Source organism: Phragmites australis, chromosome 14, assembly GCF_958298935.1.
Source record: "Phragmites australis chromosome 14, lpPhrAust1.1, whole genome shotgun sequence".
In the NCBI taxonomy this organism is placed as follows: Eukaryota; Viridiplantae; Streptophyta; class Magnoliopsida; order Poales; family Poaceae; genus Phragmites; species Phragmites australis.
This window is the reverse complement of record NC_084934.1, coordinates 13,484,814-13,556,902: the sequence shown is the minus strand read 5'-3', so window position 1 is coordinate 13,556,902 and position 72,089 is coordinate 13,484,814. Positions and strand designations below refer to the sequence as shown.

Below are 72,089 nucleotides of genomic sequence, written 5' to 3'. Positions count from 1 at the left end.
TGAGTGGGCCGAGAGAGGCAGCCTGCGACCCCCTTAGCCCTTAGCCATTGTGAGGCTCTGGAGGCAGAGCCATCTAGAGCCTGGTGACGGTGTGCCAGATGTGAAGCCAATGAGTGGGCCGAGGGAGATAGCCAGTGACCCCCTCGGTCCTTAGCCACCTTGAGGCTCCGGAGGCAAAGCCATCCGGAGCCTAGCAACAATTTTCCAGAGGTGAAGCCGACGAGTGGGCTGAGGGAGGCAGCCTACGACCCCCTCAGCCCTTAGCCGCCATGAGGCTCCGCCTCTCCGAAGCTTAGTGATGGTTTTCTAGAGGTGAAGCCGACGAGTGGGCCGAGAGAGGCAGCCCACGATGGGCCCTTAGCCACCGTGAGGCCTTGGAGGCAGAGCCATCTGGAGCATGGTGATAGTTTGCCAGAGGCGAAGCCAATGAGTGGACTGAGGGAGGCAACCTGCGACCCCTTGGCCCTTAGCCATCGTGAGGCTTCAAAGACAGAGCCATCCAGAGCCTAGAGACAGTTTGCCATAGGTGAAGCCGACAAGTGGGCCAAGTGAGGCCGTCTATGACCCCTTGAGCCCTTAGCCACTGCAAGGCCCTAGAGGCAGAGTCATCTAGAGCCTAGCTATGGTTTGCCAGAGGCAAAGCCGATGAGTGGCTGAGAGAGGCAGCCTGCGACCCCCTTAGCCTTTAGCTGCCCGAGGTCTCGGAGGCAGAGCCATCCAGAGCATGGCGATGATTTGCCAAAGGTGAAGCTAATGAGTGGGCCGAGGGAGGTAGCCTGCGACCCCCTCGCCCTTAGCCACCATGAGGCTCCGGAGGCAGAGCCATCCATAGTCTAGCGATGGTTTGCTAGAGGCAAAGCCGGCCTGTGGACTGAGGGAGGCAGCCTGTGACCCCCTCAGCCCTTTGCCGCTGTGAGGCTCCAGAGGTAGATCCATCCAGAGCCCGACGTCGGTTCGCCGGATGGTGAACCCGATGAGTGGGTCGAGGGAGATAGCCTGTGACCCTCTCAACCTTTAGCTGCCGCGAGGCTCTAGAGGTAGAGCCATTCGGAGCTTGTCAATAGTTTGCGGGAGGCGAAGCCGACGAGTGAGCCAAGAGAGGCATCTTGCAACCCCTCGACCCTTAGCCACCACGAGGCTCTGGAGGTAGAGCCATCCAGAGCCTGGTGACGGTTTACTAGAGGGTGTAATTGCTTTTGTGGTGCTTAGTGGCATTGGATGGTAATTTTGAGGGCTCTAGGTGCGTCTCCATCATCGAGGATGTCCCTCGAGTGCGCAGCATCTACACTACCGAGGCTATGCCATGCCTTCCAGGAGACCTAGACATACTCTGCCTTCCAGGTGACCTAGGCATGCTGCGCTTGCAGGTGCGTCTCCGCCACCGAGGATGTCTCTTTGGTGCGTGGCATCCACACTACCGAGGTTATGTAATGCCTTCTAGGTGACTTAGGCATACTCTGCCTTTCAGGTGACCTAGGCATATTGTGCATGCAGGTGTGTAGTCTCTACTACCTACCGAGGCTATGCAATACCTTCTAGGAGACCTAAGCTCGATGCCTTCCAGGTGACCTAGGCATACTATGCCTATCAGTGCGTGGGCGTATCTACCACCCGAGGATGTCCCTTGGGTGTGACGCATCTTCGCTATTGAGGATGTCCCTCCGGTGCATGCCATCCACACTACCAAGACTATGTAATGCCTTCTTGGTGACTTAGGCATACTCTGTCTTCCAGGTAACCTAGGCATGCTATGCTTGTAGGTGTGCAGGCTCCACTGCCTATCGAGGCTATGCATTGCCTTCCAGTAGACCTAGGCTCGATGCCTTCTAGGTGACCTAGGTATGCTATGCCTATCGGTGCGTCGGCGTATCTACCACATGAGGATGTCCCTTGGGTGCGATGCATCTCCGCTATAGAGGATGTCCCTCCGGTGCATAGCATCCACACTACCAAGGCTATGCAATGCCTATCGGTGCGTCGGCGTATCTACCACATGAGGATGTCCCTCGGGTGCGATGCATCTCCGCTATAGAGGATGTCCCTCCGGTGCATGGCATCCACACTACCAAGGCTATGCAATACCTTCCAGATGACCTATCCATACTCTGCCTTCCAGGTGATCTAGGCATAATGTGCCTGCAGGTGTGTAGGCTCCACTGCCTACCAATGCTATACAATGCCTTTCAGGAGACCTAGGCTTGATGCCTTCCAGGTGACCTAGGCATGCTATGCCTATCGGTGCGTGGGCGTATCTACCACCCGAGGATGTCCCTCGGGTGAGACGCATCTCCACTACCAAGGATGTCCCTCCGATGCGTGGTATCCACACTACTGAGGCTATGCTATGCCTTTCAGAAAATCTAGGCATACTCTGCATTCTAGGTGACCTAGGCATGCTCTACCTATGGGTACGTGGGGGTCTCCGGTGCTATGTACTATTTGTGCAAGGATGTAGATTAAGTTTGATAGTCTACTACTGTCAGTAAAAGCTAGTTACAACATAAGTTATAGCTATGTCGGATGGCTATTTCTAGCACATGTCAAACTAAGATATACCTTAAGTCTTGTTGTCTACTGCTGATCAGAGATATATCCTTAAGTTAAAATTATGTACTTCTGGTGTTGAGGCTTATGCCTTCGATTTGTCGGAGGGCCTTATCGGCTGTGTGCTACACGGAGTTTGCAAGTAAGGGCACAATTCAAATCAAGTTTAAGACACTATTGTCGAACTTTGATAGAACTTAGGTTTTACTATCTACGGGTTTCACCTGGCAGTTATTGGTTGTAAGGGATTTCAACAACTAGGCTTGCTACCTTCTATGTACATTGATCTTACTGTATGAAAGATTAGTCAGCTAGGCATGCTATTACTAGGGGGTTATAGGCGTACCTTTGCCAAAATGAGGCCTCTTTGGTAGAGTTAGAGTCCTGAAGGCCCTCATAGCCTGTAGCGGAGGAAGGGATGATCCTTCCAGCCTATGAAGCCTCCGGAGACGATTAGGCTCCGGAGGCTTTGGAGGCTTGGGTCGGCCCCTAGAGGATTTTGGCTTGTAGATCTCCAAAGAGTCCCAGACCCTCCTACCAGGGCCCAACATCCTTTTACCATGACTGACTCTGCCCTCACCGACCCTTACATGGGAAGGATCACCGAGGGCTCCGATCATCCGGAGTTTAGGGTGGGGCTCCCCATGTGGGAGACCTGTCGGGCTCCACTGAGTCTGGATCGTTTGTGTGACTTAGTCCTCATCGCTGGGGTATTGTATTGACCATGGAGCCGGTGGTAGCATAGCTGGCTGAGAGGGTTCAAGGAGGCTTGAAGACCTAACATGTGGCCTGCTCTAGTTTCACAACCCCTGGGTCACCTGTTACTGACTTTTCCCCCGTCAAGTGTCCTGCCTGTCTCCTGAGGTACTCGTCCCTGAAAGCTGTGAGGGTTTGGCAACCATCTTTGTTGTGGCCATGTTCGGCCCCATGCAAAATGCACTGGTACCCCTCTGGTGATGCCGGAGCCCGTGGTTGGCGTCGTGGGTGCTGGCGGGGGCTGCGCATACCGAAGCTCGTGGTCCTCCTGGTCCCTTTTCCACCAGGGAGGCCGATGCGGTTGCTGGGCGACCAAGCCCCCAGAGATAGAGTGGTATTGGCTATACCTTTGAGACTGTGGCGGATTTGGAGCCCCTTTCATGCAGCCAATGTTGCGACCGTTGTGTTGACGGCGCAGGCGGGGTTTGCACACCTTGAGATCTTGGGCCTCCTCGGAGCCTCGTTCCATCAGAGAGGGCCAAGGAGGTTGTCGGACGACCTGAATCTCCAAAGATGTCGGCTCGACAAAGGTGCTTTGGGCATCATCACAGGAGACGCCTTGGGGCTGGGCCCAGGCGTTGGTGCCCCTGGGCTCAAGCGTCTCGAACCATTTGAGGGTGGCCTGCCTAGCTGCGTCCTCGGGCGTAACCTCCTAGGGTGCGGTGAGATCCTCGTCATGCCACTGCTGGAAGACCTCCACGTCGGGCTGGAGCTCCATGCCAACCCAAGCTATTGGGTCGGCGTTGTTCAGAGAGTCGATGTTCCACCTAGCTGCGAAGTTGGTGAGGGCACATGGTGTGCTTGGTCCCAGCTGCCATACGTATTTTTGCATGGGTGCGATGGTGAAGAACGACCACTATGGTTAGCGCCTTGGTGTTTTGTGGTAGTGTCCTACCTCCCCTAGTACTTCTATGTTCAGCTCCCCACGAATGGTGCATTGTTGGAGCAAGGATATGTCTTGCACGAACAAGTACGGTGAGAGTATATGGTGAAAGTACACTCACAGGAGTGTGCTCAAGCTTGGAGAAGAAGTGGAGAGAGATGAATACCATATATGTGATGATTAAGAAGGATTGGTCACTTGGTCTGATGGCCAAGGATCTATATTTATAGTGCCATACATGGTGGAAATGTACAAATATGCCTCTATAAAGATAGCAATACAAATCATCGCTATTCTGCAGGGACCTATGACCAGTCGAATCACTCGGTATAGGTCTAGCTTGAATTGATCACATTTACATGATCATGAATTGTAGATGTGAAAATCCACCGCTTTTGATGGGACCACAAATTTGAAAACCCTATCATCAATTTGCTGATTCTCTAAAGCCGCCCAGAGCCACCAATTGTGTCCTGGAAGTGATTAAAGTGGATTAAAATACTACTTGTGTGGAAATTGTTAGCAGTGGCTGAACAACACGACCCACCCACCTGCTCATTAGTTATATTCTCCCCCAACTCCTCGGTGAGCAACCGCTCATCACACCCCTGCTAACCACGAACGACACGGACTAGCACCACAACAACATGCAATGGTTGAACAACATAAACCATGACATAGCTGCATGTGTTGTAGTCCTTAGGGTTGGGGGACGACAGCTGGAGGCCGCTCCTAGAGGAGAACGAGAGAGAAGGGGAGGAGGAGGTGAGCGTGTCTGTGGAAAGAAGATGAGAGCGAGAAGTGGGGAGGTGCGAAGGATATGGAAAAACCAAAAAGTCATCACGGTAGAATGGATGGCACTGAATAGTGCTCACATAACGGTATATTGACTGTTCATGTCATCATATCAAATTGAGTAGAGGTATTTATAACCATATCTCAACCACTTCAATCCTTATTACATTAGTGTCCCTATTTTTTGGAATGTTCTCAGAATATTTCAGGGATATTATAGCCATTATACTATTACAACTGCTACATGATCTAGGACGTAACATGTGTTTGTAGTCGCATGTGTCGACCAACCCTTCGGCCTAGCGATTGACCACCTTTGAGCTTCGCTTCGACTGATGGTTGACCACCTTCAGGCTTCCTTTCAGATTTTCCACTCCATTATTGGTGACCTTTAGCTCATACCAGTATCTTTGGTGGAGATGTTTTGCCCTTTGGGTTTTCCCTCACCAAGTATCCCTTCAGGCCCTCTCAAGGCCTTCGATGCACCCCGCAAGGCCTTTGGCATTTGTACTAGGCGTTGGCCTTCCCATTCCACTCCATCTCTGTAAAGCAACTTTTAAATACCATATCTTTATGATGTTAGTATTGCTCACTTTCATCTAGGACTTTCTAAGGCTGGCCGAAGCCAATTAAAGATCAAACAACCAGCACGATACTATCCCCCCAACAAGAGAAATGGTGGTTACACACTTTTAGAAGCCTTATAGTGCGGCCAAGGGAGACATGGACGTCGAGACCTTCGGTGCTGTTATCCTAGTGCCCGACGATCTGGGCAAGTTTGTCATTTTTTACCCAACAACCTGTCTAGATCGTTGGTGCTTGACCCTATTTTTTGTGGGGCATTGTGCGGTCCACGACGATTTAGTGTTGCCAATGGCCGCCTCCCCCCCCCCCCCGCGGCGTTGAGCGACCTGAGGGAGATTGGCATAGGGAGCCACTGGGAGAGAAAAAGCTGGGGTTGGGATTTCCTATCGTGCACCCGAAGTCTGCCAGCTGCCCGTCGGGTGGCGCTGACTCGCGATGCAAGGGACGCCTATGTGGAGGAACTCCTGGGACTAGGATCAATAGGTGCGGAGGTTGATGGAGTGGAACTCACAGGTGCCATGACGAAGCAGCTCTACGCTGAGGGCCGCGCCGACCAAACTCTACTCACCGGTCACTGCGAAACGCATGCCCTCTATCCCCTGTGCCAGATCAAGTGTAGGACTGCAAGACAGATTGAGGTGGTGTCGGCCGCTGGGGGATTAAGGCAGCATCGAGATAGAGGACACCGGATTGAGTAAGCGTCACGCGAGGTGGCATGGAGGTGACTGTAACATCCCAATTTCCGTTTTCCTAGAGTTTACGTGCACGAAGAAATTTAAATAAAATAAATCAATAAAAGTTGGTTTAGATTTAATTCTGTTAGACTCTTGCTCGATTTGTTTGTTGTTTTTTTAGATTGTTTAGGGTGCCATGATTTTTCTCAGCCTTTTGTGGTGTTCCTAAACTAATTAATAATAGGAAGAATAATTAAAGAAGTATAATAGAGATGTTTAATCAGAAGAGGAAATAATAAAAGAAAAGCTCTGGAAACAAAATCCTTGGGCCAAAAACCACTTTTGCTTTTTGGTTGTCTCTTTTTCCCTTCGGCCCTTTCTCCTTTTCGTCCTCAGGCCGCCAGATTTTTAAAATATTTTTTTCTTTAATAATTTCAAGAATACACATCGGTTTCTAAAAAATCCATATCTAACCTACCGTCACCCGTTCAACGGGTGAGAACAAGGTCTCGCCCGTTGAACGGGCGAGATGTTGTGGGCCCAGGCGTCTGCGGCTTTTATGCGATTTAATTAATCGGAGAGAGGTAGATCTCGCCCGTTCACTAGGCGAGATGAAGTTCTCGCCCACTGAACGGGCGAGACCTTCGTGGGTGCGGCGCCGCGCGGTCCCACCCAAAAGTTATTGCCAGTTGAGTGGGCGAGATCTTCTGGCTATTTAGCCTGGCCGCGCTGGCCCTGCCAATGTCAGCACTCATTTCCTCCCACACCCGAGCCAAGAGAAGAGGAGAGGAGAGGAGAGAGGAGAGGGGAGGGGAAAATTGCGGCGAAGCCCTGCTAGAGAGAAGAGGTATATTTTTTTCTCAGATTATTTTATAAACCTGGTAGGATAGCTAGTAGTGTTAGATGTTGACATAGATATGATACGAGATCTAGAATTTTTTTACAAACTTGGTAGGATAGTCACTATATTTATGTTAGAATGTAGATCTAGTTTTTGAATTAGGGTTAGATATAGTTTAGTAATTAGATATTGTTTAAACGTATATCTTAGCAATTAGATGTAGTATTTAGATATATGTTAGGTATTAGATGTAGGTTTTAGATATAGTGTAGTCGTAACTGAATTTTTCATTGTAGATGTAGTTTTACATACTTATTTTTGTTCGGTTGCAATAATGTTAGAGTTTTTGTCGATGGTTACCAGGTATGTCGGATATGTGGCAGTTTAGGATTTTTTATGGGGACAATGAAATATTATATGGTCCATAAAGGGTAGTACTGTTCGTATTTCAGTCAATGGATAAGGGTATCTCAAGACCTATACACAAAAGTGTCGGACACTTGTATGCGTGGTTGATGCGGGGTTTCAAAATAGACCCTGAGGTTCAAGAGATGATAATTAGAATTGTGGGCAACCGTATCAGAGAAGGTGTGTACTGGGAGGTGTTCCCGCTCTGGGAAGATCATGTGTGGAAGAGATATCTGCAGGATGTTGTGCACAGAGGTTGGCCTCCGATATTTCTTGTGCAATGGAAGAATGAGGAGACAGCTGGGGAGATGCAGGGTGTGGAGTACAAGGAGGAGAAGGGTGATGAGGAAGACAATGAGGAGGATGTCGATCCGGATGGTGCATGTTCATCGGATTATCCGACTGAACTGACCGGTGAGGCAGATGAGGGGGAGCGAATTCCTTCTCTAATTGAACAGATGCAGCGGGATGATCTTCAGGCTGATGAGTCTCCTGAATATGACATCTCGGATGATGAGGACGATGCTTCAGTTCCCGTAGACTGGAACAATTCAAACTTCAACAACCTCGTGGCGAATGAAGGGAATCAAGTGGTCTGGGAGTATACGCAGAATGAGGTGACCCAAGGTGCTAGGTATCCTACCAGTCAAGCCATGAAGGATGCTGTGATTGAATGGTCGACATCGCTACGATGGCAGTTTTATGTTGTGAAGTCAAGAAAGAAGGAATATGATGTGAAGTGCACCAATGAAGGTTGCCAGTGGAGGGTGCACAGCTTCAAGGGAAAGTGGGTTGACTATTGTGAGGTGTCGATTGTTGTCGAGCACACTTGCATGATGAATGAACTTGAGCCCAGCCACAGGAACATCACCTCAGCCTTTGTCGCCAATGTGATATATGCCCAGATTGTGAACAACTTGAACTACACACCTAGGTCAATAATTAGGCAAATCGAGGAGGATTACAAATATACTATCAGCTACAACATGGCATGGAGGGCGAAGAGGAAGGTAATTGAGATGAGATTCGGGACCTATGAAGCGTCATATGACAATCTGCCACATTTGCTGCAGACCATTGCTCGAAGGAACCCGAGGATGTATTACGACATTGATAAGTACTCATTGCTGTCCAAATCTGGCAAGTACCTGAAGCGATGTTTCTTCGCATTAGGGGCATGTATCAAATCTTTCAAGCATTGTCGGCCTATCCTGTGCATCGATGACACTTTCCTTACCAACAAGTTCACGGGACAGATCCTGACTGCTATTGGGGTTGATGGGAATAATCAAGTTCTGCCTTTGGCCTTTGCATTTGTGAAGAGTGAGAACACTAACAGTTGGTACTAGTTCTTGTACCGTGTGAGGATGATAATTGTTGGTGCCTGGCCGAACGTGTGCCTTATACATGACCGACATGCTGGGCTGCTCGCGACAATTATGGATCTGCAAAATGGATCTGATGATGGCTTAATCGGACCTGTGTGCCAGATCTCCAGAGTAGGTGGTGTATAAGGTATTTAGGTGCAAACTTCTTCTGCCAATTCAAGAATAAGAACCTCATGAACATATTTAAGAGGCTGTGCGGTCAGAATCAGTAGCAAAAGTTTGATACTCTTTGGAAGACACTAGATGAGCTGATGAAAAAGCAAACACAGGAGAGTGCAGGGAGGCCCGTGAGTGGACCGAAGGATGAACCGGTACCTCTTGAGCCCCTGGTAAATGACAATGAAGCTGGCATCATGCGGAGGAGTGGGTCATCCATTAGGTCATTTGGCGAGTGGATTGAGAATGAGCCCAAGGAGAAGTTGGCTCTTCTCTACGACACAAATGGGGCTAGGTATGGCATTATGACTACAAATTTAGCAGAGGTTCACAACTGGGTTATGAAAGGTGTGAGGGGGATACCGTTGGTGGGGATTGTAGAGTTCATACTGCAAGGGATGTGACCGCATGTTGCCACCTTTTCTGAGAGATGTGACCGCACGCTACCACCTTTTCTGACCGATTTGACCGCACGCTGACAACTACGCAGCAAACACCGAGCATTGAACCATATAAGGCAAACCCATCCATGGCTACTTCATCTCCAACACACTCCCTTTCATGGCTACCGGGTCAGGGTCAGGGTCCGAGTTCGGGTCCAACAATGGTAAGGGCAAGATGGGCCCTTACGAGCTATGGCGCGACCGCCATGATAGATTCAAGCATGACGAAGCGAAGTGAAAGAGAAATGAAGACCCTGAGCAGAAGGAGCGTGAGATCAAGCTAGAGATAGAAGCACACAAGGCACGCATGCCGTGGTGCGACTGCAGAAAAATAGCACGACTGAAACCGATCCTGCTTGCCATGGCCACTGACGCTTGGTTCCAATGTGGGGTAAGTGTGCATGACATCTTATCGGTATAGAGAATATCATCTAATTCAGCTGTTTCCCTCCAACAGTATAACATACCTAGGTGCACGTACGAATGATACGCGAACAAAGAAGAGTATGATAACATCAACTATGGCTACGATAAGGCTGAGGCAATGAGGCGCGTAGATGTTGAACGGCCGAAGAAGTGGCTTAAGGAACTCAATGAAGAGTGGTGGGATAAGTACCTAACTACATGCGGTAACATGCAGGTCCCTCCATATTGCGTGTGCGGCCTACCGGCAGTGCCGCGGCCTGTGGCACGTGGAATGGCACAAGGGTACGTGTGCAGCAAGCCATACCCCCATAGATGCAACTTCCAAGAGATCCGCTGGGAATATTTGGACAAGAAGCCTCCATCTTTTCCACTAACCTAGTAGATATTGTCTTGCACTCGGCAGTCTGTCTTTCCATAATGCATGCTTCGCTTAGCGATGAAGTACTACATGTCATTGTAATGTGTCGTAGATTGTGTGCGAGTAGGGTACGAGTCGGTGCATATTGCCTTATGTACTGTAGCCACAGACAGGTAATAAATTGCTTACGATGACCCTTGTATATGATCTACTTTAATTTCTTCAATAAAATGGCCAGGATTTATCACTCTGCAACCACGTTATTTCTAATCCCAATGATTTCATAGGATTCTGTGTGGAACCGTCCAAACAATATTCAAATTAATCATCAGGAGGATCATTATTCATAATCCAACCTCGACGATTATTCAAATACCATTCCGGTAGTCCCGGAACGTCTTTTGTGCCCAAGGATCAGAACACATGCCTCCAACATAGTACATCACAACATAGCTTAATAAAGAGCAAGTAATAAATATTTATATTACAAATATTAAGTATGCTACTAATTCCAACAATTTATAACAAAAGCGAGTTAGGAGGAGACAAAAACCCCTCAACTCCTAACTACCCAAAGATCTACACAGTGGAAGAAAACTATACAACAAAAGGATATGGAGCCACATGCTTTTAGGCTCAATACCAAAACACTGAGTTCAGAGTAGAGTGTGCTACTCCTGCCCATCACTCTGATTGACAGGCACAAAGTAGCCAAACACCGCCTCTTCCTCGCCAACCTGCGAACCTGCATCAACTTAAGGGTAGCACCCTGAGTACGAAGGTACTGGCAAGTCTTACACAATATAGAGCACGTATACATAGCTCGACTCAAGGATCATGTGTTAGCTAGTAGCAAGGGTTAAACATGGTTAAGTGAATTAAAGCGGTAAGCAACCTAGACATATGTGTGTGCAACTAACTTAACCAACATATATGAAACTATCCTGCACCACCAACCGAACATAAGTAAATGTAATCAACATGTGAATCAAAAGTATAACAAGTACCAACTCTGACCACTCCCACATAGCCACCATGTCCATACCACCACCACAAACCTGAACCACAAATCCACAAAGAAAACTCTATGACCGGGTGCAGATGAAACAATAGCATGCTCATGACCGAGAGCGCGGTAGTTCAAACTGTTTATACACCCTGCAGGGGGTTACTCCTGGACCCACACGATACGAGGACCATTCGGCTTGTGCCACTAGCCAAAGTGCACACAAGGGGGTACTCGTGACAACCTTTCAAACCAGCCCCAACCGTGTGGGGCATGCATTGCTCGGCGCGGTGATACTAGAACTACTCCTGGAGCAAACTAGTACCGCTTACAAGCCCGCCCGCTCACACCGTCGATGTTCACGCCTACAAAGCCACAACTACGAATGTATTTGACTTGCCTTACCATTAGATCGGTATGTGGTGAGTAAGGTAAGTGCTAAAGCCAACAATCCCGACGATCGGCCTTAAACGATGCAAGCGGTCTATGGTGCTCAGGTTTCCTCTCCCGACCTGCCCTCTGGACTTTCCACCGAGGCAGACGACACCCCTAACATCACCCACATCTCATCTCATACTCACCACTCACCAACCATCTTACCATCATAATGTATTTGTAATCATTAGTAATCCCTATGCTCGCGAACAACAGAAAACACCGTCGTTCGACTTCCAACGAAAGACCTAAGCATTGCTAAGCATGTATATCGTACTCGTACCTAGACATAACACCATCTCTAGGCTTCAAGGAAATTACTTGACCAATTGACCAAGGTAGAAAGATGCAATCGACATAGGTTCTACCCGAGGGTACCCGACACATGCATACATACATAAGCATATTCATCAATTGAGACTTTCAAATTTTACATGGGTGAAATATGTTAGTTGCTTGCCTTGCTGCCCTGGATCAGAAAGGTGGGGTGCGTCGGGATCGAACTTGGCCTCCGGGATCGTTCGATCGGTGTTCTCTAAAAAGAATAACGCATGCAATGCCATGACTATGGATGAAATGCAACAATGCATGCCATAAGATGCGCAAAACATGCTAAAAGTGCAAACATGCGAGCTAGAACAAAATTGGCACTCAAACCAATTTGAAAAGTTGCTGAAAGTGCTAAACCTCCGAACATATGCGGACTATCTACAAAATTATGTGGAACATCCGGACATTTGCGCAACTCAGGCAAACTCCGGACTATCCAGAGAGTTCTCTGGATACTCCGGACATGTGCGGACCCTCCGGACATTGTCCGGACACTCCGGACATTGACAGGAAATGTGTTTTCGCCTATTCGTTGATCGATTCAACTTGAACACTAGACACGCTGTACCTAAACATGGTCATACACTATATAATAGGTTTAGATTCAATTAATTATGCAATGTTAAAGATTGAAACCATTTCAATGACTCATTAAACCTCGTGCGTATTTCATTAACCAACAGAATTCAAACACTCATCTCATGGCTCATAGTATTTTTAATGTGTAGAGTATGTTAATACAAGGCTAACAAATGTGGTTTCATAATTTTAGGACATGGCAACAACTAACTGTGACCTAAACAAGCTGAAACACATTTAATTAACTCACTAATTCTCAAAAATATTTTCTAGAGTTCCAACATTTTAACACGTAGTTCACACTCATACAAAGCTAACGCAACTGGTCTCACGTTGTTTGGAGTTCGGATGAATTCATTATGAATTTTACAAGCCTCAACACGCTTGATGATAGTAACTGCGGACCCTCCGCACTTTTGCGGATTATCCGCACTTTTTTGCGAAGGTTCCGGACTGCGGAACCTTCGGACAATTTTTCGGAGGTTTCAGACTTTTCAGAACTGCTTCTATTTGAGGGGCAACTTTGCCAAGTCGACTTGCGATCTTTTCCACTCCAAAACCATGTTTGGAAGAGTTTAGAGAGTCTAGAACTTAACTAACCACTTAGCAACTCAATTCCTAAATCAAATCTCATCTAAATCCTCATTTTGGTCCAAAACCTCAAAAACTCATGAACTTTGCTAAAACTCGAAATCGACCAACCAAACCACGAATTCTTGCCATGAGGAGCCTAAGATACTTACTCAAGATGCTTGTGGAGTTGGGTGACCGCCGGGAAGTGGAGGAAATGGAGGGAAATCGAAGAACTCCGATGTTCCTTGTGCTTCAACCAAGAATACCAAAAATTCGGTTCGAATCTTTCAAGAAAACGAAAATGAATTGGATGGTTGAGTAGCTTATGAGCTCTAGAATGCAATGGTACCACATGCGTACCATCAATCCCTCTCTTGAGCTTGGATTTTGGAAGAAATGGAGAGAGAGCTTGAGAGGGGAGTGAGAGGGAGAGGGAGCTTGGGTGGGGACGTGAGGGAGAGTGAGGAGGAGAGAGAGTGGGTAGGTGGGGGCTGCCACTTGAGTGGTTGGAGGGTGGGTGAGGTGTGGGGCCCACGTGTTAGAGAAAGGAGTCCATTTTCACTACGAATTCAATTGTTTTCTCTCCCGGATTTCTTTCTCTTATCCAAATGATTTCAAACAAATTGCATTAATATTTCGAATTATAATTACACAAAATTAAACATAATGCTTAAAAAGAATGATTATGCTTAATTGCGTGATTAAGAATTTAGGACGTGACAAACCTCCCCCCTTAAGAGAATCTCATCCCGAGATTCGGTATGAGTCGGGGATAGGACAATGAGTCTAGGAACCACGTTGTGAGAGATATAATCCAATGCATATTTCCATTTAACAAGGTGATGAACACATACATGCAAAATGTTCCAACTGTGCAAAATTTACAATGACTTTTTCCAAGCCTTCAAAGAGTTCGGGATACTCGGAGCGGATTTTATCCTCATGCTCCCAAGTTGCCTCATCCTCGGTGTGGTTGCTCCATTGGAATTTGATGAATTTTATGGAATGACGCCGAGTTTTGCGTTCTGCTACATCCAATATCCAGATAGGTTGATCACAATATGTAAAATCCGGCTGCAACTCTTGAGGTGCAACATCAACGACCTCGGTTGGAACTCGGAGGCATTTCTTCAGTTGCGACACGTGGAAGACGTTATGCACGGCGGAGAGGGACGGAGGCATGTCCAGTTGGTATGCCACCTCTCCACGTCGAGCAACAATCTAGAATGGTCCCACGTATCGAGGAGCTAACTTGCCTCGGACTTGGAATCGACAAACACCCTTGAGCGGTGAACCCTTGAGATACACATGATCTCCAATTGCGAACTTGAGGTCTCGGCGGCGACTTTGCGCATAGCTCTTTTGCCGGGATTGAGCCGTGAGAAGACTCTTGCGGATATTCAGAACATGATCTTCCGCCTCCTTGACCAAATCCGGACCTAGGAAAGCTCGTTTGCCGGATTCGGACCAATTTAGCGGCGTTCGGCATCTCTGGCCATAAAGAGCTTCAAACGGCGCCATCTCAATACTAGCCTGGAAGCTATTGTTGTAAGAGAATTCAGCGAATGGCAGGCATATGTCTCACTTCTTCACATAAGTGAGAACACAAGCTCGGAGCATATCTTCTAGAATCTGGTTCACTCTCTCCGTCTGACCATCCGTCTGACGGTGATATGCTGTACTATGGAAGAGCTCGGTCTCCATAGCTTCTTGGAAGCTCCTGCAGAAATGAGAGGTGAACTGCATGCCTCGATAAAAAACGATCTTCTTCGGAACTCTGTGAAGGCACACAATTCGGGTGAGATACAACTCTGCATATTGCTTCGCATTGTACTGGGTCTTGACAGGCAAGAAATGGACGGACTTAGTGAGCCGCACCCATATGGAGTCATAACCATTCGAGGTCTGCGGCAATCCTGTAATGAAATCCATGCCGATCTCCTCCCACTTTCAGGAAGGAATGGGCAAAGGCTGGAATGTTCCAGCGGGCCTGAGATGCTCGGCCTTCACCCGCCGGCAGACATCGCACTCAGACACATACCGAGCAATTTCTCGCTTCATGCGAGTCCACTAGAAGCGGGGCTTTAAGTCTTGATACATCTTCGTGCTGCTAGGATGAATAGACAACAACGAGTCATGAGCCTCATCAAGAATCTTCTTCCTCAAAGCCTCAACCTTCGGAACCACGAGGCGGTTCCCAAACCACAAAATGTCCTACTCATCTTCAGAAAAGCATAAGGCCTGATCGATCTTCATCTTCTCTCGGATTCGGGCCATGCCTTTGTCATTCTTCTGAGCTGCCTTGATCTCATCCAGAAGAGTGGATTTGATCTCTAAGTTGGCAACAAATCCATCCGTGACCATCTCGAGCCCAAGCCGGCGGAACTCATCACACAGTGTGGAGTCCCCAGGCGAGACTGTAAGACAATGGCAATGAGCTCTCCGACTCAAAGCATCGGCGACCACATTTGCCTTGCCGGGGTGGTAGTGCACCTCTAGCTCATAATCTTTGTTCAGCTCGAGCCACCTTCGCTGAACAAAGATCATGAGCTTGAGGCTTTTGTGATCTGTGTCAATCTGACACAAATTACCCATCAAGTAGTGGCGCCAGATTTTCAGAGCGTGCACGACAGCGGCAAGCTCCAGATCATGAGTTGGATAATTCTCCTCATGGCGCTTCAACTGAAGGGATGCATATGCAACGACTCGGCCCTCTTGCATCAGAGCACACCCGAGGCCTATGCCGGACACATCACAATACACATCAAAACCCCTGCTCACATCAGGTTGGGTGAGCACTGGAGCGGTCGTGAGAAACCTCTTCAAAGTTTGGAAAGCGGACTCACATGCTCCTGACCACTCGAATACGCTGCCTTGCTTCAACAACTGGGTCATTGGCTTGGCAACCTTGGAGAAGTTCTCGATGAACTGGCGGTAATAACCCGCGAGTCCGAGAAAACTCCGTATATCAGTGACACTCTGGGGCTGAACCCAATCGAGTACATCCTGCACCTTGCTCGGGTCAACTGCAACCCCGTGCTCTCATAGAACATGACCCAGAAAAGCCACCACCCTGAGCCAGAACTCACACTTGCTGAACTTGGCGTATATAAGAACGTCGTCGATAAAAACCACGACAAACTTATCCAATTCCTCCATAAACACCATGTTCATCAAATACATGAAGAATGCCAGTGCATTCATCAATCTGAAGGACATGACAGTGAATTCATACAGCCTGTAGCGGGTCGAGAAAGCTGTCTTTGGAATATCCTCCGGCCGGACTTTGATCTGGTGATAGCCCAGTCTCAAATGAATCTTCGAGAAGACTCGGGCTCTGGTCAGCAGATCAAACAAGAATCAATCCTACATAGTGGATACCTGTTCTTGACAGTGAGCCCATTCAACGGATGGTAGTAGTGTCATCCTTCTTCATCACAAAGAGAGCCGAGCATCCCCAGGGTGAGGAGCTCGAATTAATGAACCCCTTTGATAGCAATTCCTGAATCTGCTTCTCCAGTTCAATTAACTCAACTGGCGACATCTTATACGCCTTCTTCGAAATTGGGGCCGTACCGGGCATGAGATCAATGGAGAACTCCACTACTCTGTCAAGCGGGATTCTGAGCAACTCATCCAGAAAGACATCCGGGAATTTACACACCACAAGAATACTCATCATGTCTATGGTGGGGACAGCCTTCAAGGCGAAGAAACAAGATTTGACACCCTCCAGCTTCAATTGAATCCAGGTGCCGGACGGATCATTTAGAGTAACTGTCCGCTAGGCATAATCTAACACGACCTTGTTCTTGGAGAGCCAGTTCATCCCCAATATAATATCTATTCCCTTCGAGTTCATCACTAGTAAATTTACCCCAAAAGATATCTCGTAATACATGTATGTAGATCATGCATGCATGAATGCAATATGAGAATGACGGTATGCTCGATCCTAGCTACCGTTTCTTTCACATGCACTTCTCTCCGCAACAAACATCGAAACTCACAACCAGTTATACTTAGGGGTATAATATTGCATTTTCATACATATTGATCATGAAGAGGCATAAACAAAACTTAGTGAGTTGTTTAGGTGAAGTTGACCACTTACTAAACAACATTCTAAATTATGTTTAGGCTACTTAATTAAACCAAGCTCTGATACCACGCTGTGAGAACCATCCAAACAGTACTTAAATTAATCATCAGGAGGATCATTATTCATAATCCAACCTCGATGATTAACCCGAATACCATTCCGGTAGTCCCAGCACGTGTATTGTGCCCAATGATAGGAACACATGCCTCCAACATAGTACATCATAACATGCTTAATAAAGAGCAAGTAATAAACATTTATATTACAAATATTAAGCATGCCACTGATTCCAACAATTTATAACAAAAGCGAGCTAGGAGGAGACAAAAACCCCTCAACTCCTAACTACACAAAGATCTACGCAGCGGAAGAAAACTATACAACAAAAGGATATGGAGCCACATGCCCTTAAGCTCGATACCAAAACATTGAGTTCGGAGTAAAGTGTGCTACTCCTGTCCACCACCCAGTTGGGCAGGCACAAAATAGCCAAACACCGCCTCTTACTCGCTGACCTACGAACCTACATCAACTTAAGGGCAGCACCCTGAGTACGAAGGTACTCGCAAGTCTTACACAATATAGAGCACATATACATAGCTCGACTCCAAGGATCATGCATTAGCTAGTAGCAAGGGTTAAACATGGTTAAGTGAATTAAAGCGGTAAGCAACCTAGACATATGTGTGTGCAACTAACTTAACCAACATATATGAAACTACCCTGCACCACCAACCGAACATAAGTAAATGTAATCAACATGTGAATCAAAAAGTATAACAAGTACCAACTCTGACCACTCCCACATAGCCACCATGTCCATACCACCACCACAAACCCGAACCACAAATCCAAAACGAAAACTCTACGACCGGGTGCAGATGAAACAATAGCATTCTCATGATCGAGAGCGCGGCAGTTTAAACTGTTTATACACCCTGTAGGGGATACTCCTGGATCCACACGACACGAGTACCATTCGGCTTGTGCCACCGGACAAAGTGCACACAAGGGGTACTCGTGACAACCTTTCCCAACTAGCCCCAACCGTTTGGGGCATGCATCGCTCGGCGCGACGATACTAGAACTACTCCCGGAGCAAACTAGTACCGCTTACAAGCCCGTCCGCTCACACCATCGATGTTCACGCCCACAAAACCACAACTGTGAAGGTATTTGGCTCGCCTTACCATTAGATCGGTATGTGGTGAGTAAGGTAAGTGCCAAAGCCAACAACCCCAACGATCGGCCTTAAACAATGCAAGTGGTCTTTCGTGCTCGGGTTTTCTCTCCCGACCTGCCCCTGGACTTTCCACCAAGGCAGACGACACCCCTAACACCACCCACATCTCGTCTCATACTCAGCACTCACTAACCATCTCACCATCAGCATGTATTTGTAATCATTAGTAATCCCTATGCTCGCGAACAATGGAAAACACCGTCGTTCAACTTTTACCGAAAGACCTAAGCATTGCTAAGCATTTATATTGTACTCGTACCTAGACATAACACTATCACTAGGCTACAAGGAAATTACCTGAACAATTGACCAAGGTACAAAAATACAATCGACATAGGTTCTACCCAAGGGTACGCGTCACATGCATACATACGTAAGCATATTCATCAATGGAGACTTTCAAATTTTACATGGGTGAAATATGTTAGTTGCTTGCCTTGCTACCCTGGATCAGAAAGGTGGGGTGTGTCGGGATCAAACTTGGCCTCCGGGATCGTTGGATCGGCGTTCTCTAAAAAGAATAACGCGTGCAATGCCATCAGTATGGATGAAATGCAACAATGCATGCCATAGATGCGCAAAACATGCTAAAAGTGCAAACATGCGAGCTAGAACAAAATTGGCACTCAAACCAATTTGAAAAGTTGCCGAAAGTGCGGAACCTCCGGACATATGCGGACTATCCGCAAAATTATGCGGAACATCCGGACATTTGCGCAACTCAGGCAAACTCCGGACTATCCAGAGAGTTCTCTGGATACTCCGGACATGTGCGGACCCTCCGAACATTGTCCAGACACTCCGGACATTGACAGGAAATGTGTTTTCGCCTATTCGTTGATCGATTCAACTTGAACACTAGACACGCTGTGCCTAAACATGGTCATACACTATATAATAGGTTTAGATTCAATTAATTATGCAATGTTAAAGATTGAAACATCTCCTACACCTATGGCCTACGCTTCTTCATGTGTGCCAGCTACCAGTACGACAAGCCTCGACATGGACCGTACGAGTACCCACTGATAGAGCGACATAGATCACTCATGTGGCACTTTCCATTTGATTTCATGCAATGTCTTACTAATCTCTCATCTTCTTTTGTTTGTCAAGTCGCCTTCACCTATCTGTGACTTCATGGAATGGCTAGATATGGAGCAAGATGAGCACCAGAAGTGGTGGGTCGACATGAGCATGCACTGGAGGAGGGAAGCATACGAACACTGGGAGTACGAGCAACAATAGGAGGAACTCCGGCTGAAACATTAGGAGGAGGAGCGCATGAGATAGGTAGTGGCAGAAGCAGGGAGGGAAACGAAGCGGGAGAGACCTCGTCGGGCTAAGGAGCAGGGCCCAATGCCCTAAGAAAGGGAAAATATCTTAGGTGCACTCAGTAGAGAGCATCTACTGGAATCGGTCTATTTTCATTCCCTAAGGTATGTTAGGTATAGTAGCGGCACGCTATTAGGTTAGTCTTCAGGCGTACCGTACATGCCAATATTTGTTGTCACGATAAACTCCATGTCCCATAAAATGTTTGTCAGCATATGTTACCTCCGTGCCGGGTTCTATGCTAAATATGCACTATTTTTCAAATTTTCGTCTAAACAAATTTATATGCACATATATAGAGATTACAAATAAAATTTCCTATATATATGCACATATCGCTCATTCAGTGGGTGAGTACAAGATGTCACCCGTTGAATAGGTGAGATTAAGGTCTCGCCCATTCAGCGGAGGAGAACTTCATCTCGCCCAGTGAACGGGCGAGATCTACCTCTCTCCGATTAATTAAATCGTATAAAAGCCGCAGACGTGGACCCACAACGTCTCGCCCTTTCGCTCGAAAACCTTGTTCTCGCCCATTGAACGGGCGACGGTAGGTTAGATATGGGTTTTTTAAAACAACGTGTATTCGTAAACTTATTAAAGAAAAAAATATAAAAAAAATTCGGGCCGCCACCTCTTTCTTTTCGGCCGCAGTCCACGCCTTGTGGAAACCTGCTTCTCCTTTCTTCCCCTTTTAGCTAGGTCGAAGGTCTAGTCGCAGCCCATTTTGTACCTCGGCCCAGCCCCTTCTTCCTTTTCCACCTCGGGCCAGTTCCCTTCCCACCTAGGCCGATCACACGTCGCAGCCTAGCTCTCTGTTGTCTTGCATGCGCACTAGTTTTCATGGGCCGACATTGTCCGCTGCAGCCCACCAGCGTGCCGCCTGTTGAGTTTTTTTTATATTTTTTTGATCAAAAATTTAAATAAATAGATTCCCCGCAGGATAAATTGCAACTTGGTACGAATTTTAATTTTGAATAATATTCAACAATATCCTTTACTTACTACTGCATTGATTATTAAACTTTCATTAGGTGCACCTACACAAGCCTTGACGCAGCCTCGTAGATTGAGCCCTGTGCGTCCACCCTCAGGTACTAGCGGCACCCTTCATCCTAGTTTTTAATACTTTCAGCAAATTAAGTTAATATCGTGCTTAGGTTACTTCGGTGACGAGGCCGGTCCGTCTTCGGCGGCCCCATGCCCGACCCCACCGCAACATTCGAGCCATACTACGGCACGACAGCCTTGCCTTCTTCTGCTGCACTGACATACCATGCAGGTACAATTATACAATTTTTACTACTACTTCCAATACCACATTGTTCGTATCTAACATAATTATTTGTTCGTAGGCCCCTCCAACCAGTACACATGGACGCCAGCAGAGCCTTCACAGTCCTCCTACCCTAGTCAGGAGGATGAGGCTGGCCCGGACGCCGCATACGACCTTGTTCGTGACTTCTTCAGGGGCACGCCTAACTACGACGTCCTCCAGCGGTCCCAGGTACCCAGTGCTCCCCTTCGGACACAGCCTACGCAGAACGAGGCCTCGACACCGGTGCTCCCTACTAGGCCTACCAGACACGTCGGTCCACCCGACCCCCTCACCTACTCCAGGGGTCACGTGAGGGTTAACCAGCGGCATCGGGACCACGATGGGGCACATGGGCGACGGCAACGAGGGAGGCAGCAGTAGAATTTTACATTTTATGTAACTTACATATGCATGTTCGCTTCGTGATGTACTCCTGTGTATTCAGACACGTTTACTTTGTATGGTCGACTTAGCATGTCGTAACTGCATTTCGTATTCAGACACGTTTAATAAAGAAGTGACCACACTACTGAACTTTAACCATGACTTAACAACATATGCCTCCTTGCGCAGGCTTTAAACAAGAAGTGACAACACTACCCAGCTTTTTCCAAACAATAAATGACAACACGGGTACCAATAAATGTGGAATCTCTGACCATGATCAATGACACAACTTTCCCATTCTTCAAGATGGAATCCGATGCTCCTGCCACCAGCTACGCCCCTGTACTCACTCCTTTCTTCAAGAGCAAATCCAATGCTCCTGCCTCCCCCAACTATAAATAGCCTAACCTCCTTACGTTGATGCATCACTCATTTCTCATATCTCTCAAGTACAATGTCTTCCTCAGCTCCATCAAGCCCACCAAAGAAACATTGGGAGACTACCATACTTGAAGGTCTCGAACCACCAATGTGCTTCTGTGCTGACCTTTGTAAGCTCCGCGAGTCGCAGGACATCTCATACACCTATGGGCTGCGCTTCTTCATGTGTGCCAACTACGAGTATGACAAGCCTCAACATGCAACAACTGGTTGTCGGCCGATACGACAACAAATATCAGCCTCATCTCTTCCGATTTCGCACCCTATTTTACTAATCACTCATCTTGTTCCATTTGTTTAGTCCCCTCCACCGCTCTGTGATTTTATTTAATGGCTCGACAATGAGCAAAATGATGCACAGAAGCAGTGGATCGACATGAACATGAGGTGGAGAAGGGAAGCGTACGCACGTCGGGAGTACGAGCAACAGCAAGAGGAACTTTGCTTCAAGCGGGAGGAAGAAGAGCGCATGAGGAAGGCGGCGCACGACCGTACTGTGGCTCAGGCTCGGGAGGCTGAGAGGGAAAGGAAGCGGGAGAGAGCCCACTGTGCTAAGGCGGTAGGTCCTGATGCCCTCCGAAAGGGAAAGTATCCTAGATGCACTCAGTAGAGAGTATCTAATGTAACCCGACATACTTTCCCTCCCTAAGGTATGTTATGATTAGGATCAGCGCACTAATAAGTAGGTCTTAGTGCAAACCGTACATGCCACCTTTGTTTTCTCATCGTGTCGTCGCGGTTACAGTGTATTGTAATGTTTTCACCCTATGTTTAATACTATATTTGTCGTTGTTCGCACCCCCTACTCACGTAAAATGCTGCGAGTGCTAATTACTGATTTTTTATTCTCCAACTATTACATAACCTACTCCAAATTTAAATTCTAAATTTTCTTAAAGCCCTTCCTTTTTATTTCTTGAATTACACAAAAAATTACATTTTTAGGGGGAAAAAAGGCCCTTGCCGCCCCTGAGGGGACGGTTAGGCCTACTGCCCTCTCAGGGGGCGGTTAGGTGGCCTAACCGCCCTCTCAGAGGGCTGTAGCCCCCTGAGAAGGCTGCAGGCGCCTAGTTTTACAATTTTTCCTGCGGGGAATCTATTTATTTAAATTTTTAATCAAAAAAATATAAAAATAAAAAAACTCCCGCCTGTCCTCCCCCACTCTCCTACAATCGCTGCAGATGGGACCGGCCGTCGGAAGCTTCTCCTTCCTCGGGTCAGATTCCTCTCGCTCTGCGATTTGAAGCCGGCAAGAGACCCCGCGTCGAACCCACTGCAGATAAGGAAGGGAAGCACCCAAGATTGTTCAAACAATTCGGATTAGGCTTCCCCAACGGAAACCCTATCGAATACCCATCTAATTTGGTTGCAAACACGGAGATTTGATCCCTAACCGAAGCTCGCTGCCGCCAAGATCTAACCAACTCCGTCCCGATCCCTCGTGCCTCTCAGAGATATTAAAGGGCCCCCACGTCTCCCTATGAGAACACCCACGCCTCCACCGTGCTCCACACTGAAAGATCGACGCCGGAGCACCATCTACAGCAGTGCCGAACCGCCTCTTCGTCCTTCACCGTCACCACGCTGCCGCAGAGCACATTGACAACCAGACCCACTTTAGGTATGATTTCCGTTGCCCCCTCTCTCGCCGCACGCTGACATTAGCCATGCTGTGTAGCACGAGTCCTGCGAGCTACGGCGACCACGCCGCGGTGGAAGGGAGTCGCCGACAACGCCCTGGCACCGGAGTTCTGGTGGATGCGCCCTACACCGTCTGATCTTACACTGGCAACTTAGATTAGATAGTATTTGTACCCCTTCGAGCCTTGGATCTCGGCCGCTAGATCGAAAATGGACCCACTGGATTTAAATAGCCTTTATACCCAGTCAGCAGCCAGTGTTGCCACCTCATCATGCCAAGTCATCGCCACAACAACCCTGATGCCCACGTGTCAGCACCTCCTCATCACTCTCTGCTCATGTGGTATCCCTGTCAGCAGAGCAGTCTCACCTCGTAGCCCTATCAGCACCACCTCATCGCCACTAAAGCGCCATGCCAGCCTCCCGTGAACACGTGTTATCCTAGTCAGCACCCAGTCAGCCAATCTATTTCCTTTTTGTTTTAAATCTGGGCTGACATCACAATAGGCCACAATAGATTGGATGGCGCTATAAATATGTTTTCAAGTAGAAAAAATCAATTAATTTGGGTAAATAGTAAATTAATCGGTTAACTTCTTAAAGAAGTTTTTCTTTAGTAAAATAATTCTAATAAATACCTAAAAAATCCTTGAAAATCCTATATCACTATAAAATTTTAAAAAAATTCTTAATCATTTAGTTTCCCTATAATTAATCTTTTTGAACTATTTAAATCTTCTAGAAGCCATAACTTGTCAACCGTAGATCCGATTCTTTCGTCAGAGTTCTCTGAAAATCCTAATCTCTGGAGCCAGTTGATCATTGTATTCTATTTGGTTCTTTTTTGGTTCCAAGTGTTTACTCTTTTCGTCTATTTTTGCGAGTAGATGCCGATGTATAAGAGGAAGAGCTAGAAGGACTTGAAGACCAAGACTTCGAAGACTCAACTGAGTATTGTGAAGACAAGTTGTCTCATTCACCATATTGATCCTATTTTTTGAATGTTTTATTTTAGAAACATGCATACTAATAATATTGTCGATAATATCAAGTTAGGCTATAACCTAGTTTTCCCCTTTACATCCTTGTCGCCATGATTTTGGTTAGTGTATGAAGGGGTTGATGATGCTTAGCCTTGCTTTAGGATGGTGATAACAACAATTGTTCAACTAAATATGAAAATGGCCTTATGCAACTATGATAAAAGTGATGGAATACTTTTTTTGTTAGCAACATGAAAATTAGGGTTTGAGCAAGTGTAATATTGCTTGGAATCCCAAGTTAGACTATACCTAAGTTTTCCCCTTGATGTCCTTGTTACCATGGTTTTGGTTGATGTATGGGAGGGTATATGATGATGTTTAGCCTTGCTTTGGGATGGTGATAACGATAATTGTTCAACTGAATATGATAATGTCTTATCGACGATTTGTGAACTGTCAATATAAAGAACCTGTTGAAGAGATAGGGGATGCTTCGAGTAGATGAATCATAGGAGAACACATGTGGATTTTTATACAGGTTTGAGCCTTCTCACGGACCCCTCCATAGACAAGTAGCTGCCCAAGGTAATCCCACATGACAAACTTATACTCGTGGAACTCCTTATATGTGTAGTGAAGATGGAAGACATCTTGCTGAAATGTAGTTCAAAAGTAAGGATCAGTGGAGTCACCCGACAAAGCATATTGATATGGCGACCTTAAACTCATAAACCCAATTCTTGTCCATTTTTTTTTATCTTTTTGGCAGACGAGGTAGATATCCTGCGTAATCAATGTTCTCATCAACTTCAACATATTCTTCTTCTTCCTTTCCTTATTGTTCTCTTGCTCGCTATCATCTTCATTGCTTTCCTCCGCCACAACTTTGGAGCCAGAGGACTACTGAACTCTTTTTTCTCTTGCTCTTGAATAGATGCCTTCATGACATAGGCATCTACATCCATGTCATCATCATCATCCGAACTCTCGACATATCTGATATTTCTTCTTTGTTGTGTATGTTCGGTTTGTGAAGCTGGACCACGATGGGCAGCTGCCTTTCTCCTGAAAGGAATAAATCACATACGACATGAACTGTCAAACCAATGAGCAGAGGGGTGAAGCATCACTATTCCAAGGGGAGGCACAGGCACCCAGGTACAACAAAAAATTGAGGGAGATTGAATTCATTTTGACCATATGTGCACCCCCTTTAATACAGAAGTGTTCACTCTAAAACAGGTCAAATTAATCATGTGGCATTGAAAATGTAAATGTTGCTATACGTATGTAAATTTTTATAGTCCTCTTCATTTTGATCCAAGATTGGCCCCTTAAATTCTCACTCAGTTAAACTGAGTTGGGGATTTGTTTAACCAACTTCCCATCGACTCTAGGTATCATCGCTAACCCATTTCATACCCTAATTGCATGTACATTCCCTAATTGCAAAGAATCCATGCCTAAAAAATTGTTCACATCCTCAAACCCTATCTCCTTAAATAACCATGAATTGTAATTAAATGAGTGAGGAAAAAAGAGTACAACTGTTGCATGGCATGGTGGAGATGGTGGCAGGAAATCAATTCTTTATTCAAATTGGGAGTGTTACAAAAGGAGGTTGAGGGCGATGGCTCCATTGTTTTTGGGAGAAAGGGGACCAATGCTTCTAGAAGAGAGAGAGAGAGAGAGAGAGAGAGAGAGAGAGAGAGAGAGAGAGAGAGAGAGAGAGAGAGAGAGAGAGAGAGAGAATGGTACAAATCTAGATCTAGGGTGTTGTTCAATGGTGTTTAGGTTCGGGGCCGCAGCTGGACAAGAGGAGGTGAAGGTGATGGCTCTGCTATATTTGGGTGAGAGGGGACCAATGCTCCTAACAGAGAAAGAGAGAAAGGTATAGATCTAGGCAGTGGCGTATCCAGAATTTCGAGCGAGGGTGGTCCAACTTAATATAATTTTTTTAATACCACAAATATAACGTGATAACATATAAGTATAGAATTTTTACCAAAAGCACGGTACAAATCTGAAATTTTACCAACATACAAGTCTAAAATTTGCGTAAAAAAGCTTACACACATACAATAGTTCAAAGAAGATTACAATACTAATTCTTGTTGGTCTTACGCCTTCTAATGGTCATGAAAGTCTCGATTATATCATCTTCATTCACTTTGAAGAAAATATCTCGCTCAATGAACGTGACTAGACAATCATCCAAAAGACTATCACCCATCCTATTTCTCAACTTACTCTTGACTAAACTCATTGCAGAAAATACCCTTTCAACACTTGCCGTTGCCACCGGTAGAAGCAATACCAATTTGAGAAGCAAGTACACCAAATCATAAACTTTATGTTTCTTTGTTTCAACAAGCTTAATTGAGAGCTGAACAAGGTTGTCTATGCCTTTGAAGCTATCATCTCTCTTCATGTCATCAATATAGTTATCAAGTTGCATTTCCAGTCTTATCAAGTCGGTGCTTGAAATATCATTAGGGTAAAACTCAGCAAGTCTACGTACCTTGTCTACATCAAAAGAAGCAAATGAGTTGGCAGGATTCAAGGCCGACATACAAGAAAGCAACTCCATATTAACCTCATCAAATCGATTGTCAAGCTCTTGATTAATTTGATCAATGACCCCAATATATACTTCTCTTCTGAAGTGGTCATCATTTGTTTGGTTTGGAGCAAACCGTGTTGATCTTCCATAAGGCACATAATTACCCTCCATTGCAGGAACTTCGATGTCATGTTTGTTGCAAAACAAAGTGACCCTTTGAAGGAATGCATCCCACCCATCAAACCTCAATTGTTGCATTCTACTTTTTGCCAAATTAACAAGTGACATTGCATTAAGAATATCTTGATCTCTTCTTTGCAAACACTGGGACAAATTATTTGTGTATCCAAGAATGACGAGCATCAAGTGTGCACTAAAAATAAAGTCAAATGACTCAAACACTCCAACCATAGTATGTATTTTCGGCCAATCACCCCTTTGTGAAGTATCTTCTCCAAGATTTATGAGTACCTCACAGATTATGTGATACATAGCAATAATGTTAACAATAGTTTTGTAATGAGAGCCCCACCGAGTCTCACCGGGCCTAGCTAACCCCATTTCTTGATTTAATCCACTCCCAGTTTCTAGTTCACCACATTCAAGTGCTTTCAAGATATTCTGAAGTCTAACATTTCGAAGCATACCATGACGCTTACAAGAAACTCCAATAATACTCAGCAAGAGAGATACTTGATCAAAAAACCACACACAATCATCATTTCCCTTGGCAACAGCAACAAGAACTAGTTGGAGTTGATGTGCAAAACAATGGACATAATAAGCAGAAGGTGACTCTTTCATGATCAATGTTTTCAGCCCTTTAATCTCTCCTTTCATGTTGCTAGCTCCATCATAACCTTGACCACGGATTTGAGTTATAGTCAAATGGTGACTAACAAGTAAAGCTTGAATCGCTTCTTTAAGTGATAAAGAAGTAGTATCATCTACATGAACAACTCCAAGAAAGTGCTCACATGGCCTTCCCAGTCTATCAACATAACGCAAGCAAAGAGCTAGTTGTTCTTTATGTGATACATCACTAGACTCATCAGCTAGAATAGCATAGTTCTAGTTTCTATGGCACAACATTGAATAATTTGCTTTTGTATCTCTGGACAAGTTAAGGTGCAATTACCTGGAGTATTCTTCAAAACATACTTATTCACCTCTTCACTATTTGCTGCAAGCCATTTCAAAAGTTCAAGAAAGTTTCCTCTATTGCTAGACTCTTCATTTTCATCATGTCCACGGAATGCCAATCCTTGATGCAAAAGAAACTTCAAACATCTAAGTGAATAAGTCAACCTGATCTTGTAAAGACGTAGATCCTCATTATTCACCTTCACAATTTGATTATCAATTGCCGTACTAGGATTAACAAATAAGTTGTATCTCTCTTGAGCTGCATTGTGCAAACTTGTTACACCACCCACATGTTTACCAAGTGCTTCCTCTCCTCTATTCCAATTTCTCCAACCACCTTTAATAAATGCATCAGTCCCCTTGCCCTTACTTTTTTCCTTTTTGAACAAGTAGCATACAAAGCAAAATACAGATTCCTTCTTGATACTATATTCAAGCCAATGATATTTATGAAACCATAAAGGTGTGAATTTCCGATCTCTATTTCCAATTTTTCTTTTTGCAAAATCATGCGCATAAGGTTGGAATGGACCTTTAAGACAATATGCTCTTTGAATTGCATCTTGATCATTGACAGGATAACTTGCAATGGGCAATCTTTCCCCGGGATCATGTGGAAGGCGATTAGTATCATAAATCGGTGGTGGTGGTGAGACATCTTCAAGTGGAACTGAAGGTGGAGAAGATGGCATCAGAATCATAATTTCTTCAATTACTCTCTCTTGCTCTGGCGTGCCTTCTTGTTCTTGAGTTTGCTCTTCCGCCACAGTCGCAACCGGAGAAGGAGACGAAGAAGAGGCAATCTTCTTTGCTGCATGTTTCCGAAAAAGAGATGCAATATCTCCATTCCTCTTCATGTTTCAACAATTCTAAAAAAATACTTAATGTATCAGATTTAGCACAAATTAATATATCTTGTTACATGAATGTACAAATATCAAATATGTCCTGCCAAAAAAAAAGGATAGCACTGCACTCCTACTGCCTACACATGAGAGTACAAAGCAATAAAAAAATGGCAACTCCTGCTACTGCCTTTTCATCAGAGCAAGAAGCAAAGAAACGTATAAAAAATACGGCAACCTGGCCGGATGCTGAGCGTACGGGAGCAGGGAGCGGACGGAGATGGCGCTCAGCTGTTCACTCTTCACTGCTGCCGAGCAGATGCCGAACGGGAGCCAGGGAGCACTTGAAGGATGGCAGCTGCGAGCGGATGGAAGCCAAACCGGCGGCGCTGCAGCGGAGGTACGGCCGAACAAATGAAGCTGAGATTTTTTACGGATCCGCCGATGGGCTTTGGGCCGGAGCAAAATTTTAGGGTGGTCCGTGGCCCACCCGTGCCACCCTTTGGATCCGCCCATGGATCTAGGGTGCTGTTAAGTGGTGTTCTAATTTGGGGTTTGGGGCCGAGCTACAAACTCTGACATTGTGAAAGTTGCAACTACTTTATATAGGGCCCACCTTACTACCTAGTTAGGAAATATATACATAGTTCGTTGCCCTAAGGAGGGTGAATCAGCAAATCGACCCACATCATGATCAACAATCTACAGGTTTAGGGTTAGGATTAAGGTTTTATGGTTTAGGGTTTAGGCTCTACGGTGTTGTTCAGTGGTGTTTGGGTTTTGGGGTCCAACTAAATACTCTCACATTGCACTAGTTGCAACAACTTTATCTACAACACACCTGGTTAGGCAACACACATTGTCCTTGCCCGAAGGAGTGTAAATCAGTATATCAGTCCATATCACGCACACATGTTTGGGGTAGTTGTGGGATTGATACTGTGCATGTTCTCTTACCTCCGATTGGCTTCGGCCAGTTTTGGAAAATCCCAGATAAGGCTGGACAACGCTAACATAACAAAAGTGGTGGTTTTGGAAGTTGTCTTGCAAAAATGGAGCCGAAGGTGAAAGCCAACACCAAGAATAGAAGCCGGAGGTCTCAAAGGGCACACCGAAGGCTTTTTTGGGGCCATGAAGGGATATTAGGTGTAGGACGAAAGCTCGGAGGCCAAAAGCACCCCTGTAGAAGGCACGTATGAAGAGTGAAGTGAAAGGCCAGCTACGACGAAGTGAAGGATCCGAAGGAAAGACTGAAGGTGATCAACCAGAAAGAGGGCAAAAGCTTAAAGGATTACATCCAACGGTTTCTATGAGTGAAGTGTCATGCGAAGGGACTGAGCGACGACACAATAGTCGATGCTGCTCGACAAGGGCTTCGAACCAGGGATATGACCTAGAGGCAATCATAGAGATTATTGTATCACATCTTTTTTATGTACTTTTGAATAATATATTATTTGGTTTCTTGCATAATTATCATTTACATTGATTAGCAAGTATGTGACTTGTTTGTGAAACTCTTTGTCTTATTATGATGTTATTCTAAATAATCCCTAGTCATAGATCATTATGTAGGACAATGATGATTGTACACACTAGCACATGTATTGATTGATGATTATGTTTCACAGATCATAGATATAGAGATACCAAATCAATAATGTGGACACATGTTAGAGAACATTGTGTTGGATAGACCCACCTTGAGATACTGATGGGATTGTTATGTGATGTGCCATCAGTTGTAATCTCAAATGGTGTACCTACAAGATCCTTAGACCTGAGATCATAATTGATTCCTAGAATGTGTAATGGTATACTTAGGGGCTATCAAACACTACTCCATGATCGGGTAATCATAAAGGTAGTTTTTGGGTTTGCTATAATACATGTCATGGGGTGTGGGCGATTAAGATGAATTTGCCCCTCCTATATAACAGGAGAGATGTCTCTGTGCCCCCTAACGTGGTCATATTAGAATGTGCATGGCCATGCCAATGTCATTAAAGAGTTAATCAAGAGTTGAGTAATCTGCTACAAGATTGAGTGAGTGGTCGAGCTATCACAAGGATGGCTCGTGTCTCGTCTTGAGCTTGATTGGTATCGCTATTGGTGCCTGTGTATATCATGGTTCAACTGATATGATCTTTATGTATACCCAGGAGTCAATATGCTTGCTAGGGACTGCTATTTATTTTGGCTTGGAAAGGTGTTTCCGAGTCGTAGCCTTTTGTACATGAACCTAACGGGTCACACACTTAATGGGATGAAACAAGACACATGGATTGGATCCATAAGAGAGTTTAAATGGATTGTGATCCATGAGGGACTAGAGTCCTAATAGGATTCCAACATGAGAGCCCATAGTAGGATCTATATAAAGGGAGGCATGACAATGGGCGCGTATAGTTGAGCCACTCTGAAACCCTAGCTGTACGCTTTCCACCAGTCCTCTCGAAACCCTAGTTGTACATGTGGTGCTAGCACACCGGCGTTCGACGTTCCACCTCAGGATGTGTAGATACCATAGAAGCGTTGCTGCTATTGTGGCATTGGTCGACTCGACATCGCTCCTGACAAGGCAATCATGACTAGTTGGAACCCTCCTAACTAGGTAGTCGGAACACTCCCAATAAGGAGGTCAAACCCGGAGGTTGATCCTGACTAGTTGGTTGATCGCCTATGACAACCCTGCTGAGTTTGACTGCTTCCTCTACATCGATGTGTATGACATTGGATCAGTTTGCTTTCGCTCTTCTTCTGCTGCAATGCGCGTCTAGTGGTTATGATTTGTGATCCCATCCTCATATGGCTTTCTGGTTGAATGCGGTAGAAATTTTTTGCGCTAGAATATCCTACACATTCACCAACAGGCTTAGCACCTAGCGTGGAAGCTGGTTATGGACGTTGATGAGCTATTCACCAAAATTGAGGAATACCCAAGAGCAAAAGAGGATAACCTTCAAAGGCATGTTGATTGTCTGCCTTCGGAGGTCCGAAGCTACAAGACAGCAGAGGAGGAAAGGAATCCTCGCGGGAACGAAAGATAGGAACACTCGAAGAAGACACACTGATCCCCGAACAAGCACAAACCTCACCATCATTTTCATCAGCCAAGAGGCCATAAGCGGAGCGTGTTTAGTATTGATGAATGCCAAGATAGAAGCGGGCAGAGAGATAGGGGTTCGGCAAGGGGCTATGGGCATGGTCCTGTGTGCACCAGACCACTTTACTAGTTTGGTGAGGATGCTGGCCACACCACTAAGTTATGTTCCCATGTTATGGCCTTGAAGGAGGGGATGAGAAGGAATTCTTCAGGATCACCTAGCTACGGACCCTCATATGATCCTCAGGTGATCACCACATGAATCCTTGAAGTAGTTGGCCTTCAGGTCCTCCCCTATGGCTCCATTCCATGATGTGGGCCTAAGCGTACCACCCACAACATTCCAGACACCAGAGTTGCCACCCGCACTACCTACAATGACAATCGAGGCCCCTTCCGAGGGGCGAGATTAGTGCAAAGTGTGGAAGGAGCCCAGAATGTGACACTGGCTATCTTCGACGAATCCAGCTATGACTTTGAGTCCAAGAGACAGAGAAGAAAGTATGTTTGAAGGGTCATCCATGTGGGAACCAGTCCTCCGTATATCAAGTCCCGATGGTCCTAGCTGCAAATCACCATCTCTCAAGAAGATATGCGATTTCTAGACTACACGCACACCGATGCCTTAATTATTTCTATGAACATGTCTAGGTTTAAGGTAAACAGAGTGGTGATAGATGGGGGGAGTTCCGCAGATCTATTGTTCACCAAGGCATTCGATAAGATGAGAATAGCTAGAAGTCGCTTTGCAAGGCTTCAAAGGAGAGCCAATTGATGAACTCAGATAGATTTCACTACCAATAATTTTCGGGGAAAGACGACAAGTGCGAACAGAAAACATATGTTTGATGTAGTGGATGTTCCCTACCAATACAATGCCATCTTTGGAAGGGGGACCATGTCTAGCTTTTGCTTGGTCCTTCATCATGGTTACTTGTGTATGAAGATTCCAAGCCCGGAAGGAAGCATATCTGTCTGAGGGGACCAATTTGCGGCCTAAAGAATTGAACATGGCGGAGTCCCAGGGCAGTGAAGGGTACATCTATTGTCTGAAGCTAAAGAAAAGGAGCTAGGGATCTCCTCACCAAAGGCTAAGCCAGTGGGCATGATGTGCAGACCTGACCAAACTGCACTCGGTTCAATTGAAGGGCCATTTGTCCACTTAAGTTGAGAGCTAATATACACCCACCAAAAGGCATTGCATATGTTAAACCTCACCAAATGTGATAACTCAGGGCACCATCCAATTGAAATGATGGCAATTCTGGTAGTTTCAATATGTTTGTTTTTATAATTCCTAGGAGAGCCATTATTCACACATATTCTACCAACAAGTAGATCACAATCATGATTATACAAGAGTTCAAGTGATTACAAGTTTATAACTTAAACAAGAGATAAAGTATTATCTAGCTTAGCTGTACATAATCGTAGCGGAATAATGGATAAAAGAATCCAAAGATCGGTGGCACCATTTGTCCACAAGGCAACCGGTCGGGGTTAGTAGTAATACAACAACTACTTATCACCACACTGCTCTCGGTGGGCACAAGTAGCTGGCACCTAGACTTCATTTGCAAAATAATCAATAAAGCACGATGAGTATGAAAGTACTCGCTAGACTTACTTATATGAGTATATATATTCTCGACTCCAAAGATAATGCATTTGGATGAATTAGCAAGGAGTAGGTAGGTCATAAGGTTAACTTGAATTATGTGAAAGGCAATTCAATAACATAATATGTGAGAACCTAACACAACTTAGCACTTAGGCTATCCTAGCCTGACCCTAAGAACATAACAATAGACAACATATGGCCATGCTATCTTAACATAGAACATAAGGGAGCCATCTCACCTTCTTCCACATATACCACCATACCAGATGTAAACAGGACATCTAATGTACATTAAGCTTGCTTATAACCAAGAGCATGGTAATTTAAATTGATTTTACACCTTATAGGGGAGTACATCTTTACCCACATGACACGAGATGACCCCCCATATAACCCGTTGGTTGCAAGCGATGATTCATGTGACAACTATTCACATACCCAACCCGAACCTTTGTTCCCATGCCCGAGTATGTGGACGCCACCTAGGTCTACTCCCGGAGCAACCTCAGGTACCCCTTACAAGCCCTCTCGCTCACATCATGGGCGCATGAGTCAAATGAACACAGTGACTTACGATACTTGGCTCATCCTTTCCCTATTTAGATATGTGATAGTACAGAGAAGTGCTTAATAAACAATGCCAATGAACAGTGCTTAAATGACACAAGTGGTCTATGGCATCGGGGTCCCTTTCCTGACCTGCCCCTAACACTGCTCATCCTCAATAGTAATTAAGTCCTATAGCTTGCGAATGATGGATCATTCCACCGCTCAACTTATACCGGTGACCTAAGCAATGCAAAGCATATTGCATTATTTTAAGTTGGACATTATTATGTGACACCCATGTTACAAGGATGGAGATTATCAATAATCAAGATAGGGACAAATGCAAGAAGATAGGTGCTACCCAATTACCAACATCAACATGCTAAACATGCATATATGAGACATAACAATATCTAGAAAGAATTGACCAACAATTCATCAAAATATAGGAGAAATATGCATAAATGCTTGCCCTGGTGTTTCGCTTCACAATCAAGATCAATCACAAAATCCTCCTCAAGAAAACGCGTCACTCTACGGTTCGTTGATCACTAAAAGAATGAAAATGCATCGCCATAAGCATGATGAAATACTATAAAGTATGGTTTATGATGTATGATCATGAACAAGATGTAATGCGACATGTCATGAAAACATTTGCAAAAGAACGCTTGAATGGATCGGGGTAGAAGAGAATTAAACAACTCATTGCATAACCTAAGCTCATTGGGTTTTGGGTAACTGGCGGTCAGACTAGGTAGGGTGGTGGTCAAATCGCGAGGCTCGAGTAGAGAAGATTCTGTACTGAGTGGCTATGGTGGTCGGACTCTCGACTATGGAGTCTAAAATCAATCTAACTAGTCAAGTTCCAACCTGGCAGTCCCACTGGCTTAGGTGCCAGTCAGACTGCTGAGCCTGGACAGCAACACCTCCGTAAGGTCTCCAGCGAAGGCTCTGGCAATACCTTCGGCCAAGAGTGGCACCAAAACACCCTACAAGGCTAGGTGAGTTTATTTTGTGTGGTTTGGGCGACATGCTTGAGGCCAAATTCTAGGACCCCATGGAGCCGTCCATGGCTAGGGGTGGATCTTGGATCTAAGCAAATGGGGATTGATTGGAGCTCAGGGATGATGGGGAAGTGGTCGGGGAAGTCTCACCTTGGTGTGGCTGTCTCCAGGAAAGTCTTGATTTGGAGATCGAGTTCCATGGTGAAACTCGACCTTGAGGTAGAAGAGAACACGAGGAAACTTCTCCAGCGAGGATGATGGTGGTGAGAAGCTTAGAAAGGCTTGGGGAAGCTTGGGAAAGATCATCTCTGTCAATCTTCGACCGTTGTGGCGGTCGAGGTGAGTGCTCCCTTGTCTCTCTGTTGGTTTTGAGTGAAGATGGAAATGAGTGAGGGAGAGAGAAGAGAGGTGGTTGATGGGGTTTTAAGTGGGAGTTGTGAGCTCTTGCGGTCGGACTACGGGTAGGCCCGGTCAAACTGCAAGAAGGGCCCACGTGCAGTGAGGTCTTCCTCCTTCCCCTTTTCCTACCAATTCTTTTCCCCTTCCTTCCTAAATGGTTTTGGGCTATCTAAACTATCCCAAAAGTAATTCCCACTTATAAGTATATGGTGGAACTCGAGTTTCCTAACAACATAACATTTCCAAAATGTTTTGAACACTTAAAACAAAATCCACAAGCATTAAACATGATGCCATGATGCATATGCATGCTTTAGGACCAAGTTAGGGTTTTTAAGGTGTGACAAATCTCCCCCACTCCTTAAAAAGAATCTCGACCCAAGATTTGGCAAAATCAAGGAAGAGTGCGATGGGTCAAACATTGCCACAAAGCAAGAGTTGGACACGAATTTGGTAAGAAGACATCCTAAGAGGATTGGTTTGAAGTGGAGTCGATATTTCCGTAGGCGAATTTATCGTGCTCCCCGAACATCATGAGCGAAAAAGTCACCAAAACATACTCTTTGTGTGCTGGTAGTTAGACCGTGGCTAAGCCTGGTCAGACCGTGGCTTCATCTTCTGCGTGGTTAATCCATTGTACTTTGACAAATTTGATGGAGCGACTTTGGGTCTTGCGCTTAGCACCATCAAAAATTCGTATTGGATGTTTGTGATAGGATAGGTCAGGTTGAAGATTAAGATCATCCAATACCAGGGCTTCGGTTGGAACTCAGAGACATTACTTCGATTGCGAGACAAGGAAGACATGGTGTACAGCAGAGAGGGATGGAGGTAACATCAATTGATAGGAAACCGCTCCGTGCCAGGCAACAACTTAAAAAGGGCTGACATAACAAGGCGCAAATTTTCCTTTCATGTGAAATTGTTGTGTTGCCTTGAGTGGGGTGACCTTAGGACAAATATAATCTGCAACGTGGAAAGTAAGCTCGCGACGGCGATGATTGGCATAACTATTTTGGCAAGATTGTGCTGCACACATCTGCTCATGGATGGTCTTAACTTGGGCTTCCGCTTCCATGACTATGTCCAGACCAAAGAATGGTCGCTAGCCGGACTAGGACTAATTAATGGGAGTTTTACATCTTCTCTCATAGAGCGCTTCGAAAGGTGACATCTTGATGCTTGATTGGTAGCTATTGTTGTATGAGAACTCTGTGAACGGTAAGCAATGCTCCCACTTCTTTCCATAGGTGAGGACATATGCTCACAACATATCTTCAAGGATTTGATTCACTCTCTCGGTTTGACCTCCGGTTTGAGGATGATATGTGGTGCTATGGAAGAGCTCAGTTCTCATAGCTTCATGAAGGATCTTCCAAAAATGGGAGACAAAGATGGAGCCACGGTCGAAAATTATCTTCTAGGGAACACCATGGAGACAAACAATATGAGAGAGATAGAGCTCCACGTATTGCTTGACAGAGTACTTGGTTTTGATGGGAAGGAAATGAGCTAACTCGGTCAACTGGTCAACCATGACCCATATCGAGTCTTAACCTTGAGAGGTTTTGGGTAGTCCGGTAATGAAATCCATACCAATTTCTTCCCACTTCCAAGAGGGAATAGATAAGGATTGGAGTGTACAAGCTGGTTTGAGATGTTCGGCCTTCACTCTCTAGTAAACATCACACTCAACGACATATCGAGCAATCTCACGCTTCATGTGGATCCACCAAAATCTTTGCTTGAGGTCTTGGTACATTTTAGTACTCCCCGGGTGGATAGATAGCAATGAATCATGAGCTTCATCCAAAATTATCTTCCTCAACCCATTGACCTTCGAAACCACTAGCCTTTTTCCAAACCACAGGAGTCCTTGATCATCTTCAGAAAACAACTAGCCTTGCCCTCCTCCATTTTATCCTAAATTCGGGCCATGCCGTTGTCATCCTTTTGAGCTTTTTTGCCCTAATCAAGGAAGGCGGACTTTACCTCAAGGTTGGCAAGAGAGCCCTCCCTAATCATTTCTAGTCCAACTTTCCAAAAATCATCACAAATTGTGGAAATTCTTAGTGTGAGCATGAGACAATTACATTGAGCCTTCCGACTCAAGGTGTTGTCGACGACGTTCGCTTTGCCCAGATGATAATGGACCTCAAGCTCATAGTCCTTGATTAATTCAAGACACCACTTTTTCCTCATGTTGAGATAAGCTTGAGTGAAGATATATTTGAGGTTCTTATGATCGATGTAAACATTACAAAGATTTCTAAGGACATAGTGATGGCAAATTTTTAGAGCGTGCACTAAGTCTGCAAGCTCTAGATCATGAATAGGGTAATTCTGTTCATGCCGCTTCAGTTGGCGAGAAGTGTAGGCGACAACTCGACCTTCTTGCATTAGAACACAATCGAGACCAATACGAGAGGCATCACTATACACATCAAAACTCTTGTGAATATTCGGTTGAGTGAGAATGGGTGCGGTAGTGAGGCGAGACTTCAAGGTTTGGAAAGCTTCTTCACATTCATCGGACCATCCAAACTTGGTATCTTTCTTCAACAATTCGGTCATAGGCTTCACTATTTTGGAGAAGTCTCGACGAAGCGACGGTAATAACCAGCAAGTCCAAGGAAACTTTGGATTTCGGTGACACTTTGGGGTTGCACCCAATTGAGCACATCTTCAACCTTGCTTAGGTCAACCATGACACCAATTTTGGAAAGACCATGACCAAAAGAGATTTCCTTACCCAAATTTCACATTTGCCAAACTTGGCACAAAGATGATGTTTCCGAAGTCTTTGAAGAAATGAAGATGTTTGGCATGCTGTTCTTTCGTCTGGTAGTAAATGAGAATATCATCAATGAAGATCACAAAAAATGTGTTGAGTTCTTCCATGAAGATAGTGTTCATCAAGTACATAAAGTAGACCGGGCATTTGTGAAGCCGAAAGACATAACGGTATACTCGTAGAGTCCATAACGAGTAGAGAAACCATATTTTGAATTACCTCCATTTGAATTTTAATTTTATGGTAGCCCAACCATAAATCAATCTTAGAGAAAAACTAGGCACCTAACAATTGATCGAACAAAATATCAATTCCAGAAAGTGGATACTTATTCTTGATAGTGACCGCATTTAACAGACTTTAGTCAACACACATCCTTAAGGTTTGGTCCTTCTTCACAAAAAGCACCGGACATCCCCTAGGTGAGGAGCTCAGATGAATGAAACCCTTTGTGAGCAGCTCTTGAATTTGCTTCTTCAGCTCTGCCAATTTTTTTTTAAGCATCCGACAGGGCCTTTTTTTTTTAAATCGTGGTTGCTCCGAGTAAAAGCTTGATTGAGAACTCAACTTCCCGATCGGGTGGCATCCTTGGTAGTTCTTTTGGAAAGACATCTGGGTACTCACACACCACAGGAATATTAGCAAGATCCATGGAGATGGCACCCTCCATTGCATAGGGATGTGGACCACTCTCATCGAGGTGTAGAGTGACCCAATCATTGGAAGAATTTGCAAGGGAGATAGACCCAATCGATGATTGCACCATTTTTGGTTAACAAATTCATTCCTAAGATGACATCCAAGCCCATCGAGTCGATCACATTTAAATTTGCTTGGAAAATGACTCCATCAATGAGAAGTTGTAAATTCTGAATGATATGCTCTAAGAATATCTATCCATCGGGTGTCGTTACAAGGTATGGAGTATGCATGACTTGAATGGAAAAAGCATGAGCTGTGGCACAACTCCCCTTGACAAAATAATGAGAAGCTCTCGAATCAAAGAGTACCATTGCGGGGTGAGAGTTGACATGAAGTGTTCTTAAGAGCACACTGGTCTCGTCTTGAGTTTCTTTAGCGGTGATGATATTGATATTTCCATGCTTCAGGGCTGCAATTTTCTGTGACCCATGAGGTGGTGGTTGATTTGAGGTATTGACCACACCATCTTGTTTTGGATAGCGACAACATTGGGCGAAGTGCCTGATTTGGCCGCAATTGAAGCACGGACCATTCAAGCCATGATTTGAGTTGCTTCTATGATTCCCATGGCTTCTTGGGACTGCCAATGAGAAGGAGGACAATGGGCCAACCACATAGGTTGTGGAAGCTCCATGGTTGGTGCATGAGGTGGGAGTGGTGTCCTTGTGCATCGGCATTGCACGTTGTCTCCAACAACAATTTACACATCCCTCTTGTGTTTTTTCCTCTTGATGTTTCTTCATCTTGTATTCTACTATGATCGACATGCTCACCAATGTGTTGAAATCAACGAAGCTGAAAATAGATAGCTTCTCTTGCATCTTCTCATAAAGCCCATTGAAAAAGCAATCTTGCTTGCACTCATCAGTGGAGACATGTTTGGGTGCATATCGAGCCAAATAGTTGAACTCTCGCACATAGTCCTTCACAGACTTGTCCCCTCGCTTTGTATCAAGGAACTCCTATTTCTTGATGTCCCTCACACCTTTTGGGGTGTAGAAAGCATGAAAATCTGTGTGGAACTCCGCCCAAGTGATGGGATGGCAGGGGCTTGCATGGCGAGGTAGTTCTTCCACTATGCCCCAGCTATGCCTTGATGTTGATGGGTGGCATATTGGACCTTGTCATGGTCATCACTCTACATGAGAGTAAGCTTCTGCTTGATGATGCGAAGCCAATCATCGGTGTCAATGGGATCTTTGGCGCGGGTGAAGATGGGAGGTTGAGTGTGGAGGAACTCAAAGAAACCTCCATGTTGATCGGCTCGACCTCCAACATGGTGAGCCATGATCTCACTAATGACTTCAACAAGATCCAACATCCCTGTCATAGGTCATGGCAGGGTGGTCTTAAATCACAAGCATTTGAACCCTCCGGATTGTCTTTATCGGCACCACTACGGGTTCTCATCCTGTCGTTAGGCAAGGTTAGCAACAACAAGGGTGAAAGAAAGATGGACTATTGAATTCAATTTAGGAATTTGAAATAGGTTGGATTGAGGCAAGAAGTGCTCATGAGAATAACAGGGGAGAATGCATGTTCAAAGACAAGATTCAGCATGGGTATGCATGTAGCCTAACTCGCTGCTCCCAAATGTGTTATGCGCAAGTGTCAGCAGTCAGACTGCGAGACTAACGGTTAGACCACTAGCACTGACGGTCAGATCGTTGCTGTGGCGGTCAGACCGCTGGGAGGTCTATCACCAGGCAGCCTTTCCACCCGCATTCCGCACACATCACATGTTTTAACAACAAAACAAATACAATCTAATATAAATGATTGTCCTCCCAAACAGTTGACGAGTACATTACACTTATGGGCATAATAGCTAATTAATCATCCCATTGACCGTGAATAAGAAGCTACAGCCTAATTCATGTTACCTATTTTTGACTAACTTTAGTTAATTAGCTCTGGTTCCTACTCGCTTATTTAGCCTAATACCTTAGCATAGAAGATATGCTCCTTGTTACATCTTCATCGTGCATTCTCTTTGTCGGTAGCTCCTGTCATTGCATCACGAGCAAGAAAAGCATGAATATGAGATAGGGGACCAATGGCTAGATGAGGTACAATGGAACTTAGATCAAGAATTATTTAAGACATAGGTCCTTAATAGAACACCAAAACTATCATGAACATCAAGGTTTTTTGGACCTTGGTTGACAGAGGTAGTTCGCTGAACCTTATATTCGCTATGAAGTCAGACAAGATGGGAATCCCCAGGTCTGAGCTCAAGGCAGGGGTTGAGCCTTTCCATGCTATTACCCCAAACTCATTGATCATGCCCCTTGGTCAGATCGAGTTACCTATAATGTTCGGTGCACCTGACAACTTCCGTACAGAGACCTGACCTTTGATGTCACAAATTTCAAGATGGCATACAGTGTGATCCTAGGCCACCCAATGCTAAGAAAGTTCATGGCCATGGTACATTATGCGTACCAAGCGCTCAAAATCCCAGGTCCCAAAGGGGTCAAAATTGTCAAGGGAGATCAACGCGTAGCAATCAAATGCGATAATCATATCCTGGAGATTGTCGAGCACTTTTGCCGAATGATGACTATCGCAAAAAGATGTTGAGTCTAAGAAACAGAAGTGTCAAGCCACCAGCAATAGCAAGCACAGTGCCAATGACTCCAAGCTCTTGAGTCTTGCTAATACTTGCAAGTCCGACGATGCCACCAAAGGTGAGGGCGATGAGGGTGCTGAGGACAAGAAGGTTGGTGGTAGTACCAAGGCAGTGCCCTCTATAACACCCTAAATTTAATTTTTGCAATAGTTAAAAATTTTGCTAGAATTTAAATAGGAGTTATAGATTTCATTCTATATAGAAAGAAATTAATTTCTAAATTTAAATTTGCCTTAGGTTGTAGTTAAGTTTGTTGCATTCATGCTGCAGTAGTTGCAATAGGGTTTTATGCGTGAAAAGTGATTGCAAAAGTTCGCTAGAAGTCGCTCGTTTAAATCTCTTTTGCAAAATGATTCAAAAATAAAAAGAAAAGCAATTTCCTATATTGCAAAACCTTCCCAGGCCTAATCTTTTCTTTTCCGGCCCAAAATCCTCTCCTCCCCTATCTTTTTGGCCTGGCCCGAGCCGCTCTCCACCTCCCTTTCCCGCATGGGCCCTGGCCTGACCACTTCCCCGCGCCCCCTCCCTCCTCCGCGCGCTGGGCCGAGCCACCCGACCGAGCCAGCCTTTCCCGCGCGCACCCGCTGCCTCTCACTGATGCCATTCTTCCTCCCTTCGTCGGCTCCGATGCCCTCCGTCATCCGTCGCTTTTCCCGTGCCTCTCCGCACCCGTTCTCTTGTCCGTAACAGTCGGATCCGAGCCTTTATGCCCCATCACGTCGCCTCCATATGTTTCCCCCTCGTTTATTCCCCTTTATTGCTCAAATTCGTGTGGCAACCGCCGGCCATCATGGCCATTGGAGCCGCCGGCTGTTTCTCCGTTGCCCAGCCGCTCCGTTCCCCCTCTCGCCCTTATAAGCCGCCGTGCACCTTCACAAAGAGGTTTCGCAACTCCCTCACCCGCTCACGCTCTCTCTCTCGCTTGGATTCACAATTGGCATCGTTGTCTTCCTCAACTCCGGTGAGGTTGCACCGCCGCCACCATTTCTTTATTTGTTTATGATGTCAGCATGCGCAATAATCAATATTTTTATTATAAAAATTAATCGGTTTATTCTCTAAAATTAAGTAAAATTTACAGAAAAGTCCCTAAAACTTTAAAAGCTCATAACTTTTTGCTCGTAGCTCAGATTTCAGCAATTTTCACGCTCAAATTCTCATAGCGACGTGTAGAATCTTTTTGTAGGATTTTTACCTAGTTTTAGTACTTTTGGTATACTGCTCTTAGTAGTTTCGTTTATGCGCTTTTCTGGTGTGTTTATTAGGAGGTGATCAATTCAAGAATCTGCAAGATCAAGCTTTCGAAGACTTCAAGCAACCCTCAGCTGAAGGCAAGTGTCCATGAACATCTTGCTCTCATTTTAGGATGCATGTGTAGCTATTTATTTCTTCATTGCATGCTTGTCTAAACTGGAATCCCATGTTTGGGTTTACTAGCTTTTGTATGATTATTCCTAGTCGCCGTTGACGAGTCATGGTTAATGATGGGTAGATATTTTAGTGCTGTCATAGTTGAGTAAATGTTAATCTTGGCTAATAATTATGCAACAAGAACCGAGTATGGTAATTTTATAGCAACATGGTATAGGGATCCCAACAGAATATTTGTATGATGATGGTGCGAGAATGCACATGTGCGGGTAATGCACAGTTGGTTTATGGTTGTTCTTGTGTGGGATCTTAAGGACCGGTTCTTGAAGCATGTAACCTGGCTAAACCGCACAACCACGTGCTGATATGGGTACGGCACAGTTGGTTTGTGGTTGTTTCCCCTTGTTATAGTTGTGTCTCCTCACTTAGTAACTAGGATGCTCGTTGTTTAAGTCATAGGTCATAGTTGCTTAGTGCAGTTAACTAGTGTCTAACCTTTCCTTGACTTAAGCCCCATAGCATGTTTTCCCTACACTTACAGAGTACATTTTGTACTCACACTCGTAGTCCCCTTTCTTGCATCCTCTGCTGTTTAGAAGCCTTCAATGAAGCTACATCCTTCGATAAAGATGACTTTGACCCTGAGCTCCTGTTCTAGGCTGGTGTGCCCCTGATTGACGCCTGTGAAAGATGGAAGACCCTCTAGCGATGAAGCTCTCTTTTTCCGCTATGTTTTTTTAGACCCTTGGGTTATTTTGTAATAAGTTAATATCATTATTATAATATTGGCACTGTGATGATACGTTGATGATGTAACACACGTTTGAAACTTAATCCTGGCATATATGTGTTGTGCCCGGTTTTGTTCCTTTAAAACTAGGTGTTACACCCTCGACTCGTCTGAGCTAACTAGGACGGTCAGGATTGGAGCTGACCTTGACCCCAAATAGGAACTCGAGCTCATCACTTTCCTCTGGGTGAACCAAGATGTGTTTGCGTGGCAGCCGTCCAATATGCCTGGGGTCCCTAGGAGGTGATCGAGCATCGACTAGCTGTGAAACTCGGAACCAAACCTGTGGTGCAGAAGCAGTGAAGGTTCATGGAGGATAGAAAGTAGGCCATCCAAGAGGTAGGTCAGAAAAACTCCTTAAGGTGGGCTTCATTCGAGAGGATCGTCGTCCTACATGGCTCGCTAATCCTATCCTCGTGAAGAAAGCCAACAACAAGAGGAGAATGTGCGTCAACTTTACTGACCTCAACAAAGCTTGTCCCAAGGATCCATTTTGACCAGATTGTTGTGTGTTGCTGTGTTTTCTAGATGCCTATTCGGGGTATAACAAAAATAGCATAGGGGTAAAGGATGTGGAAAAAACTGCTTTTATTACTCCCTTATGTGTATTTTTCTATGTAAAGATTCCCTTTCGTTTAAAGAGGGTTGTTGATACTTATCAACAGTGTATTAAAAATTATCTACAGCCCTAGATTGGGTGCAATGTTGAAGCTTAGGTTGATGATATCGTAGTCAAATCTAGAACTAAAGATGCTATCACACCCGGATTTTCAATTTTCACAAATTTCTAAAATTTTCCAAGATTAGATTATAAGTTGAATAATTAGATTAGGAAAAAGCCTATTCAATTTTGAATTATGTTATAATTTTTTGTCTGCATTCATGCTGAATAATAGGCATCTAGGCTGAATAATTTTATTCGAGCTCATTTGGATTTTACTTGAATTTATTTGAGTTAAATTTAATTATCAAAATATCAACTTGTTTTCATAAGTTCAAAATATTTTATTTGGCTTCTAAATGTTTTCAAAAGCTAGTCGGAATTTTCTAGAAATTTTAGGTTTTATTTGATATTTTTTCGGATTTTATTGGCCATTCTTTTTTTCTGAAATTCCCAAAACAAAACAAAAGCCTAAACTAATCTAAACTCCCAGCCCAGTTGGCCTCCTTTCCCAACTCCTTCGGGCCCATTTCTTCCCAGCCTCCTCTCCTACTTTCTGGTTGGCCTAGCCCTAACTGGCCTCTCTACTTCCCTCCCACCTAGGCCACATCTTGGCCCATCCCCGCACTGCACCCCGCCTCACCCTCTTGGCTACGCACTCACGTGCCTTGGCCTGTGCCGCCACACCACTTGTTGCCCCTCTCCAAGCCGCTGACGTGCGGCCCCGCATGTCATGCTTGTCTCTTACCTCGGGTCAAAGTTCAACTCCAACACAAGACCAAGTTGGCCGTCGAATCCATGCCCTGTCCAAATGGGAGATCCTTTAGAAGCCCTCCGAACCGAGTCCACACGAGCTCCACGACATGTTGCCATCCTATCCCCAACCGAATCATGTTTAAACGAGAAGATCGAGTTCGACATTGTGCCACCACTTTCAAATCCTAACCGAACTCGGCCTGGCCTCTCCAGCCCTCCCCGCCTATAAATAGCCACCCTTCGTCCTCCCCGAATCACCTTGAGCCTTTTCCCTGACTTGCTACGCCAAAACATTGCCCCGACTGCCACCATTGCCGCTCCTCGGCTGAGCTCGTAAATCCACCATTCCCGCTGTGCCTTGACATGACCGACCCTCCCTCAAGCTTTGCCAATGACTGCCAAACACGTTGGCTCCCTCGCCTTCACGTCCCAACCACCAGAGCACCGCCGCCAACAAACTCGAGAGCCATCGCGCCGCCCCTTTTGCTGCTAGCCCGACTCACCACCTCCATGAAGTTGCCGACACTCTAGGTAAGATCACCGAGCTCTCCTCTCCATGTTTTGTGAGCCAGAGATCAAGTCCGGCGAGTTTCCAACGAGTCCGTCATCATGCAGGCCTCCCTCCACTGTGCTGCCATCCCTCTGGCCTCATCAAACCCAAGCCGTCTGATCCAAAGTCAAAAGCCAAGATTAGATCACAACTTACCCCTTCAGCCACCAATCCGACGCCGACACTTGTCCACCATAATCCAGTCAGCTCAGCTTGCCACCTCATCCTTCCACTCAGCATCTTCGCTGATGTGTTAGCCTTGTCACCTTGCTACATCAGCCAATCTACCCAGTCATCATGTCCAGTCTGTGAGCATTTTGATAAGGGCATGGCTCCCTTAGATACACACAAGGTGTATCCATTCCTCATTGTTCATATTTTCTTCATAAAGAATAGGGTTCTACTAACTTTTTATGTTATTTAGTTGCTTAGGAACTTAGGAGAAGCACCACAAACTTATCTGGACACACCACAAGCTCACCTGGATGTCATCACTCGAGTTTCATGTCTAGTCAAAGTCAATGTCGAGTCCTATTCTAACTCCAAGGTCTACTCGAGTTCTAAGACATCACGTTAGTAAAACGGGCATAACTCTCGTATACTATGTCCGTTTGAGGCGTTCTTGGACTTCCTGGAAAGCTTATGACGAGCCCTTTCCAATGGGTCTAGTCTAAACCAAATATTCCTTATAGTTTAGTCAGAGTCAAAGGAATAAGGTGTTGCATCACCGTTTTGGACCTTCTCGGGTCATGTAATCGTGTCTGGGTCGAAGTCCAGGTTGTGGACGCCTCTCTCCATGACTGCATAACCCTAGTTTGACTTACTCACACTCATAGTAGTTTTCATACTTTAGACTTGGGTTTTTTTAGATCATTCTGTTTTAGACAATTTCACCATTTATTGGTTTGTAGAACCACAAACTCGAGCACTTTATTGGTAATCAGTAATATTCAGATTACATCTACTAGTTCTTGCTTGTGTTCTTGATTCACTTGTAGGAAAAGCCTTCTTGGCGAGATCATCCGCGTCTTGGCACAATTGATACTACGGAGTAGTGGTGTAGTGGTTGCGAGGGTTCTCGATCTGTTTTGGTTGGAGCCCTTAGATCATCAACGTTGAAACTCCACCAAATCCACTTATCATATTACCTTCGGAAGATCAGGCAAACCCACATCACCTTTTTCTTTTCTTTTATTTCCCTTCTTTGATGATGTCATAATTCCTTTGCTGATGTCATAGTTCTCAAATTTCAGTACAAAAGTAATTCCAGTAAATGCATCTTTTGCAATAAGGTCCCTAAAACTTCAATCTCTCATATCTTCTCCATTTTAGCTTCAATTTAGGCGATTCTTGTGCTCATTTTTTTCTAAAAACATGATCTATATCCATGCCAGTTTTAGATAGCAATCCTCACATCTCTATAGTAGTTATCCCTTATTAAAACACGGCAACATGGAAATTACGACTTGTGGATAAAGCTAGACAATCTCTGTAGAGTCTAAAATCTGATATATCAACCGTACTGATGGTCAATTGAGACTTGGATCCTCACATTATTAGATTGTTTTGGTTATGGTTATGGTTATGGTTTTAGTTATAATACTGGTGGTACTAGATGGTTATGGTTTGCAAGGTGGTTAACCTCAGATATTGGTAGTTGGATTAATTGGGTTACTTTCACATAATAGTTGCTTAATGCTTTTGAGTTCAATTGTCTTTCTTTACTCGCATTTGTGCAAATATACCATGTGTTAGCTTGTCCTTGATATAAGCCTGCATATCATAATTCTCCTATACGCTTGTTGAGCACGTCATGTGCTGATACTTGCTATTTTCCCTATACCATGCGACATGTGTGGTGCTGCTCAGTGAGTGAAGATGTTGAAGATTGTCAAGGTGAGATTGTGATGTTGTAGGCGTGTATCTCTCGGTCGGTTGCATACGGTGTTGTTAGGCGCTAGTGCTTTTGTTCCACTTCAGATATCTTCCTAAAAGACAATATATGTTAATTATTGTAAGAGTTCAATGTTTATTTCTGTAAAACTATTGCTTTTGTTACTTCACCTGTGACATCCTTATGCGTGTTAAACATCCTGGGCAGACATAAGCCACATCTAGTTTTGTCCGTTAAAATCGGGTGTGACAGATGCATTGATTGATGACCTCAAGAAAATATTCGACAATCTCAGGAAGTATCGTATGATACTTAACCCTGAGAAGTATTTGTTCGGCATTCTGTCCAGCAAGCTTCTCAGTTTCCTAGTATCAAATTGAAGCATTGAGGCCAATCCATGTAAAATAGAGGCCCTTGACTAGATGCGGTCACCTCGGACATTGAAGGAAGTTTAAAAGTTGACAGGATGCACAACAATGCTTAGTCGATTCATCACCAAGATGGGCGAGCGAGGGATGCCTTTCTTCAAGCTGTTAAAGAAACACGACCAGTTCGAGTGGATGGAAGAAGCAGAGAAGGCATTCAAAGACATGAAAAGGTATTTATCATCTCTATTGACAAAGAGGGGCCCTTTTGTACATTGCAGCTACTCCACAAGTTGTAAGCACGGTTTTAGTGGTTGAACGAGAATGTCCTAATAAGAAGTCCAAGATCTGGAAACCTGATTACAACATGAGCGAAGTCCTACACGGTAAGTTGCTCTACACAGTCCTGATGACTTCCTAGAAGCTTTGACATTATTTTCAAGTGCACAAGGTCACCGTGGTAATGACACACCAGCTGAAGGATGTTATACGCAATAGGGAGGCAACTGGACAGATCACACAATGGGCAGACAAACTCAAAGAATTTAACATGCGCTATACGCCGCGTACAAGTGTTAAGTCTGGAGTAATAGCTGAGTTCATCATTAAGTGGATAAACATTAAAGAAACAAAACCAAATGTGGTCGAGGACCATTGGACACTCACTTTTGTTTGATGGATCGCTCAGGCTCTAAGGCTCGGGGGCTCGCATTGTACTCAAGTCTAGAATAGTTGACGAGTTCAGGTATGTCATTTAATTAGATTTTATAGCTTCCAGCAATGTTTAGAGTATGAGGGACTAGTAACGAGCTCTGCATAGCTGTGTCACTTGGAATCAGGTGACTACTCATCAAAGGGGACTCACAGCTAGTCGTAAATCCAGGGCAAAAGGAGTACCAGTGCTTTGATGACAACATGGTGGCTTATCTTAATAAGGTACGATTGCTCAACCAAAAATTCAAAGGGCTATTGGTCACGCACATCTGGAGAAGCGAAAACTCCACTACCAATGAAATCGCTATGCGCGCTTCCTCTCATTCACCAACACCGTTGGTGTCTTCATGGAGAAACTCCTCAAATTGTTTGTCTCGACATTCTCGAGAATAGACGTTGCCCAACTCGACCAATAGTTTGGTCAGGTCAGTGAGGCAGAACTTGCAGACACAGAAGCTATGCTACTCGAACGCGAGATGACTTGGATGACCCCATTCTGAGCATATCTCAAAGGTCTAGAGATCACTGAGAATGATGCGTTTGCAGAGAAAATTACTTGTAAGTCCAAGCTATACACTCTAGCTGTTCGCACCTCGACTAATAGAGCCACTGGTGAAATTCCTTTATTCTTGGTCTACAAAGTAGAGGTAGTGCTTCCGACTGAGTTACAATTTGGATTAGCACGAGTTGAAAGTTACTCGGAAGAAGAGCAAGAGCAGTTGTGAGCAGACGATATCAACCTCCTCGAGGAGTATCGTGATCGAGCATCCAAACGAGCGGCTAAGTATTAGCAAGCGTTACATAGATATCACAGTCAGAAGATCCAGCCCAAGAAACTCACTGCTAGGGACCTAGTTTTATGAAAGGTACAGAAACAGACTAGGCACCACAAATTATCACCTAAGTGGGAAGGGCCCTACATAGTAGTCAAAGTTACTCACCCTAGATCTATGTAGTTATCTACAGTGAACGGTGAGGCACTTGAAAACTCGTGGAATATCGATCAACTCCAATGATTCCATTCATAGATAAAGTAAATTGAAGGTAAGTCAGTCACATTTAATTAGATTAACTATCCTATTACATATTTTTTTCTTCTCCTTCCGACTTGTGTGGCTAGTGCAAAGTTGACAAAAAGGATTCGCCTAGCTCTTGCAAACTGGGAAGCTCCTACTTGCCCTCCAATGAGTCGAGGAACCTCTTCCGCTCCGCCTTGTGGAAAATGGAAGAGGTAAAGACCCTACCCGTGCTGGAGCTACAGACTGGCGCCGAAGGACCCTCCACAGGACCCGGAGACGATCTGGCGGTTGTCGATGGAGATGACGACCGCGCTCTCTTCACCACCGGAGACTCGAGGGCTCCGTTACCGTTGACCTTGTTGGTGACCCTGTCAATAATCTCGTCAAGAACATCACCATCTTCATCTCCTTCTTGCAAGTTCATGTCGTCTGCTCCTACGCTGCTCGCTTCGTGGCATCGGAGTTGAGAAAGCGCCAGAGGTGCCGGGTGAAGGGTCGATGACTTTTGGTAGGTATTCTGCACCCTCTTCTCCTATGCCCCTCACTCGACCCTTCCTCATCGGAGGAGACGATGATGACTCCTGATGGAACCATGGTGGGAAACTTTCAGGAGAGATATTCTACTCCTTCATTTTTCCTGGCATTGCTTGTGGGATGGCGGTGGAGTGGAGGCCATGGTCTCAGGATCTACAAGCACTACTGAGCAATGTGCATTGAAGATGGGAGGACACAGGGTGAAAAACAGATGGCCTCGAGTCCCCCATATTTATAGTCGTGGAAACGGGTTAGACTGTGGAAACAGAACCATCAAGATCTGATTTTGAGGTCGCCTTAGTTGCTCATCAAGAGGAAGTCAAGGTATCACCGGGAAATTATGGCACGTCCAATCCCTCTGCGGTGGGATGCTACATCATTATGGAACATCAAATCAAGGGTTGCGGTGAAAATTAGCGATTTTCATGAAAATGAGTGGATTTTTAATGTTCACCTACCCGACTGTTCGGATTCATTCATTGGCCATAACATAAGTACAGCCATAGGCTCAATGTGGTCGAAGGTAGAGAGTCAGTGCCTATGCTCTATTCTCTACTTGATCTAGTTATCAAGCAGAAAGTTGGGGCTATATTGTACATTTTTATGCTTGTTCTCTACTTTCTGTTTTGGTTATCACATCAACCATAGAGCCAGGGGCTACATTACATAATGTCAGCGTTGATGCTCCTTTTCTATTCAATCCAGTCATTGAGTGAAGAGTCAGGGGCCACGTCGGGTATTCTTTCTGATGCTACAGCTATATTCTATGTCTTCGTTATCACATCGAGCAAAGAGTCGGGAGCTACATCACATACTTTCAATGCTACGAATTTACACTCCACTCGATCTTGTCATCAAGCAGAGAGTTGTGGGCTACCTCATATATTTTCAATGGTGCATGTATGTTCTTTTTTACTCTCCAATCGAGAAATCTTATCCTTGACCAAAGTCAGGGGTACATAGTAATGACATATTTCATAAAAACATAATTTCTGCAAAAGCTAATCTGGCTATGCGTTGATTACAGTGGATAGAACCAACGGAGGTATGTGTTGGGTTAATGATGAACAACTACACCTCATAAGGCATCACATTATTAGAGATTGACAAACATCTCATGCCTAACTACCCACAAGGTTCTAAAGTTTTAGTCATTCCCGTATGTGTTTTCTCTAAAATCTATTTTATTATGATCCAATTCGCGAAAATATCATGTTCTCGTTCTGGTTAAATACACAGGTAGGTGAAACTTTGCAAAAGTCATTATGTTATTTATTTTTTCTAGTTTTGCACTAGTGTTTTTCTTTCTTCTTACTCTTTCGGCTACTTCGAGTGCTTACTTGAAGACCAATGTATTTAATAGTGTGTCTAGTTGAGCTTTCAGGTATCAATGGATATTCAGTCAGCCAGATCCAAGGATGGTCATAACATGTTGATACGGGGGCGGCCCAATCTTCTCTGGAAGAGCCGATGATAAAAGATGTGAAGTAGACGACGTCACTAGCTAAACACTCGCACCAATGTACGAACCCTCAACTCTTCGGAATACTCCCAACAAACACCTGTAGATGATCGTCGCGAGACCACGAGTGACTATCTCCAAGTCCCCAATTCCCAGCGGAACAACAACTTGACCTTGGATTGCAGAACGATAAACAATGATGGCCTAATTCTCTCTCAGCTGTCCTCGCATGAACGCTGGTATGAAAGAACAAGCAATAGCTATGTTTCAATCTTATGCATAAAGTGGTCTGCCCTCTATGGGTCGTAGACTCTACTATATATACTACCTAGGACTATGAAACCGAATTGGACTCGTTACAACATAAAAAGGGAAACCTAAGCTAAGACCAACATATTATTTTGATGATTGAGATCGACTCCATACTAATTTTGCAATGGGGCTGGATCCGTTGGAAAGGTTATCAAATAAGCTTTCCAGAGGGTATTTACACAGCCCAATCTGACTTCGTTCGAGAGACTTATGTTGCTCTGAGTTCATTTGGCTGCAATAAACTGAGTCCGAGTCGACTTCAATCTTTCCTATTTTGTTGCTCCTTGATTGATTCTGTGTAGAACTTGAAAGGAAAGCCTCCAAGCCTTTGGAAAGTCCATGTACAGCTGCATAGGACCTTTAGACACCTTGTGATAACCTTTTTGTCCCACGCATCCCTCAGCTCTTCTTTGTCTATGTGCTAACAAACAATGCAGCTCTTCTTTGTCTATGCTTCCATAAGGAATGGAAAGGAAGGCTGCAAGTCAAGATAAAAGTTCAAAACAAACCTTTTGGTGACTGGAATGCTTGAAAGGTTGTTGGACTTCTTCCTCTTGGTCGATATTTTCTTCTTCATCGTACCGGCAGTTGGGACCGGTCGTGTCAAAGAGATGACTCCAGGGTTAGATGAAGCCAAGGAGCCTATTGCCTACAAAAAAACCAGCCCACAATGACTCATCATCATTCTAGACTTATCGAGTAAATCCTCAAAAGAATGACTAGCATAAGGGGTGGCAACTTGATATAAGTTACCTCTCTTACCGAGTCATCAGACGCATCGATTGTTCGAGAAGGCGATCGATTAGTAGCTTTGGCTGTCTCCTGTAAGAAAGGCCACCTAGACCGACTGGGCATCAGTTGGTATATACTCGATAACAGGAGTAGTTGCTAGATAAATGATTAACTGAAGAATCAATTTCAATTTCAGTTGACTTCTTTTTTGTGTGCACATGAGGGGTGACGGATCAGATGGCAAAGATGATCTCTTGGATCGAGGAGACCCTTCGGCTTCTGTATTGGTTGACACTTTCCCCTTGGCCTCAGCCTCTCTTGCGGTAGCACTTGTTGTGGGGTGAGGGCCTTGCTGACGGAAGAGTGGAGCCTGGAATAAAATAGGAGAATTAGGTCGAACAAATAATAATAAGTACTACTTCTTCAATTAGGAAAATTCTCATCGAGGTCAAGGATTCATGAGGGAGTAGGGCTAAACGAAGCATGGTTCTGCCTCTTTAGCAAAAAGTTCGCTCAGTCAAGCAGTAGTATCTTGTAGGGACAAGGCTAAAAAAAAAGAAGACAGAGTTCGACTACGACAATAGAAGCAGTAAAATGCTCGCCAAATCTTACATCCAGCCAAATCCCAGGAACAATCATCATCTTTGGCATAGTCCCAAGCAAAGTGATCTCGCGCTTTTAAGAGGATTGATCTCTGACTAATGAAGTCTTTGGCCACATACCACCTGGTTAAACCACTCTGCCTAAGCTCGTCAATCCTCTTGACGTAATGGGCAGTGTGGTCAAACTCGCAGTGCTTCTTTGATCAAGATGGGTTTGGCTGGGGATGGAGACCCTTATAAACTAAGGGAGAGTTGATTGGACCAGGGTTGGAGACGTAAAATCAATGCTTTTTCCAATCTTTTTGCCAAGAGGAGGTTAGCAAACTAGGATATAAGAATTGTTCATTCCATTCAGCAATTGGGAACCACAGCCTCTGACATGTTCTCAGTATTTATTTTCAAATGGTAAAAATACTAGAACAAATTCAAGCTCAGCACAATACAGAGGAAGGCATCACACATGTGGAAAAACACACTGAGGATGTTACTCGAGTTTGGGTTCAGATGGTGACGCTCGATTTGGCAGCAGTCGAGTATGGTGGAGAAGGAACTTGGAAGCGGGAACATTGAAAGCACATTGGAAAAATGTCTCAAACACCGCAATTTCATGATCAAATTGACAAGAGGGGAATTCCTCACCCATCGTCGGCCTTCAATTGGCTTGCTCACAAGGAGGGATGATTCCTTCGCCTTCAAGTTCCAGGAGCTTTGATTCTTGTATCGTCGAGATTGACCAGACATCTATCAAGAGCTTTGTCTCGCCCAATTGCTTGGGAGAGGTTGTGGCGGCCTTCGCATTGGACTTCTTGTCAGGTGAGGAAGGAGCAACAATGTTCATGGAGGTTTTGGAAGCCATGGAGTTGAGTTTCTGTGCGGTGGCGCGTGTTTGAGTGGAAAAAGACGAGAGCTTGCGTGAGAAGATTGACGGTAAGTGGGTGAAAGAATTGCTACAATCCAGGTTCATACTGATAAATAGCCTAGTATTTAACGTCTCTTTGGTAACCACTCCCATCACTGTGGCGCTTTATTCAGCACGAAAGGTGGGATGATGGTGTCGTGTGAATCTTTGCACGCCCATCCGCGGGCATTAAATGCAGAGATTTCTTTTTTAACTCTACTCAGAGTTGGGTGTCGATATATTTCTATATGTCATATATGCATGTTTAGCGTGTTGATGTCATGAATCGGGTAGCACCTATCTTGTTGCATTTGTCCCTATCTTGATTATTGACGATCTTCATCCTTGTAACCAAGGTCCCACATGCTAATGTCCAACTTAAAATAATGCGATAAGCTTAGCAGTGCTTAGGTCACCGGTAGAAGTCGAGCGGTAGAATTATCCATCGTTCGCAAGCTATAGGTTTTAATTACTATTTCTGATGAAAACAATATTGCGATGATGAGATATGAGAATGAGATGAGATGTGGGCGGTGTTAGGGGCAGGTCAAGAAAGGGACCCAGATGCTACAGACTACTTGTATCATTTAAGTACCGTTCGCTGGCGTTGTTGACTTAAGCACTTCTCTATACTACCACATATGCGAATAGGGAACAGATGAGCCAAGTATCGTAAGTCGCCACATTCATTTGATTCATGTGCCCGTGATGTGAGTGAGAGGGCTTGTAAGAGGCACCTGAGGTTGCTCGGGGAGTAGACCTAGATGGCCTCGGCAAGCTACTAGTGAATTTAAAGAATTTGTAATTATATGGTGGAATAAAGTATGCATCGATGGGTTAGCGCCTACTACATGGAATGTTTGAAAGGTTGCTATACATAACATATTTGTTCCACCCTCTTTTAAACATGATTTGCATACAAAATTGTAGCACTTAAACCAAGGCATTAGATCCATAGAAGAATATTATCAGGAGCACAAGGACAACAAAACCATTGTTGTGAACAGGAGGAAAGAAGTGCTTGATATTTGCTCAAAACCGAGGATGGCTTTGCTTCAAGGGGGAGAGAATGATATGACCATCAATTCATCATTTATTGTTGTTTGCCCATCTGACTGCAAGGTTGTGTTGTGCTTTCTACAAAATCTAACATTGCTGAAATTTATGATAATGAGCTGCCATGCTATGCTTTTGCAATGCAAAAATGCCTTAGTTTCAACTGAGGATATATCTAGCTCTTTCTCTCCTATTGTTGCTAACCTTTTGCAGGATAAGAAAATCAACCGAGCAATGGATGAAGAGAAGAAGTTGCTTAAGAGCCACACCACCACTGCTACATCTCCTCCCACAGGCTGTAATACCCTCTCATATTTTCCTTCTTATGATGGATTTGGTGCTGATGAATACATTTGATAGATGCGCTGGTTCTGAACTTTCGATGAGAGGGGTAGATGTTGATTTAGGTGGAATAGACGTTGACGATCTGACTACACCGTCCAAGAACGCTGCGCATTAGCGATCGATACACCAACTCTAGAAGTTGTTCGTGATCTTTCGGAGCACGATCAACCTAACCAGAGGGTATTTGTTCCTGCAAGCAATCGAAGAACGAGCAAGAACAAGATGAACAAGCAACTTAATTGCGAATATAGATGAAGAGCACAATCTAAAAATAGAAGTGACGGGGTTCCGAAAACAAGTAATCGGGCGGTCTAGCCGACATGCGCGTTTACAAGGCGAAGTAACAAAAGCTAGATCTATTCTATCAAAACTCAAACCCTAGAAGAGGGTGCGGCTGTCTATTTATGAGATAGAAGAGGAGAAGTTTCGGCCAAAACGCAGGAAGCCGAATTGGACTCTAATATAAGGCCCAAGTTTGATTCGGACTAGAAAATAGACGCGACTCTCTTTAACGATTCCGGATAGCTCAGGAGGAATTTCGAGATGAGGCTGGATCCATCTGAAAGTAGACGAAATTATCTTTCCATCAAGTACTCATGGGCCACGAGAATCCTTCGGAATCAACAGTTATGGCCTTTTCATTTGCTGCTATCAGGAGGGCCGAATCCGAATTGAACTCGCCTCCACTTATATACTTGGGCTTGTGTGGTTCTTATCCCTGGTTCCTAAGGACAATAAAATCATCACAATAGTTAAATAGTAATCCATTCTTGTAAATATTTGTGGGCAGCCCTAGGAACAAGTTCACCTAATGATTAAGTTGGCGTGCTCGTGCACGCGTTATTGGTCCTTCTATCACTTGTTCAGCGTGTTGTGTGGTAGGAGGAATGCGTGTATCCGTGGAAAGTTTGTCCTCATTATCCTCTCCTTCTTGCATTTGAGTCATCCTCGACTCAAGATCATCCTCTTCTCCCAAGTATGGCTTCAAATCTGCAATGTTAAAGGTGGGACTAACACCAAAATCTACAGGCAACTCCAGCTTATATGCATTATCATTAATCTTTTGTATCACTTTGAAAGGAACATCAGCTCTAGGCATCAACTTTGATTTCCTTAATGTAGGAAATCGATCTTTTCTCAAATGCAACCAAACCAAATCTCCAGGTTCAAAAGTTAAAAACTTCCTCCCTTTACTGCCAGTAAGTTTATACTTAGAATTCATGTGTTCTATGTTTTGTTTAGTGGTTTCATCAATTTTCAACATAAATTCAGCACATTGTTCCACATCAAAATTCAGATTTTTTGAAGATGGAAGAGATAACAAATCAATAGCAGCATGAGGAACAAAGCCATAAACAATTTGAAAAGGGCAAAGCTTTGAAGTAGAATGCATTGAACGATTATAAGCAAATTCAATATGAGGCAAGCATTTTTCCCACATCTTTATATTCTGTGTCAAAACAGCCCTAATCATGGTAGATAAAGTTCTATTAACAACTTCAGTTTGCCCTTCAGTTTGGGGATAACAAGTAGTCGAGAATAAAAGTTTAGTTCCCAATTTTCCCCATAATATTCTGCAAAAGTGGCTAAGGAACTAAGTATCACGATCAGAAATAATTGTGTTTGGCACACAATGCAAGCAAACAATTTCACGAAAAAATAAATCAGCAATATGGGTAGCATCATCACTCTTATCACATGGTATAAAGTGTGTCATCTTAGAGAACATATCCACAACAACAAAAATGATGTCCCTCTCATTCTCTGTTCTTGGCAGTCTGTCGGTGGATGAACACCGCGAGCAGGGATCCGGAGGGACCCACTTTGAGATTCGGCCGGGGGGATGGTCCTGGAACTACCTCATATGTGAGATTAATGCGAGGGGACTTAGGCAGGATGGATTGTCGTTAGCTAGTAGAAATGAATGCACCAAGGATTTAGACAGATTCAGGCCACACAGAGGCGTAATACCCTACTCCTGTGTGTCCAGTATGTTATCAATGCTCCTTTTCTTTCCTATGTTTCTCTACTTCTTCGGATGTCTAGATCTCTTCCGATCTCCTCTTACAAAGTGCTCCCCCCTTTTATCTACCGGGGGGAGGCCATTCAGGGAATGCTCGGAACGAGGGCACAAGTTCCCGTAAATAATAAATGGAAAGTGACCATCATTGGTCTATAGTTGATGTTACAGAGGGTTGAAAATACATCTCTCGGACGGTTCCATCGGTTTTCGTGTCCCAGCTTTAGCAGGCGCAGGGGTGCCCACCAGCCAGCCTCTAAGTACTCTCTCATGCCTGTTTGGTCAGAGTAGGTCTGACACGGTCTGATGCAACAGGGCGATAAGCGATAAGCCTCAAGCCCATCACAGATATCTTCAAGCCATCTTTCTTCAGGGGCCCTGCGAGGGGACATGCGATGGGACCCACTGCATTAATTGTGCCCACGCTTTCCTGCCAGGCGGCGGCAGGAACTGGCGTATTCAGTACGGCAGGCGTGGGGGAGAGTGGTTGGATGTGACCGACCACAGTCCCCATTAAATACGGCATCAAGCCTCCCACCAACCGACACCTCATCGTGGAGTCCCTGCAGGGTTCACCAGCATGGGGCTTGCCGGGTGCTCGGGGACCAATTGTTCTGGGCCCTGAGCATCCACTCCCGGACCTCGCTTCTCTCGGGTATTCGGGGCTCCCTGGGAGCTCGGGGACCACCTGTTCTTGACCCCGAGCACCCACTCCCGGACCATCCTTCCCTCAGGTCCTCGGGAAGGTGGTCCCTGAGGGAAGGCGCCATGTGGCACATGCGCTGTCCTGGCCTCGGGACTCAGGAACCCTTGGATCCCATATCACCGACAGAAGCCCCCGGGCCCACCGGTAGGCGATGGACTAGAGACTGAGGGTGGGGCCCGATTTCTTCGACGCCGATCACAGCATTAGTGCCACATGGCTTTCTGTCGCTTGGTGCCGAAATCTTGGCGGGCCTTGCAATTTTTAGGCCCAAGTTCTTGGTATAACCCAAGGAGGAGCCAAAAGGGCGCGCGCCGTTTCGACTTTCGAGGAAGGCGATGATGAGGTGGGAGACGCCGAGGCTTCCGCGCGGATCGAGGAAAACGTGTCTCGCTTATTGCGCCGAGGAATAAGGCGTTTGAATTCCCAGCGATAAAAAAGGGGAGAGGCAATGAACCGTTGCGTTCCTTAATCGCCATTCTTGAGCACTAGGAGCCTCTCTTCAGCCTTCAGTGCACCTTGAGTCCAACCACTTCCAGCGCATTCAACACCCCTGAAAATGCCAAGGGCAGGAGGCGGCCGTGTGGGAGCGTCGAATGACGATGCCATTCTGCCGAAATCCCGCCACCTGAACGAGGTGGGCGCGTAGAAGGTGCCCGCTTATGGTCCCCGCTGGTCAGCGGAGAGCGTCGGTGGTGACGCCGGCCACCCATCCGCCCGCCCCGCGTGGGCCCAGGCAGATCGTCATCTTCGCTTCTTTCATGGCCGCCGGTCTACTGCCGTTGTTTTCGGCATTCTTCATGCAGGTGCTGGACACCTACGGCATCCAGTTGGCCCACCTAAGTCCGACTCGGTGGTGATCCTATCAGTCTTCACCCACCTCTGCGAGATTTTCGTAGTGGTGCCACCGTCTGTGGCGCTGTTCCGGCACTTCTTCATCCTCCGAGCGGTCGGAAAGAAGAAAGGGTTGGACGATGTGGAGGTCGTGGGCTGCTGAAATTTTCACCTGCGGGAGAGTGTCGGTGACGCCTACATCCAGCAGGTGCTGCGTGGCAAGTGGGACGACTGGAGCCGGGACTGGGTCTACATCGACATCATCCCTCACGACCGCCTTTTGCTCCCCCGGTCATCAATGGAGCCAAAGAAGCGCGTTTGGGAGTCCGCTCCCGCGGAGCATGCCCGCTTGCGCCCAGTGCTGAACTGTATCGAAGATCTGCGTTGGGTGGGGCTCACCTCGCTGATGGTGGTCGCCGACTTCCTGCGCCGTCGGCTGTCCCGCCTGGATGTACACTGGGTCTCGTCATGTGACGAGGATGTGTATAGGCGACGGCGGGAACCTCGATGAGGGGGCCCTGGCAGCGCTGCTCAAGGTGATAACCGGTGTCGAAGACCTCGTCCGTGCGGTCCTGCCGCGTGAAGACCTAGCGCTCTGTCCAGATCTGGGTCGGACGGCTCTGCAGGAGTCGATGCCGGTCTTTGACGCCTAGGGGCCGACAGACTGCTCGGGGTGCCAAGACCCCGAGACACTGCACATTCCCGGGGCAGACAACAACGGAGGGTGGGGCGCTGCCGTAGACGATGGCAGATCATCGAGCCAGGGCAACAAGGGGAAGCGTCCTCGGTCGCCCATTGCCGTACCGTCCTCGTCCTCTCCGTCGCCGTCACCTACAACATCTCCGCGCTGAGACCCTCGGCCGACAGCTGGCAGCGCGACGGCCTCCGACCGAACTGGCCAGCCCTCGGGATTAGGTGCCGGGATGGACGCTGGGACCAGTTTGCAATGACCCAGGGGCCAGAGCCCACCCCCAAAGAGGAGAAGGCCGGAGCCCAGGCTGAAGGCCCCTGAGTTCCAAATCCCGCAGTCCCGATGGCGGTACCGCGTGCCAAAAACCATGTAAGCCCCCCCTTTTTTTTCTCGAGCTCGTTTTGCCCGTGTCTTGGCTGGGGGTTGATCTCTTTCCGTTCCAGGCCGCCCAAGGGCTCTTTGGAAAGCAGAGCGTCTCCCGAGCAACCGAGGCCTCCCCATGGCCCCGAAGTGAGAGGCCAGGATGGCTCTGCCCCGAGACTCCGACCAGGGAGGAGCTACCGGCTTCAGGGGAGGCCGTCACGACAAGGGTGGCGCCGGCGCGGCTGTCGTTGGGGTCCCCGAGCGCCTCTGCTGAAAAGGCGCGGAGGGGATCCAGCTCTCGGCCATCCCCTAGCTAGGCCCCGGAACCCCTCCCCGAGGTGCTGCGGAGCGCCCGGGAGGTCATTGGGCTGCTTGAGGTGGCCATCGTGGCTGAGAGGGCCGAGCTCGAAGAGGAGCGCGCCACCCTGGTTGACGAAAGGGGCCAGTTGGAGGAGGCCCGCAAGCTCCTGGAAACCCGTGTGGGCATGGCCCACACGGCTTACGAAAGGTCCTTGCAGGAGTTGGCCACGAAGCATGAGGCCTTGGAGGAGGTGCGCGAGGAGGCCATCTCCGCACAGAAGGAGGCCAAACGCGTGGGACAGCTCGTGGCGGAGCGCGACCAGGCGTCGAAGAAGCGCACTGGCGAGCTGGCCACTCGCGAGGAGCAGCTTGCCTTGCGCGAGCAGGAGGTTGCCTCACGAGAGGAGGCTGTCGACAAGAGGGAGAAAGCCTCGCTATCTGCTGAGACGGACCTCCGCTGCCAAGCCCATGATCTCGAGTGCGGCCGCGCTGACGTTCTCCGCTATGACGAGCAGGTTGCACTGCACGAGATGGACGCCGACTTGGCGTCGTCAGCGCTCGTCGCCCGGGAGGAGAGCCTCGCCAACCAGAAGGTAGGCGTGACCGCCCGAGAGCAAGCCATCGAGGCCCAGGCCGAGCAATTAGAGCGGGCCCGCACCGAGGTGGCTGCCCAACTCGAGGAGGCATGGGCCGCGAAGGACGTCCCTGCCAGCAATAAGGGTCTTGAACCTCGGCTGAAGAAAGCCGAGGAGGATCTCAATGCCATCCGTGAGGAGCGGACGCATTTTAAGGCGATGATGCAGGACGTCCTTTGGCAGGCGCGGGGCTCCGTAGAGGCGGCCGGGCTCGGGTCGGTAATGGTGGGTTCCCAAGGGCTGGACACACTAGGTCATCTTGCCCTTGGGTTCTCGGAGATCGCTCGACGCCTCGAGGCTCTCCCCGCCGCGGTCCAGGAACTAGCGACTCGGGAGGGGCATCCGCTGGCCCAGGCTGTGGTGGTTGTGGCGGAGGAAGCCGCCGCTCGGGCAGCCGTTCGCGATGTCGCCACCGAAGTGGCAGAATTTTTTGTGCGGGAGCCGGGCCTAGGCAGCGATAGCAGCAACGACGCGTGATCTCCTCCGTAGCCTGTAATAAGTTAGGGGTTTTCTCTTCTATTTGAAAGTTGTAATTCTGGAAGTGATTCCTTGTTGAATGGCTCCCTTCAGTATAATAGAAGCCATCCTTAGAATGGTACTCTGTTTTGTACTTCTCCTTCCTTGATTTTGTTTGTACTGATGTCCCGGGTGGCACTGACCAGGCCGAGCACTGGTAGTTTACCCCCGAGAACAAGGTTGCCCCGGCCACTTATGCTCGAGCAACAGGTCCACCCGAGACCCTCAGGTTTTGGTAGTGCTCGGGGTACTCAGCTCCCGAGCATCAAGCCCCGAGCCCGCACATAGGATCCTTTGCTTGGGGCGCACAGCCCTTGGGTGCTCGCGGGTACGCAGCTGCTGAGTCAAATAGACACAGATAGACACAAACTCTTTTGCTCGGGAATTGAGTCCACCTAGCACTGTACCCACCGCAACTCATGAACGTTTTTTGCCTCGCGACCTCTCAAACAAATAGACCAGAGACGTGCACAAGCGGAAATGCAACCAAGAGTCCCTATGGTTCGGTGATGTCCGAGGTAGGACTGACCAGGTTGAGCACCGACAGCCCAACCCTAGGGACTAGGTGGTCCCGACCACTCATGCTCGAGCGGTAGGACTACCCAAGAACCCCAGAGTCTCGGTAGTGCTCGGGGTACTGCCATGCCAGTCGGGCACCACAGCCTACCATAAAGGACTTAGGTCAGCGATCGCCGCCTCTGCGGTACACCGACTACCGTTTGTCTTTGTCGTTCCGGAAAAGCGAATACTAGGGTGGGGTTTTGCGGGTGAGGAGATCGCCTCGCCGAACAGATTAGCACAAGAGGGTTCCGAGATTAAGTTGGTAACAGAAGTTACTACGTATGTATGAACTTAAATTCACATGACTCTTTTATGAAAATACCACAAGTAGTAACTTACCGGGTTGGTGTCAGCCGACCCGACTAGGAAAAGGTGGATGCCTTGGTGCTCAGGGCGCCTGGGAACGTGGATTCCCTTGGGCAGAGCGCTTTAGCCCCCAGGTCGTCCTTTTAGTACTCGAGCACTTCCCGAGGGCTAGGTGGTCCCGACCACTCATGCCCGAGTGGTAGGATTACCCGAGGACCCCAGAGGCTCAGCAAGCGCCCTGAGTACTGACGCCCTTATGCTCGGGTTGCTTGATTTTCGAGCATTTCCCTGCAAGCTCAAATGGGCAAGGTTTGTTTGCTTGGTGCACTCTGTTGGTGCGGTACTCATTATAGCTTGCTCTCGTTTTTGACCCGCGACCTCTCGAATGCCCGGACCGGTGAAGTGCACAGGCGGAGATACGACCAAGAGGTCCCATGGTTTGGTGGTGTATGGGTCAGGACTAACCAGGCCGAGCACCGACAGCCCGCCCCCGAGGACTAGGTAGTCCCGACCACTCATGCTCGAGCGGTAGAACCACCCGAGAACCCCATAGGCTCAGTAGTGCTCGGGGTGTTGCCACAGCAGTCGAGCACCACAGCGTACCACAAAGGACTTACGTCAGCAATCGCTGCCTGTGCCGCATACCAACTGGCATCCGTTTTTGTCAGTGGGAAAATAAGAGAGAGCGTGTTTTTCGCGTACGAGTCGAGCATCTCACCAAGCAGATTAACATATGGATTCCAGAGGAAAGCTCGGAGTAAGAGCAATATATGCATATATTAATGATTCATACAGAGGTGACAAATTTAAAGCAAGTGATAACTTACGTGGTTGGTATCAGCCCTCGACCAACTTGGCAAGGGGAAAGACCCCTGGCCTGGTTGGCCCGAGCACAGACACGCTTACCTATGGATAAAATTTGCGAAGGTGCTCGATGTTCCATGCATTCGGGAGAGGCTGCCCGTCCTCTGTGGCCAATCGAAACGAACCTTGCCGTGGGGTACTGATCACGACGAAGGGGCCTTCCCATATGGGGGAGAGCTTGTTCTTTGCTTCGCACGGCATAGGTTCTACCCAAGGGTACCCGACACATGCATACATATATAAGCATAGAAACACTTTAGACTTTCAAGTTAACACGGTGCAATATGATAGATGCTTGCCTTGCTGCCCTGGATCAGAAAGATACGGCGCGACGGGATCGCCTTCGGCCTCCAGAATCGACGGATCGGCAGTCACTATAAGACATACACGCGTGCAATGCATAAATATACGAACAAATGTAAATGCATGAAAATATGCGAGTTCTAGCAGTAGTAGAGCGCCAAGGCACAATTACATATGTAAAAGATCGCTAAAGTGTTAGGGTTCCGAAGTTCGAAACCCTAAACAAGCAACCCTAACTCACCCTAGTTTCTGTGTACTGGCAGTCAGACCGGCCCCTTGTGGCGGTCAGACCGCCCCCACTCAGTAGGTTCTGGCCCTCGGCGGTTAGACCGGCCCAATGGGCGGTTGGACCGCCACAACTCAGTGGCAAAATGACCCTGGCGGTCAGACCGGCCTAGTGGCAGTCAGACCGCCAGCACAGCGATAGAACCCTTTTTTTAAAACTCTAGACTTTTGAGGGGCCGCCGACAGAGATTTCGGCGAAAACTTCGAAAACGGTTTGGAATAAAATAACTCTATGACATTTGTGAATGTTTCACGCGGATGTTTGGATGACATCCGTGGCCCAAACATGTAGAACCCATAAAGTAGATCTATAACTGGAGAAGTGGGGTTCCGCGGCGAAAAACTAGATGCCAACCGATTCGATCGACAAAAATATGGAAAGAGGGTATCGGGATGTTCACCTTGTCGTTGGCGAACGTTCTAGCAGATCACTTCTCCGCCGGAAAGCTCCAAACTCCGGATTCCGGCTTCTGGAAGATGGGCGTGCCTATGGGGAAGAAAACGGTGAATACCGGCTCGAATCTTTCAAAACGGCAAAAACCAAATGGATGGATGAGTAGCTCTCGAGCATGTGGTCGCGTGGGTACCAAACACATACCTCAGCTTAGCTTGTAGTGGCGGGAACCAAGGGGGAAAAGGGGAGAGCTTGAGAGAGAGAGTGAGAGGGAGAGAGTGGGGGCTCCTCTGTGGTGTGGCCGGTTGGAGAGAGAGGAGCACGTGGGGAGTGAGGGAGGAGAGAGAGAGGGTGGGCTGCCCCTTTTGAGTGATAGAGAGAGATATTTCCACTCAAATGGGCCCACATGCAAGTAACCAAATCCAATTTTGCTTCTGATTCTTTTATCACTCCCAATTTCTTTTCTCCCACCTCATTAATCCAAATCGAGGTGCAGTAGAGCTCCAAAAACTCGTGAAATTTTTATGTCGTGATTTAAATCCTTAGGAAATCCTAATTGCGAATTCGTAGTTCAAATTTTAATCTGGCGATCGAAAGCGATCCAGATTCAAATATGAAGCTAATGATGCACGTTCAATATTAAACATGCAAAGAAATTCGGGGCGTGACAAACCTGCCCCCCTAAAAGGAATCTCATCCCGAGATTCGGTACGAGTTGGGGAGAGCATGATGAGCACGCTGCAAGGAACATAGCACACCGTGACAGACAATCATGCTATGAGAGACGGAATCCAAAACACACTTTCATTCACATGTCGATACCTAGACACATGAGAGATTCCAAATATACTATACTACATCCACATTTACAACTTCTCAAAGAAATCAGGATACTCGGAGCGGAGCTTATCTTCCCGCTCTCATGTCGCTTCGGCTTCCGTGTGATTGCTCCATTGAACTTTCAAGAACTTGATTGAACTTCGCCGTGCCTTGCGTTCGGCTTCGTCCAAGATACGGAGTGGCCGCTCACAATATGTCAAGTCCGGTTGCAACTCTTGGGGTGCAACATCAATGACTTCCATCGGGACTCGGAGACATTTCTTGAGTTGTGAGACGTGAAAGATGTTATGTACCACGGAGAGGGACCTCTCCACACCAAGCAAGAATCTGGAATGGCCCTACATATCGAGGCGCTAACTTACCTCGGACTTGGAATCGGTGAACGCCTTGAGAGGCGAAACCTTGAGATACACAAGATCTCCAACAGCAAACTCAAGGTCCTGACGACGGCAATCTGCATAGCTTTTCTGCCGCGACTGAGCGATGAGAAGACTCTTGCGGATATTCAAAACATGGTCCTCCGCCTCCTTGACCAAATCCGGACCTAGGTAAGCCCGTTCGCCGGATTCGGACCAATATAGCGGCGTTCGGCATCTCCGGTCATAAAGCTTCAAACGGCGACATCTCAGTACTAGCCTGGAAGCTATTGTTGTAAGAGAATTCCACGAATGGTAGGCATATGTCTCACTTCTTCCCATAAGTGAGAACACAAGCATGGAGCATATCTTCTAGAATCTGGTTCACTCTCTCCGTTTGACCATCCGTTTGAGGGTGATACGCTGTACTATGGAAGAGCTCGGTCTCCATAGCTTCTTGGAAGCTCCTCCAAAAATGAGAGGTGAACTACGTGCCTTGATCAGAAACGATCTTCTTCAGAACTCCGTGAAGACACACAATTCGGGTGAGATACAACTCTGCATATTGCTTCGCATTGTACTGGGTCTTGACGGGCAAGAAATGGGCAGACTTAGTGAGCCGGTCCACAATCACACATATGGAGTCATAACCATTCGAGGTCTTCGGCAAGCCAGTAATAAAATCCATGTCCATCTCCTCCCACTTCCAGGAAGGAATGGGCAAAGGCTGGAGTGTACCAGCGAGCCTGAGATGCTCGGCCTTCACCCGTCGGCAGACATCGCACTCAGACACATACTGAGCAATTTCTCGCTTCACACGAGTCCACCAGAAGTGGGGCTTTAAGTCTTGATACATCTTCATGTTGCCAGGATGAATAGACAGCAACGAGTCATAAGCCTCATCAAGAATCTTCTTCCTCAAAGCCCCAACCTTCGGAACCACGAGACAGTTCCCAAACCACATCTTCAGAAAAGCATAAGGCCTGACCGATCTTCGTCTTCTCTCGTATTCAGGCCATGCCTTTGTCATCCTTCTGAGCTGCCTTGATCTCATCCAGAAGAGTAGATTTGATCTCCAAGTTGGCAATGAATCCATCCGTGACCATCTCGAGCCCAAGCCGGTGGAACTCATCACACAGTGTGGAGTCCCCAGGCGAGACTGTAACACAATGGCAATGAGCTCTCCGACCCAAAGCATCGGCGACCATATTTGCCTTGCCGGGGTAGTAGTGCACCTCTAGCTCATAATCTTTGATCAGCTCGAGCCACCTTCGCTGTCTCATATTCAAGTTTACCTGCACGAATATGTACTTGAGGCTTTTGTGATCCGTGTAAATCCGACACAAATTACCTATCAAGTAGTGGCGCCAGATCTTTAGAGCGTGCATGACAGCGGCAAGCTCCAGATCATGAGTTGGATAATTGTCCTCGTGGCGCTTCAACTGATGGGATGCATAGGCAACGACCCGGCCCTCTTGCATCAGAACACACCCGAGGCCTATGCCGGACGCATCGCAATACACATCAAAACCCCTGCTCATATTTGGTTGGGCGAGCACTAGAGCGATCGTGAGCAACCTCTTCAAAGTCTGGAAAGCGGACTCACATGGTCCTGACCACTCGAATATGGTGCCTTGCTTCAACAACTCGGTCATTGGCTTGGCAACCTTAGAGAAGTTCTCGATGAACCGGCGGTAATAACCCATGAGTCCGAGAAAACTCCATATATCAGTGACACTCTGGGGCTAAACCCAATCGAGCACATCCTGCAACCCCGTGCTCTGACAGAACATGACCCAGAAAAGCCACCTCCCTGAGCCAGAACTCACAGTTGCTGAACTTGGCGTATAGCTGATGATCTCTAAGTCTGCCAAGAACAATACGGAGGTGCTCAACATGCTCTTCATCTGTCTTAGATTATATAAGAATGTCATCGATGAAAACCACGACGAACTTATCCAATTCCTCCATAAACACCATGTTCATCAAATACATGAAGAATGCCGATGCATTCGTCAATCCGAAGGACATGAAGTGAATTCATATAGCCCATAGCGGGTCGAGAAAGCTGTCTTTGGAATATCCTCCGGCTGGACATTGATCTGATGACAGCCCAGTCTCAAATCAATCTTCGAGAAGACTCGGGCTCCGATCCGCTCATCAAACAAGATATCAATCCTAGGGAGTGGATATTTGTTCTTGACAGTGACCTCATTCAACGGACGGTAGTCCACACACATCCGGAGAGTGTTATCTTTCTTCTTCACAAAGAGAGCCGAGCATCCCCAAGGTGAGGAGCTCGAACAAATGAACCCCTTTGATAGCAATTCCTGAATCTGCTTCTTCAGTTCAATTAGCTCAAATGGCGATGTCTTATACGCCTTCTTCAAAATTGGGGCCGCACAGGGCATGACATCAATGGAGAACTCCACTGCTCTGTCAGGCGGCATTCGGGACAACTCATCCGGAAAGACATCCGAGAATTCCAACACCATAGGAAATACTCATCATGTCTATAGTGGAGACAGCCTTCAAGGCGAAGAAACAAGATTTGACACCCTCCAACTTCAATTAAATCCGGGTGCCGGACCGACCATTTAGAGTAACTATCCGCTGGGCACAATCTAACACGGCCTTGTTCTTGGAGAGCCAGTTCATCCCCAATATGATATCAATAACCTTCGAGTTCATCACTAGCAGATTTGCCCCGAAAGACATCTCATTGATGATCACTGAGGCGTTGGACACGTATTGCTTAACAAGAACCTTGGCTCCTGGTGCATCTATGAGGTAAGGCGTGAGGGTGGTGCTAACTGTCAACCCATGACGCCAAATATAACTTGCCACTATGAAGCAATGAGAAGCTCCAGAATTGAAAAGGACAACTGCAGGTGCAATGACAGAGTTAATACGCATATGCAACGTACCCATCAGGATGGTGTCACCCTCCTGAATGTCCTCAGCGGTGGTATGGCGTGCTCGACCACGCTTGGGGACATGGGTCGCCTGAGAAGACTGAGGCACCGACTGAGCTGGTCGTGGCCGTGGAGCAGTCACCGCGGCTCCCGGCCTTGGATACAGGCAATCCCGCGCGTAGTGGCCGACACGGACGCAGTTGTAACAAGGGCCGTCGGGGCCACCGGTCACACTGCTCTGCGAACCGGCCGGTCGTGGAGGCTGTCCCTGTGGAGTGGAGAAAGCCGACCCCTGCATGAGCCACATCGGATGTGGAGCACCCGATGCCGACATTCGAGATGGTGGAGGTAGACTCTCCGTGCGAGCGCGATGCGAGCTCCCGCTCACAGAAGGCAAGAACCCCTCTTGCGCTTCTTCTCCTCCTGGTGGTTCTTAAGCTTGAACTTCACCGTGAGGGATGTGCTCACCAACTAGTTGAAGTCGGTGAACTCATGTGTGGACAACCGGTCCTGCATCTTCGAGTTGAGGCCATTAATGAAGCGACGTTGCTTCCGCTCATCAGCGGTGACCTCCTCGAGAGCGTTCTGCGCAAGGTGATTGAACACCTGCACGTACTCCATCACGGTTCGGCCTCCTTGCTTGAGGTCCTCGAACTCCCAACTCTTGATCTCCATGAGGCCGCTCGGGATGTGGAAAGAGCGGAAGGCCTCGCGGAACTCCGCCCAAGACACTCGGTGGTTGGCGGGGTGCATGGCCAAAAAGGTGGACCACCACGTGCCCGCCGGGCCCTGAAGCTGATGGGCGGCAAAGAGCGCCTTTTCGTGATCCTCGCATCTGAGGAGAGCAAGGTTCTGCTCGATCGTCCAGAGCCAGTGATCGGCATACAAAGGATCCTCAGCCCGCGAGAAAACCGGTGGCTGAGTCCGCAGGAAATCTGAGAAGTCATCTCGGCGCCCGGCTCCACCCCCTCCATGAGGTGCCGTGTTGCGCACGAGAGCCTCAAGAAGCGTTTGGTTCGTCTAGCGGTTCTGCTCAGTTCTCATGAGCACTTCCGCCATTGTTGGCGGCGGGGGAGGATTATTCGAGCCTTAGGGCTCATCCATATCGCGACGAGTTCTAACCATTCTGTAACGATAAAACGAAAAGGGAAGTGTCAAAACTCCAACCTAGAGGCAACAGTACTAGTCAATTACTAATCACAAGTGATGCACGTTAAGGCATCACACATTTTCAGAAGAAAAAAACACAAGTTCAAAAAGTGCAGAGGTTCCTCAAAAATGGCCGGAGTATCCGCACTTATGCGGAACATCCGCAAAAATCTCTAGAACATCCGCACTTTTGCGGAACATCTGCAAAAATCTCCAGAACATCCGCACTTTTGCGAAACATCCGCAAAAATGTGCGGAAGGTCCGCAGTTCTGATAGAAACGCTGACTAGTCATTAACAAGGGAAAAAAATGCATGCATGCAAACTGCTGCAAATGATGATATTGCACTTTCATACATATTGATCATGAAGAGGCATAAACAAAACTTAGTGAGTTGTTTAGGTGAAGTTGACCGCTTTCTAAACAACGCACTAATTATGTTTAGGCTACTTAATTAAACCAAGCTCTGACGCCATGCTGTGAGGAACCATCCAAACGGTATTCAAATTAATCACCAGGCGGATCATATACATCACAACAAAGTTAAGAAAGAGCGAGTAATTAACATTATATTACAAGTCTTTAAACGTGCAGTTGTTTCCACAATTTACAACAAAAAGGAAATAACAACTACACAACGGAAGAAAACTATACAACAAAAGGATATGGAGCCACATACCTTAGGCTCCATACCAAAACACTGAGTTAGGAATAGAGTGTGCTACTCCTGCCAACCACCCTGATTGATAGGCACAAAGTAGTTGTACACTACCTTTTCCTCACCGACCTGCGAACCTGCATCAAGTTAAGGGCAGCACCCTGAGTACGAAGGTACTCAGAAGCCTTACACAATATAGGTATACATATTTCTGACTCCAAGGATCATGCATTTAAGCTGGTAACAAGACTTAAACATGGTTAAGTTAATTCTGCGAGATGTTCGTGAGAGTGCCGCTGTCGGTCGCGCTCTTCCGGCACTTCTTCGTCCTTCGAGCAGCTGGGAAGAGAAAGGGATCTGACGAGGTGGAGGTTGTCAGCTGCTGCAACTTCCGCCTGCGGGAGGGACTCGGCAATGTCTACATCCCGCAGGTGTCACGAGGCAAATGGGAGGACTGGTGCCGGGACTGGGTCTACGTCGACGTCCGCCCCCATGACCGCCTCTCGCTGCCCCAAACGCCGGCGGAGCCCCACAGGCCGATCTGGGAGAAGGCCCCTGCGGAGGATGAGCGCATGCGCCCGGTGCTGAACCGTATCGACGACCTGCGCCGGCGGGGCTTACCTCGCTAATGGTGGTCGCTGATTACCTGCACCGCCGTCTGGCCCCTCTGCGGGAGCGTGCCAGCTTCTCCTGGATGTACGTACACCGGTCCGGGCGACTTGACGATGACCTGCATCGGCGAAGAGGGGGACCTCGACGAGGGCGCCTTGGCGACCCTGCTGAAGGTGGTGACCGGTGTCGACGACCTCGCCCGGGCGGTCCTGCCACGCGAGGAGCTGGCGCTTTGCGCGGACCCGGGCCGGGCGGCTCTGCAGGCGTCAATGCCGGCCTTCGACGCCCAGGGGCTGGTCGACCGTCCGGGGCACCGGAACCCCAGGACCATACACATCCCCGGGGTGGTTGACAACGGAGGGCGGGGCGCCGCCGTCGAAGCCAGCAGGCCGACGACCTGAGGCGATAAGGGGAAGCGTCCCCGGGAGTACGTCCCTCAGCCATCCTCATCCTCGTCACCGTCACCTCTGCGACAACGGTGCGACGGAGGGCGGCCGAGGCGGCCACTCTTTGGGAGCGGACTCCGGAACGGAGGCTAGATCTAGGGTGCGGCAACCCGGAGGCCAGGGCCCTGCTGGCGGTGCAACGGCTGGCGGCCAGACCGACCAGCCTTCGGAGGCAAGCTCCCGGGCGGCAGAGACCCGATTTCTGGATCTCGGAGTCCCGATGGCGGTACCGCGGGCCCAAAAACACGTAAGCTCCCTTTTTGTCTCGAGCACGTTTTGCCCG

At 46.6% G+C, this 72,089-nt stretch overlaps 1 protein-coding gene across 1 annotated transcript; it reads right to left on the bottom strand.

The window, feature by feature from the left end:
* Nucleotides 1-26,734: 26,734 nt before the first annotated feature.
* LOC133890251 (uncharacterized) lies at nt 26,735-50,538 on the bottom strand. The gene is made up of 4 exons (XM_062330684.1): nt 50,463-50,538; nt 28,332-28,457; nt 27,750-27,939; nt 26,735-27,566 (listed from the first exon to the last, which is right to left on the bottom strand). Exons 1-4 carry the CDS (start codon nt 50,536-50,538, stop codon nt 26,735-26,737), a joined length of 1,224 nt encoding a protein of 407 aa, XP_062186668.1.
* Between the last annotated feature and the right edge of the window lie 21,551 nt (nt 50,539-72,089).

Excerpts from the sequence above, each read along its gene's own strand:
- LOC133890251 (XM_062330684.1), bottom strand. The coding sequence starts at position 50,538 with ATGAACTTGCAAGAAGGAGATGAAGATGGTGATGTTCTTGACGAGATT. Across the intron at positions 27,940-28,331 it reads TGTTTTGAAGAATACTCCAG|TTCTTGTTGCTGTTGCCAAG; the intron begins GTAATTGCACCT and ends AACTCCAACTAG. Across the intron at positions 27,567-27,749 it reads GGATTAAATCAAGAAATGGG|TGCACACTTGATGCTCGTCA; the intron begins GTTAGCTAGGCC and ends CTTTATTTTTAG.